Source organism: Papio anubis, chromosome 2, assembly GCF_008728515.1.
Source record: "Papio anubis isolate 15944 chromosome 2, Panubis1.0, whole genome shotgun sequence".
Classification (NCBI taxonomy): domain Eukaryota; kingdom Metazoa; phylum Chordata; class Mammalia; order Primates; family Cercopithecidae; genus Papio; species Papio anubis.
Window position 1 is genome coordinate 192,465,820 of NC_044977.1, and position 66,672 is coordinate 192,532,491.

The window sequence follows — 66,672 nt, forward strand, 5'->3', positions numbered from 1 at the left end:
CACAAAGTTCCTGGGACCACAACCCTCCCTCACCTGCAAATGCCCTCACGTGGCGTTCCTCCTGCACTTCCTTCAGCTGTTCTCATTTTCTATATGCTACAACTATTCAGAAAGGTCTCAGCTTCCTCTCTGGGCCTAGATCCTTGAGGGCAGAGTTTTACGTGTCTCTGCCTGCCTGTCAGCGTAGTGTTCATGGCGGGTTCTTAGTATCTGAAAAAAGGAAAGGAGGAGGAATCTGGAACCCTAACTGAAGAAAGGATCAAATAACTAAAAATTCAGCTTCCTCTGGCCTGCAAAGTGTCGGGTATCTATAACTGTGAGTGCTCTGAGATTAGGCCACGAACTTTTGCTGTCTCAACAGTTTCTCCTCTTGGACCATTTCCTTTGAGTTGCTGTTCTGCCAGTTTCTGCATTCAGGCTCAGCCTATGGTGCCAACCTGTCAGTGTGGTGCCAGGGAGGTGCTCTCAGAGGAAGCAAAGCGAGAAGAGGTGACGAGAGCTCTTTCTGCGGCAGCCCCAGACATAGTCTCACGCTGAGGCATGTGCAGCAGCAAATGAGGGTGAGGACCAGAGGACCAGGATCCAGGCCAGAATGCGACACAGAAAAGGCAAAGGTTAGATGGGCAAGGTGTGACATCAGAGCCAGGCAAGAGGTCCCTGGCTGGGCTTTAGGGTTGCTACATTTGGCAAATAAAAATAAAGAATGCCCTCACCTCACACCCTTTAGGATGGCTGTTTGGGAAAACATCAGATGGAAGCGTTGGTGAGGATCTGGAGAAAGTGGAATCCTCGTGCACTGCTGGTGGGAGTGTAAAATGTGCAGCCAGTATGGAAAACAGTCTGGCAGTTCCTTGAAAAATAAAACAGAGAATGACTGTATGATTCAGCATCCCACTTCTGAGAACACACCCACAAGAACTGAAAGCAGAGCCTCAAAGAGACCTTCACACACCCGTGTTCACAGCAGCATTCCTCACAGTAGCAAAGCAACCCAGAGTCCATCAGTGAATGATGGATCCACAGAACGTGGCTCGATGGACTATTACTCAGTCTTAAAGAGGAAAGAAATTCTGACACATCCTACAACAGATGAGTGAACCTTGAGGATATCACACTAAGTGGAATAAGCCAGTCACAAAAGGGCAAATACTGTATAATTCCACTTACATGAGGTGTTTAGAGGAGTCAAAATCATAGATGCACAAAGTAGAATGGTGGTTGCCAAGGACTGGGGAGTTGGAGGAATGTGGAGTTATTGTTTAGTAGACATAAAGTTTCAATTTTACAAGATAAAAGAGCTCGGGAGGCCAGGCTTGGTGGCTTGTGCCTGAATTCCCAGCCTTCGGGAGGCCGAGGCGAGAGGATCACTTCAATCAGGGAGTTGGAGACGAGCCTGGGCAACACAGCAACACCCATCTCTACCAAACAAATAAGCAAACAGAGTTCTGGAGATGGATGGTGGTGATGGTTGCACACATTATGAATGTATTTAGTATCACTAACTGTACACTTAAAATTGGTTAAAATGGTAAACATTTTACATTATGTGTATTGTACCACAGTTTAAAAATTGGGAAAAAGTGCAGTGCCCACAGTGAAATCTGAATTTTAAACATGAATAATTGTTTAGTATCATTATATTTCATGCAACATTGGGTATATATGTATACTAAAAAACTATTCATTGATCTGAAATTTCATCAGGCATCCTGTATTTTGTCTGGCAACCTGGACACAGATCAGGTTCTTTAGTGAATGGTGATCATAATTCATCGGCAGGCTGAGGGAAGATTCATAGAAGCGAGGAGAGGAGCAGAGAGGAGCTGGCTGGAGGGAATATGTGTTTTTCCCATTTTCCTCTCCAGTCCTGGTAAATAAAACAACGGTCAAAGTGTATCTGCTGACTCTTCAGGCAAGTCAGCCACCCCAACACTACTCACGTTTATCTCTTCGAGAGCACTTACTTGTTATTGGATATTTATCTGCTGACATATCTGCCTCCCCTTTGAGGGGAAAGTAACCAAGGTTTTGAGTCAGAGATCTAGGCTGAAACAAGACTCTGAAACTTAAGGTTGTGACTTTAGCAAGTTATTTATCGTCTGTGAGCCTCAGTGTTCCATGAAATGTGAATACCATCAAGATATTCTAACAAATAAATCAAATAATGTAGGTAAAATACATAGCAGCTGCCCAGAAATATTAAGCACAGTATCTCTGAAGACCTGGAGTGCAGGGACCCAGTCCTAACAGTGCCCTACCACATCTCCCAACGGGTACCCACATTGCAGAGTCCTAATAGCACTAAGGCCAAGGAGCCCCAACAGTACCCACTGCGGAGCCCTCACAGTACCCGTGCCGTGGAGTCCTAACAGTACCCGCCAGAGCCCCAACAGTACCCACATTGCAGAGTCCTACTAGTACCCACGCTGCAGAGTCCTAACAGTACCCACGCTGCAGAGTCCCAACAGTACCCGGGTGACAGTAGAGTCCCGGCACTGCCAGAGCCCCCGGCAGTGCCCACATTGCAGAGTCCTTAATGGTACCTCACAGAGCTCCTAACAGTACCCCATATTGTAGAGTCTCATCAGTACTGCTTTAGAGTCCTAATAGTACCTGGGCTAAGGTTCTAACAGTACCTGCACTGCGGGAGTCCTACATGAGCCCCAACAGTACCCACATTGCAGAGTCCCAATACCCATGCTGCAGAGTCCCAACAGTACCCGCATTGCAGAGTCCTTAACAGTAATTGCTGCATTCTAACAGTACCTACATTGTGAGTCCCACCAGTATTCACAATGGAGCCCCACAGTATCCGCCATGGAGCCCTAACAGTACCCATACCGTGGAGTCCTAACAGTACCCGCGATGCGGAGCCCCAACAGTACCCACATTGCAGAGTCCTACTAGTACCCATGCTGCAGAGTCCCAACAGTACCACGCTGCAGAGTCCAACAGTACCCACATTGCAGAGTCCCAACAGTACCCGCGCCGTGGAGCCCCAACAGTACCCGCAGAGCCCTAACAGTACCCGTGCCGTGGAGTCCTAATAGTATCTGTGGGCCAGCTGGAGCCCCAACAGTACCCACATTGCAGAGTCCTACTAGTACCCATGCTGCAGAGTCCCAACAGTGCCCGCATTGCAGAGTCCCAACAGTACCCTACCAAGCAGAGTCCTACACCAGCACTGGCCAAGGAGCCCCAATAGTACCCACATTGCAGAGCCCCACTAGTACCTGCTGCAGAGTCCACAAAATTCAAGATTTTGTGAGTCCCAACAGCACCTCAAGGCCAAGTAGAGTCCTAATAGTACTGCCAGAGCCCTAATAGTACTCCTCGTAAGCCGTGAGCCCTAATAGTACCTGGGCTACCATTCCCAATAGTACCTGCCAAGAGAGTCCCAACAGTACCCATGCTGCAGAGCCCTCAACAGTACCCACATTGCAGAGCCCCAATTAGGCAATTCCGCTGGGCCAAGAGAGCTCCTTAACAGTACCTCAAGGCCAAGAGATCCTGAATATAGGTACCTGCCAGTGAGTCTCATTTAGGTACTCATGGGCAGAGCCCAATAGTACTCACACAAGTAGAGTCCTAATAGTACCCACGCTTGCAGAGCTCCCAGTAGTACCTGGGTTTTGTATGAGTCCTAACAGTGCCTGTGCTGCATGTTCCATGGAGGAGGTGCTGAGTCAAAGGAATGTGAGTGCTATATCGATCGCCAGACTAGGGCTCTACATATTTCATTCTTGGTGCTAGTCACGATTATGATGGCAAGAGGTAAGAAGACCTCAATCATAAATTGTCCGCCAGTCACTTCTGATAAGGCTCTGGAAGACGGAGGCACAGAACACAAGGCTGTACCCTTTCCTTCACTATCGCGTGCATTTCTTTATGGGCAGGGAAGCTGCAGGGAAGGGTGTTTTCTGTTAGTTTGTTTGTTTTTGTTTTTTTTGAGACTGAGTCTCACTCTGTCGCCCAGGCTGGAGTCCAATGGCACGATCTCGACTCACTGCAACCTCCGCCTCCCAGCTTCAAACGAGTCTCCTGTCTCAGCCTCCTGAGTAACTGGGATTACAGGCACCTGCCACCACACCTGGCTAATTTTTGTATTTTTAGTAGAGACGGGGTTTTGCCATGTTGGCCAGGCTGGTTTCGGACTCCTGACCTCAGGTAATCCACCTGCCTCAGCCTCCCAAACTGTTGGGATTACAGGCATGAGCCACCATGCCCAGCCAGTGAAGAGTTTTTTAACTCGTCATGGGGGTTCCTAAGTGAGGGACTTGGGTGTGATTTTATGACAACTGGTCATGAAATTTCATGACAACCAGTTGTCATGAAATCAGGGGACAAGTATGTTTTTGTGCAGGGAGAGGAGGCCTGCGGGTGCAGTAGGTCCTCTTAAGCTCCTCTGGGTTCCATCTTCCTACAAGAGATTCTTTTCAACCAGGCGCGGTGGCTCATGCCTGTAATCCCAGCACTTTGGGAGGCCAAGGCGGGTGGATCACCTGAGGTTGACTAACATGGAGGCAGCCTGTCTCTACTAAAAATACAAAATTAGCCAAGCGTGGTGCTGGGCATCTGTAATCCCAGCTATTTGGGAGGCTGAGGCAGGAGAATCACTTCAACCCGGGAGGCGGAGGTTGCCGTGAGCCGAGATTGCGCCACTGCACTCCAGCCTGGGCAACAAGAGCGAAACTCCGTCTCCAAAAACAAAACAAACAAACAAAACAAGAGATCCTTTTCTGTCTCCAAACCCACAGCTCTAAGTGTCACTCTGAGAAGCAGAACGTTTCATTTGGTTGTCATGGCAGAGGTTTTGAACTCCGTTGCCATCCTTTCCCTAAAATACTGCCTCATTTCACCTCATCACCAAACTCCCCTCCGGCCTGGAACCCTCAGTTCATTTTAGTATTCCAAAAGCAACCAGAATTAAGCTCTGGCGTCTGTAGGAAAGGAGTCCGGTGAAAGATGTGAACATAATGACCACAAGAGAGGGAGAAACTTATTACCCTCATTTTTCACGCTCAAGATAAGCACCCAGCGAGCTGCTGGGTGTGAATGATTTCATATCAGCCAAACAAAAAACAGATCACCAAGCTGGCTTTCCTCTGGGTTTCAAACCTCACCGTTCTTCAGTCTCTCCCTTAAAACAGAGAACAGAAGACGAGGTAAGAAGTACAGTCTTTCAAGATCCAGAAGACCTGAGCTTTCTCTTCTTGCTCTTGATTTAACAAATCAGCCCCTGCTCAGACACAGCCTGACAGCCAGGTAGTGAGTGTTGCTTCTCGGGGCAGAGCCTGGGTAAGGCACCACCCTGAGTCTTACACCGAGACGCTGCACTCTCCCTCCAGGGGCTGTCTTGCTGTGAATCTCCAGGACTTGATAGGGTTGCCTTGCTCTCCCCCTCTCTTTTTTCCTCTTCACTCCTTTCAGCCTCCTTTGTCTTTTTTCTTCTGGGGAGTCCTCAAATGTGCTATTCCTCATGTGGCCAAACTTTGGGGTGGGAGGAAGCATGTTTGTTAGTGTCTTCCTGCACTACCCCGTCTCTTCCTTATGGCTTCCCTCCCCCTCATCCCCCAGCCACAGAGGCGTAGGGCTGAGACTAGCGGCCTCCTAGGTACTGTGTGAGCCCACTCCTCACCCCATGGCTGTAGCTGATTGGACCAGTAGTAGGAATTGCAGTCTCTGTCTGGGACCCTGAGTTGATCTCTTGAATGGAGGGGAGAAGTGTGGGTGGCCATTTTTCCCAATGTGGACTATGGAGAAGAGGAAGTTTGGGGAAAGAATGCAGAAATGTTTCAGGAATAAGGAAGAGGTGGTATTCCCGGGCTCCTGATGGCTTTCCATTGCTTTGTCCAACTTCCTCATGAAAACTAAGGCATTCCTGCTGTTGATCTCTGTGAGCTAGCCCTGCATCTCTAAAATAAACTTATTTTGCTTATGCTACCTCAAGTTCTGTTGCTTTGAATATTTTTAAATGTTTCCTATATTTTAAAACATTTCCTATTTTAAAATGTTTCCTATTCTTAATTTTACAACCAGATGAATGGAACGTTTTATATTTCACCACAATTTTTATTTTTTTAGTGACTGAAATTGCTTTTCTTTCATGGTTGGCTCCTAATGATACCTATTATAGAACAGTTCAGTAATAATACTGAGAAACGCAGGGAATAGTTACTACACTCCTGGCACTGTTCCAAGTGGTTCAATGTGCATTTCATGTAATGCCCACATCACCTTTTAAAGTAGGTGGCATGATTTCCCCCGCCCCCCATTTTACAAATAAGGGGACTGAGGCACGGAGGGATCAAACGTCCCACCCAGGGTTACAGAACTAGTAAGTGGTAGAAGAGGGTTTGAATTCATGACTCCAGAATCCACGCCCCTAACTACTACCACTAAGTACTTTACAAACACTGGGTTACGAATGCAACCTGGCAAAGACCTTCCAACAAATCTATAACACCTTAAAATTGTTCCTGGCCTTTCCCATGGTTCCAGTGAACAACCAAACACAGCATCAAAGTTGCCTGCACAAAGAAACAGAATTGGTAGAGAGAAAAATTAAAAGGTGGGTTTCCTAGGGTTGCCACAGCAAAGTACCACAAACTGGGTGGCTTCAACTACAAAAACTTATCGTTGGGCACAGTGGCTCAGGCCTGTAATCCCAGCACTTTGGGAGACCGAGGCAGACGAATCACTTGAGGTCAGGAGTTCAAGATCAGCCTGACCAATATGGTGAAACCCTGTCTCTACTAAAAATACAAAAATTAGCTGGGCGTGGTGGCGTGTGCCTGTAATCCCAGCTACTCGGGAGGCTGAGACAGGAGAATTGCTTGAACCTGGGAGGCAGAGGTTGCAGTGAGCCGAGATTGTGCCACTGTACTCCAGCCTGGGCGACACAGCGAGACTCCGTCTCAAAAACAACAAAGTATCATCCCACCATCCCGGAGGCTGGAAGTCGGAGACAAAGGTGTCAGCAGGGCTGGTTTCCTCTGAGGCTGGTGGGGAGGAATCTGTTCCACGCCGCTCCCCGGCTTCTGTTGGTTTGCCGGCAGTCTTTGGCACTTCTTGGCTTCTTGGCTTCTGCTGGATGGCCCTGATCACTGCCTTCATCTTCACATGGAATTCTCCCTGTGTGCATGTCTGCGTCTAACTCTCTTTTTCACAAGGACACCAATTATCTTAAATTAGGGGTCCAGTCTGGTATGACCTCATCTTAACTAGTTACATCTGAAATGACCCCATTTACAAATAAGGTCACATTCTGAGGTACTGGAGGATTTCAACATATAAATTTTTAAGGGGATGCAACTCAGCCCCTGATATTAGGTTTTATTGTTTCTTTCCTATAGCAATTTTCAATCATTATATCTCCTTTTATCAGAGGTAAGAAGTTTGATTTCAAGATGTGACAAACCACAGATGCAGCTGCACAGCTTTGGTAGGCACCCAGATGTCACTGCCACTCTGATATAGGAAGGACCAAATCACTAATCCCTGAAAGAATCCTGATAAGGACACCTCTTTTTTTTTTTTTTTTTCCTGAGATGGAGTCTTGCTGTGTCGCCCAGGCTGGAGTGCAATGACGCAATCTCGACTCACTGCAAGCTCCGCCTCCCGGGTTCACGCCATTCTCCTGCCTCAGCCTCCCGAGTAGCTGGGATCACAGGCGCCCACCACCTCGCCTGGTAATTTTTGTATTACTAGTAGAGACGGGGTTTCACCGTGTTGGCCAGGCTGATCTCGAACTCCTCATCTCGTAATCCGCCCGCCTCGGCCTCCCAAAGTGCTGGGATTACAGGTATGGGCCACTGCACCCAGTCTAGAACCTCTTTTAAATGACTGCCTCGCGTGAGCTCACTCAGGGCCATAGAAAGACTCACAGAAGAGGCAGTCGTGCCTCAGGTGCTCACTCTGGTGCCGTCATCATCTTGCTCTTGGTCTCTAGAGCTAGAGCTCTTTTTTCTCATACAATTTTCCTAGTTATAAACCAGAGATTTTTGCCTGGCACGGTGGCTCACGCCTGTAATCCCAGCACTTTGGGAGGCCCAGGCGGGTGGATCATAAGGTCAGGAGTTCGAGACCAACCCAACCAACATGCTGAACTCCCGTCTCTACTAAAAACACAAAAATTAGCCAGGCGTGGTAGGGTGTGCCTGTAGTCCCAACTACTCAGGAGGCTGAGGCAGGAGAATCGCTTGCACCCAGGAGGCAAAGGTTGCAGTGAGCCGAGATCGCACCACTGCATTCCAACCTAGGCAACAGAGTGAGACTCCATCTCAAAATAAAATAAAATAAAATAAAATAAAATAAAAATAAACCAGAGATTTTTGCCTCCATTTGAGGCTGCTCAAATGTCACTCCTGAATGGTGGTCTCCTAGTTCAGGGGAGAAGTACCTGGAGACTTAAAAACAAACAAAAGGCCAAGCACGGTGGCTAACGCCTATAATCCCAGCACTTTGGGAGGCCAAGGCAGGCAGATCACAAGGTCAGGAGATCGAGACCATTCTGGCTAACATGGTGAAACCCCATCTCTACTACAAATACAAAAAATTAGCTGGGTGTGGTGGAGTCCCAGCTACTCGGGAGGCTGAGGCAGGAGAATGACGTGAACCCAGGAGGCAGAGCTTGCAGTGAGCCGAGATCGTGCCACTGCACTCCAGCCTGGGGGTCACAGCGAGACTCCGTCTCAAAAAAAAAAAAACAACAAAAACAAACAAAAAAAACTCCACTCTACTACCCCACGGAATTTAATTCGCCAGGGCATCTTATTTATTTATTTTGAGACGGAGTCTCGCTCTTGTTGCCTAGGTTGGAGTGCAATGGTGCGATTTCGGCTCACTGCAACCTCCGCCTCCCGGGTTCAAGTGATTCTCCTGCCTCAGCCTCCCAAGTAGGTAGGATTACAGGCATGCACCACCACGCTCGGTTAATTTTTGTATTTTTAGTAGAGACGGGGTTTCTCCATGTTGGTCAGGCTGGTCTCGAACTCCCAACCTCAGGTGATTCACCCGCCTTGGCCTCCCAAAGTGCTGAGATTACAGGTGTGAGCCACTGCGCCCGGCTGCATCTTATCTTTTAAAAGCTTCCCAGATATAGGTTATCTTGATTGTGATGGATATTTACATACATCAAAGCTTATCAAATTGTGCACTGTAAATATGTATAGCTTACTTGATGTCAGTTATTATCTCAATAAAGCTGACTTAAAGAAATAAAAAGCTCCCCAGGTGATTCTAGTGGGCAGCGCAAAATGAGAATCACTGAGCTAGGTCAGCCTCAGGAACAGTCCCAGAAAGGAAGACATCTGCTCAGGAATCGTGTCCCGACCAGCAGCCCCACCAGGACTTAGAACGCGTGAGTCCTGCGCTACTGATCCAGTGATCTCACCTCAAGACCAAAATGATAGAACGTTGCTGAGCTTCTCTCAAAATTATAAAGAGGCACCTAAAATTTTTGAACTGTGGCCGGGTGCGGTGACTCACGCCTGTAATCCCAGCACTTTGGGAGGCCGAGGTGGGCGGATCACGAAGTCAAGAGATCAAGACCATCCTGGCTAACATGGTGAAACTCCATCTCTACTAAAAATACAAAATTTAGCCGGGCGTGGTGGCGGGTGCCTGTAGTCCCAGCTACTCAAGAGGCTGAGGCAGGAGAATGGCTGGAACCCGGGAGGCAGAGCTTGCAGTGAGCTGAGATTGTGCCACTGCACTCCAGCCTGGGCCACAGAGCAAGACCCTGTCTCCAAAAAAAGAAGAAAAGAAAAAAGAAAAAAGAAAAAATTGAACTGCTAGGATTGTTATTCAGAGGTGTAGGGTGAGAGAAAAAAAAAAAAAAAAATCCCCAAACAACAAAACAAACACCCCAGCAGCCTTCAGTTGGCGGAGTCATGGATTAGAAGGCAGCTGGTTGACCTTTCAGGGTAGGCCCACCTCCCCTCACTCTACCTGCTGGACTGTGGAGCCTGCACAGCCAGTGAGGAAAGCGACACACCAGTAGCTCTCTTGTCAAGTTGGCTGCCAATCTCCTTAACTCCAAACTCACTAGTTCCAACTGCCTGTTCAGTACTTCTACCTCGGATTCAACATGTTCAAAACTGAACTCATGACCCTCACCCCCCAATCTTTTTTTTTTTTTTTTTTTGAGACAAGAGTCTCACTCTGGGCCGGGCGCGGTGGCTCAAGCCTGTAATCCCAGCACTTTGGGAGGTCGAGACGGGCGGATCACGAGGTCAGGAGATCGAGACCATCCTGGCTGACACGGTGAAACCCCGTCTCTACTAAAAAATACAAAAAAAAACTTAGTCATGGTTGGCTGGCTTCGTAGTCCCAGCTACCGGGAGGCTGAGGCAGGAGAATGGGCGGAACCCAGGAGGTGGGAGGAGGAGCTGAGATTCAAGACAGACTCCCACCTGGCGACAGAGCGCAGACTCCGCCTCAAAAAAAAAAAAAAAAAAAAAAAGAGTCTCACTCTGTCACCCAGGCTGGAGTGCAGTGGCGCAATTTTGACTCACTGCAACATCCGCCTCGCAGGCTCAAGTGATCCTCCTGCCTCAGCCTCCCAAGTAGCTGGGATTACAGGCACCTGCCACCACAACCGGCTAATTTTTGTACTTTTAGTAGACGCGTGGTTTCACCATGTTGGCCAGGCTGGTCTCGAACTCCTGGCCTCAGGTGATCTGCCCACCTCAGCCTCCCAAAGTGTTGGGATTACAGGCATGAGCCACCACGCCCGGCCCCTCACCTCCCAATCTGTTTGTTTTTGTTGTTTTTTTTTGAGACAGAGTCTCGCTCTGTTGCCCAGGCTGGAGTGCAGTGGCGCGATCTCAGCTCACTCCTTCTCAGTGCCGTTTCTTAGTAACAGTACCATTATTCTCTCAAATGTCTGCACCAAAGTGTCTCACTCTTGACATACAAATGGTGCCCAAATGTCCTCCTGAATTATCTTAAATACATTCCACCTCCATCTTTAGTCACCTTAGTTTAGGTTCTCATCATTTTCTGCCTAGATCTCCTGACTCCCACCTTTCAGATATTGCTTTTTGTAGTTAATCATGCCCTTGCTGAAAACCTTTGAATGGCTTCCCCATGAAAAAACAGACAAAACCCAAACTATTTAGTATGGCAATTATAATCCAGATGCAATTTCCTTGTTTCATGCCCTCCCCCACCTCTTGTCCAGCATGGTTCCAGACATAGCGGACCTACCTGTGCCTCTGTATCATAGCACATCCTCTTCCACTTGCCAGGAACAGTGGATTTATCTTCATTAGCTCCCACCTACTTATCTTCTAAGCTCAGCTTAAACATCGCCCCAGGTTAACTGCTCCCTCTCTACGCCACCCTGGACCTCACCTGTAATTTCGTTAAAGCCGTTATCCCAGTTTCCCGGCAGAGTCTGTTCCCACTTTTGCTTTCACAGAAGCTTGTCAGCAACTTCGTTTTTTCCTTCTCATCTTTCCATCTCTAGTACCTGGTAAAAGCCTGGTATATGATAGATGTTAGAAAATAATTTGATAAATTATCTTTCCTGCCTTTTTCATTCTTTCTACATTACCAATGGATGACTAGTAGCTGGGTGGGCAGGAAGATCCTTCAAAATTTCAGAAGCTCAGCTATGGCCACATAAAACCGAGAGTGGCCTGTGGAGTCACTGTTAGCTCCACGGCTCCATCAGCACTGAAGTTCCTGTAGGCTGTGCTCAGAAGGGTGGCCTGCGCCGGGCTTTGCCACGTCTCTGCCCAGAGCAGCGTCTTCACTGCCAACATGTCTTTTGTGATAAAAGTGTCCATGCTGCCCTGGGCAATTCGATCATCAACTACACGACTCTTTGGCCTATCGAGGGGTTAGAGATGTCATCGACAACTCTCATTCCAACCTTAAGCCTCCTTTCCTTCAAAGGGGAGGAGGACCAACAGAGGTGCACAGATGAATAATATGCCCTTTAAACATTGGTTGGGAATAGCGAGCAAGTTAGCTCCATTAAATAAAGAAAGATATCTGGTCTATTCCCACTACAATACGCCTCTAATGAATCTAACTTGAGACACTAGAATTTTAATACATTATTTCAGGGAGACTTTCTCAAGGGAGCTATGACCTCAAAACCATTACTTGATTTTATCCCCATTTTATTTCTAGAGCAAAGGGGGCAGAAATATAATACAGTGTACAAGTATCAAATCATATCTAGACAGGACTTGACCTCCCTGATCTTTTCTTAATGTTTTCCTGCCTTAAAAGAAACAGAAATTAAGCACTATCAACATGGTGACCTAAAACTCCCTAAATGATTCCTACTTCTTGAGCCACTCATCATGAAATCCTACATACAAAAGCTGAATTCACAATCTTAAATCTTAAAGGGCTACTTCTTTCAGCAAACTATATTCTGAAGACTAGAGAACATGTTGCTCTCAATGGTATTTTAGAGAACACATTAAATAAGAAGCAAACAGTTCGGGGGAGGATCCAAAAAAGAAATCAGGACAACAGACTGGTAAAGCTGTCTCCGGCGTCTCTTTCCACTAAACAAAGAGGCAAATACAGAACATTTACACCTATTTTTCTTTTACAAAATTTAAATGCTTTGGGTCGGGCACAGTGGCTCACGTCTGTAATCCCAGTACTTTAGGAGGCTGAGGCACACGGATCACCTGAGGCGGAGGCTGCAGTGAGCCGAGATCACATCAACTGCTTTCCAGCCTGGGTAACAGAGCAAGACTTTGTCTCAAAAAAAAAGAAAAAAAAATTAAAATGCTTTGTATGAACTTTAACATATTAGGCAAATTTTTAGCAACATAATCAACTGATTCTCTTTTAAGCTTTTGGATCACAGGAGCCATTTATTCAGCCAGTTCAGGAACAGCATGCCTGTCCCTTTTAATTCTTGGCGAACAACTGCATTATCCAACAAATGTGAGCAGCGGGGTGGGGTGGGGGGGCGGTAGAAGCAATTGGGAAATAAGACCCTAGTGAATTACTGTTCCCTGTCCACATTCCATTCTAAACATGGGGAATGTGGATTCTATTATTAAAGCCATGGAATTTATAGGTAAATTCCATCACCACCTTTGGCTATTAAGGCACACCCCAATTTTTCTTTCTGACCAATGTGTAACAAATTTCTTTAAATGTAAGCAATCACAGGTGGTTAATGTTTAACTTTTTATTAAGAAACTAAGGCAAAACAACAGAATTCCAAAAAAATAAAGATACAGAATTCTATTTTAAATTCTAAACAAATATAAAAATCAGAGTTTACCAGTATTTTCGAGTAGAGGGAATGGCTAAATGCATTCGCAGTAATTACTTCTTCCTTACTAGCCTCAAGTTTGCACCCCTTTCCTTCCTGCTTCACTGGGACTAGAACATAGAATTTCTCATTCATCTTTCGCTACTGTAATTTTTGCTTCTATAGTCTAAAACTTCAGAGGAGCTTTTGTCTCTCTCCGTAGTTCTTTCTCTGTTCCTTCAGCAAATATGTGAGCACCTGCCTATTGGGCTTACGTGTTGTGGGTACAAAGATGAGTCCGTCAGAGATCCTGTCCCAGTTTAGGGGCGATATGACACCAATAAATAATCAATAAATAATTTTAAACAAGGTATAAATAAATACAGCATGAGTCAACTATAGATATATAAAACTAGGGAAATTTCAAGGAGAGATTACATTCAGCTAGAGAAACGGAGGAAGGTTTCTGAGGACAGCATTTGGGCGGGGTGTGGCCTGTCCCTAGTAAAGGCTTCGAAGTGGTCCTGATTATCTACCACAGTCCCAACTGTGGAACTGTGGTGGTCTCGATTTCTGGAAAGTAATCTTTTCAATGCTAACCTTTAAAACTCCTTAAATTTCTGGCCCAGCACGGTGGCTTACGACTGTAATCCCGGCACTTTGGGAGGCGAGGTGGGTGGATGGCTTGAGGCCAGGAGTTCGAGACCAGCCTGGCCACATGGCAAAACCCCCTCTACTAAAAATACAAAGATTAGGGCCGGGCGCGGTGGCTCACACCTGTAATCCTAGCACTTTGGGAGGCTTAGGCGGGTGGATCACAAGGTCAGGAGTTCGAGACCAGCCTGGCCAACATGGTGAAACCCCGTCTCTACTAAAAATACAAAAATTAGCCGGGCGTGGTGCCAGGCGCCTGTAATCCCAGCTACTCAGGAGGCTGAGGCAGGAGAATCGCTGGAACCCGGGAGGCAGAGGTTGCAGTGACCCAAGGTCGTGCACTCCAGCCTGAGTGACTCTGTCTCCAAAAAAGAAACACACACACCACTCCCCTTCTATCTCTTCAAACTACTCGCTTCTTCAAAATAACAATAATAATAATAATAATAATAATAATAATATGACAATCTACATAGTTTGGGGACTTAAAAGTTAAAGCTGGGCATGGTGGCATACACCTGTAATCCCAGCTACTTGGGAGGCTGAGGCAGGAAGATTGCTTGAGCCCAGGAGTTCAAGACCAGCCTAGGCAACAGAGTGAGACCCTGTTTCCAAAAACAAACAAAAGTTCATTATACAATAGTTTTTTATGGTTTAGAGATCTGCTATTTTTGAAACTCTTTCTCCAGTCAAATCATTCTAAAAGGCAGAAAATGCCTAATCACTGAACAATGATTTCAAATATTAACTGGGTAAATCTTACTTTCTTTAGGTGTCTTATTGAATCCGTATCTACACTTTATGTGAATGAGGGAGATGAAATAAATGGCTTAACATTCAAGTCAAATAATGAAAAAATAATGGCAACTATGAAATGACATTAACCACAAATTCCTTGTATGAAAAGATTTAATGAATTATGAGCCATTGACCATTACAAACTTTAAGCCTTAATATTTCGTCTTTCCTATGTAAAACCAGGTAATTAAAACAGCCTGTCTCAAGTATGACAGAAGACCATAGTAGGAATAATGGTAACGTCTGCTTCCACGTCTGCATGCTTCGTTCACGAACCAAAGACAGTGCTCCCCGTTTCCCAAGTCAACAAAGTACGGTCAGTCACACCCTCCCTGATCATACTATGGATTGAAATAGAACGCTCCTTTGACTTTTAATAGCACTTTCCATCCACAGCACAAGCACCTTCCCATTATTTTCTCCTTTACCCTCAATATCCTTGTGAGGTAGTGAAGGGAGGGAGCAAGGATTTTTTTTTTTTTCTATTTTGCAGATGAGAAAACTCAAGGTGAATTTTAGAACAATGGTTCTCAACCTCGGCAGCATATTGAAATGACCAGAAAGTTATAAAAATCCTTATGACCAGCTCATATTCCAGACCAACATCAGAATCTTGGCATATGGAACCCAAAGCATCGATATGTCTTCAAACACTCCAAAGTGACTGCAAAGTGCATACAGCCAACGTTGAGAACCACTGGTTGGAATGATTTATACTCAATCTTCAGGCATAACTGTCTTCTACCTAAATGCTCTTCTCAGCACCAATGACAAAGATATTCCATTTCCTTGAACATTGTAGCAGTTTAATATTTTATAGAGCTACTACTGGTTTTTAGTGACAAATTTACGTAAATGAAGGCTCTTCATTACCCAGATGCTCATGCTATTAACCCAATTGCATATGATTTGCAAATGGGATATTCTGGAATTTAAACCTTTGAGACAAGAATGGCTTGTTGATAAATATTGAGGCAATTATTTCATTCTAGGTCCAATATGCAATAACCATGTGTTTCGGTTTTCCACTCAGCACCTTCAAAACTGTTGCAAATGAATGTTTACTAACAAGACAAAAGAGACAATTATAAACCAAACTCTCAACAAAAGCTCTTGGAATGGCCACATCACAACCTGAAAAAGAAACAAGTACTTAAAGGACTTGATCATTTTCTAACAAGTCCATCTTCATCCTGAACCACTTCTCGTTTAATCAAATTTTAAACTTTGCTGAATTGTGTTGTTCTACACCAAGAAAAATAAATTTCTATACCATCTATATTCTCTAATACGTTTAACATATAATTCCACTCAATACAAGGAGGTTTCTTCTTAACCTGCACATCAAAAAGAATCTTTAACAGATTTTATCTTTTCAAGCAATGTATCAAATACACAATAAATACTTGTAAACTTTTCTGGTGGCAACAATAAATCTTTGTCCTATGGCTGAAATCCCTTGCTTCATAGGCATATTGAGAATCTTAACTCCCAAGGGCAACCCAAGAATCCCGGCCAGCTGCCTAGTGTCCCTAATTAGATTCAAAACAAAATACACATACAGCAAGAACTCAGAAGTACAAAGATTTTGCTTGCCTTTGCCAATTCCTATGTATCTAAAACCATACAATTTATACTTTCATACAGAAAGATGTCTGTTTCTTTTCCAACAAAAGAAAAACTCTCAGCTCATGTGGGTTGGATTATTAATTCAAAAGCATTTTAGTGATGAGAAATAAGATTTGTAAGTCAAAATAGGAGTTAATGTTAAACTCTTCTACAGTGAAACCTTCAAATATTGCCAACCTGAAGTTTTCAGCACAAGGTGTCATATTTCAAGTCCCATGGGGGCAATTATCTATAATGAGATTAAGAATATTCTTAACCTGTTTCAGGTGGGTAAGTAAACATTTTCTTTATAGCCCCAATAACGAGTTTGAGGCTTAGATTAGTTGCATGATGTAAACAATAGGAAATTAATTTTTTTGATAATATCTATAGCATTTATAAGGCTACAAAATAAAAGGACCATTAATCAATTCTTTTTTTCCTAGGCTCTAGGACTAATATTTGTGGCCAACAAGAGCAAATGGCAATGTTCTGTGTTATGGGACACTTTCTTAGAAGGCCAGAAATAAAACTGGATACCAAAAGATACACATTACTATTATGTTGAGATCATCCTTACTGATATATGTATAATCAGAAATAGATTTGCCTTCCCTCAATCTTTAGCCAGGAGATTGAGAGATCTTTACTATAATTTTGATAGTAAAAACAAAAACAAACCAGACTCTAACAGCTATGGGAACTGGAAGCCAAAAATAATACAAAATGAGTCAATACAACACATCTCCTCTTAAAATCCTCTTCTTTGTAGTTAACCTAGCTGTCCCCAAATGTTATTCCAATTTTGTAACCATGTAGTGGTTTTTAAGAAATTAGAACTAGAACAAAGCAACCTGTTTGTCCTTTTTGTTTTTTTTTACAGTTTTTTTTTACACACATATTGTATATACAACTTTTAAAATAGCTGCACAATTTTATATCTCACTTTTAGAGAAGTGCAGTCCAGGCAGACCATGCTTCTCAATATATTAAAAATATTAAATAAAACCCAACCAGTTTCATACTTTTCTAATAGTCAAGCTGGCCAGAAAAAAAGGGACTGGAGAAAGAACAGGCAGTTGTAAAATGGGATCAGTCTTCACAAACACACTACTTAAAAATCTTGCTATTTCCTTATCTTATCCCTTTGACAGCATCTCTACAATCTCACCTTTCAAGTTGGAAATAACACATTGCTAACTTGGAGACAACATCGGTTGCAACATGCATATGTCAACTGCCCACTCAACCAACTGCAACCCTGAGGATTTTTCTGGCCCAGTGGGAAGAGGAAACACGAAGATAATCTCTGCTGTAGAGTTGCTTCTCCAGTTTACAACTTCATGTGTTTTCAGGATGTTTCTTGGACATGCAGTATGACAGTCACTTCACGGTTCTACTTCCCATAAGCAGATCTCTCCTCCACTCTGTCATCACAAGAAAGCCACTGTCATCCGTCCAGAGGTTTTCCAAGGTAAACCAAAGTCACTTCTGTGTTGCCATATACAGCAGAAACTGCTGGGTATAAGCAGACCTTTGGAAGTCCTCTAAAGGCAACCCCCAGGAACTCATATCCACGTTCAAAAGCTAAAGTCTTATCTTCCATGTCCAAGATGACTCGAATTCTTTCTCCTATCTGCAAATAGACATCAAAAGGTTAGAAGAAAATCTGCCAAGGGCATAGCTAGAAGACACAAGACACAAATCAAGAATTTGAAAATATTAAGAATATTATCCTGAAAGCTGTCTAGAAAAATCACAAGGGAAGCTTTCTAGTCAGGGAGAAACATCTACAAAAAAAGGACATATATCTGGTCAGGTATGGTGGCTCATGCTTGTAATCCTAGCACTTTGGGAGGCTGAGGCGGGCGGATTGCTTGAGCCCAGGAGTTCAAGACCAGCCTGGAAAACATGGTGAAAACCCATCTCTACTAAAAATACAAAAATTAGCTGGGTGTGGTGGCGCAAAGCCGGTATCACACCACTGCCCACTACACTCCAGCCTGGGTAACAAATCACAAATGCTTACTTTGATAGTTTTGTTTCTAAGACTCACATGGAATCTACATTTAATTACTAACAATTTAAATGTTCCACCTGAACACTCTCTAGATTGATTTTATTCACTCTTTGTTTAAAGGTTTTTCTTAAGGTTAACACTAAAATCTATAACTTGACATATTTCACCAAAAAGAACAATCTAAATCAGCTTCTCAAATTACTATACCATACATACAATGAAATTTTTTTTTTGAGACTGAGTCTTGCTCTGTCACCCAGGCTGGGGTGCAGTGGCGTGATCTCGGCTCACTGCAAGCTCCGCCTCCCAGGTTCACACCATTCTCCTGCCTCAGCCTCCCCAGTAGCTGGGACTACAGGTGCCCGCCACCACGCCTGGCTAATTTTTTGTATTTTTAGTAGAGATGGGGTTTCACCGTGTTAGCCAGGATGGTCTCGATCTCCTGACCTCGTGATCTGCCCGCCTCAGCGTCCCAAAGTGCTGGGATTACAGACGTGAGCCACCGTGCCCAGCCATACAATGCAATATTATTCAGCCATAAACAGAAATGAAATTTTGATATATGCTACAACATAGACCCTGAAAATATTATGCTAAGTGAAATGAGCCAGACACAAAAGGCTAAATGGTATGATTCCATTTACATAAAGTATCTAAAATCGTCAAATACATATAGTTGTAGAATAGAGTTTACCAGGGGTGGGGAATGAAGGAAACAGGGAATGAACATAGTAGAGATTACAATGGAGTGAGAAAAAAGTTTTGGGTATAGATAGAGGTGATGGTTACACAACGTGTGAATGTATTTAATGCCACTGAATTGTATACTTACAAATAGTTAAAATAATAAATATGTATATTTCACCACAATTTTAAGAATCACCATAGTAAGACACATAGCTTTTATTTTATTTTATTTTTTTTATTTTGAGACAGAGTCTCACTGTCTCCCAGGCTAGAGTGCAGTGGCGTGATCTCAGCTCACTGCAAGCTCCACCTCCCGGGTTCACGCCATTCTCCTGCCTCAGCCTCCCGAGCAGCTGGGACTACAGGCGCCTGCTACCTCGCCCAGCTGATTTTTTCTATTTTTAGTAGAGACAGGGTTTCACTGCATTAGCCAGAGTGGTCTCGATCTCCTGACCTCATGATCCGCCCGCCTCAGCCTCCCAAAGTGCTGGGATCACAGGCATGAGCCACCACGCCCGGCCTGACACAGCTTTTAAAGTTTACAGAGCAGTTCCACATATAATGTGGAATCATGAATAATCCAATCTGGCTACAAATTCTAACACAGAATATAGAATAGGCTTATTAAATAGTCAATTTGTGGTTCACAACTCTGAAACACCTGTTATAAAAAACAGCAGCACTGATTATTAAACGAAACTGGAAGCAGAATATATCCAGATTTTTCTCATTTGGAAAAGTAAGCAAAAAAAAAAAAAAAAGGATGTTTCATCTTTATGGTCTGCATTTATAAAAGGATGTTGCATCTACAAAATTGGAAAGAGAAAGTCCTAATGTTTGTAATCAAAATTTAATTCTTCCTGATTATGATAACCCCTGCTATTGTCATTTACTTTCCTTCACTGTGTTTCCTGTTAACAGTAACTGCCAACATCTGCTTTTTTCCTCCCTTTGCCCACCTCACAGATTAACCCATTTTATGGATCTAAGAACCTCCAAATCATCATCACCACCACCACCACTCATACCAACAAAATATTAACAACAAAGTAGAAATGAAAAGCTAATTGTGTTGGGTATTTGTTTTGTGTCTTCTTTGTATTATCCCATTTAATCCTCACACTAATCCTAGGAATTTTTATCCCTATTTTACAGAAGTTGAAACTAAGTAACAATTACTCCTGGTGAAATCTGCAAATTTGCTTCACCTTTGAGCACACGGCATGCACAAAGCACAGGGTGGAGAAAGCAGAAGTGTTACCATCTTTAGGTGTGGGGGTAAAACTTGGGAGACAGCAGAGCAACTGGACACTTAGAGGAGGAACTCCAGAAGCAACAGAACCACAGAAAGGATGAACCCCAAAATCTGAGAATTACCTGCCCAAATCCCTGAATGACCACTACATTACAAAGGCACAGGGTAAACCCCCAGGACTGAAAAAGCAGCGAAGCTGAAAACACTGAGCAGACGTTAGCTGCTGTACATCACAAGAGACAGAGTTTATAGTTTGAGTAGAGGCAAGTTAACTGCCTACTAAAACAAGAAAACCTATACTTTTCAGAATAAAGCAGTTTCTAGAAACAAAACATTCAGGAGTTACTACTACGTATTATCTACACATCTAGGTTTCAATGAAAAAATTACTAGATATGAAAAGAAACAGGAAAGTGTGATTCATATTTAGGGGAAAAAAGAGCGATCAATAGAAGCTGAACCCAAGTGGGCCTAAGTGTTGGATTTGGCAAAGACTTCAAAGCAGCTATTATAAATATGTCCAAATAATTTTTAAAAAATATAATATAAACAAACAAGGAATCTCAATAGAGAAAAGGAAATTTGCTCTAAAAAAGAACCAGGCCGGGTGCAGTGGCTCACACCTGTAATCCCAGCACTTTCACTTTGGGAGGCCGAGGCGGGCGGATCACGAGTTCAAGAGATCGAGACCATCCTGGCCAACATGGTGAAATCCCGTCTCTACTAAAGTAAACTACAAAAATTAGCTGGGCATGGTGGCACGTGCCTGTAGTCCCAGCTACTCAGGTGGCTGAGGCAGAAGAATCGCTTCAACCCGGGAGTCGGCGGTTGCACTGAGCCCAGATTGTGCTACTGCACTCCAGTCTGGCACCAGAGCGAGACTCTGTCTCAAAAAAAACAAAAAAAAGAAAAAGAAAAAAAAAGAAAATTCTAAAGCTGAAGTGTACAATAAGCAAAATTTACTAGCCCAGCTCAATAGCAGAGGTGAGATGGCAAAAGAAAAAAATTTATAACCTTGAATACAGAACAACACAAATTATCTAATTTAGGTCAAGCACAGTGGTTCACACCTGTAATCTCAGCACTTTGGGAGGCTGAGGCAGGCAGCTGCTTGAGCTCAAGAGTTTGAGACCAGCCTGGGCAAAATGGCAAAACCCTGTCTCTACAAAAAATACAAATATTAGCCGGGCATTGGTGGGGAGCAACTGTAGTCCCAGCTACTCTGGAGGCTGAAGTGGGAGGATCGCTTGAGCCCGGGAGGCAGGTTTCAGTGAGCCAAGATCATCGCACCACTGCACCACTCCAGCCAGGGCGTCAGGGCAAGACCCTATTTCAAAAAAAAAAAAAGAAAGGAAAGAAAAGAAATTATCTAATGCAAAGATTAGAGAGAAACAAGGTTGGGGAAAAAAAGAAAAACACAGCTTCAGAGGCAGAGATAAGGACAACATCAAGCAGTCCAACACTTACATTAAAGGTAAATGAACTAAACACTTAAAAGTCAGAGACCGAAGCTGGGTGAGGTGGCTCACGCCTGTAATCCCAGCACTTTGGGAGGTCGAGGCGGGTGGATCACTTGAGGTCGGGAGTTCGAGACCAGCCTGACCAACATGGAGAAACCCCCGTCTCACTGGGCATGGTGGTTCACGCTTGTAATCCCATGACTTTGGGAGGCCGAGGTGGGCGGATCACGAGGTCAGGAGTTCGAGACCAGTCTGGCCAACATGGTGAAACCCTGTCTCTACTAAAAATACAAAAATTAGCTGGGTGAGGTGGCGCATGCCTGTAATCCCAGCTACCCAGGAGGCTGAGGCAGGAGAACTGCTTGAACCGGGACCCAGGAGGCGGAGGTTGCGGTGAGCCGAGATCATGCCATTGCACTCCAGCCTGGGCAACAAGAGTGAAACTCCATCTCAAAAAAAAAAGTCAGAGACAGAGACTGGGTTAGATAAAAATCAAGATCCAACAATATGCTGTGTAGGAGCTCCACTTTAAATACAAAGACAGATTGACAGAGGATTACTAGAGTCAAAGGAGGTCATTTCATAATAAAAGAATAAATCAGGCAGGGAGATATAACAATTAGAAATGTATATGCACCAGTAGTAACAGAGCTCCAAAATACATGAAGCAAACACTGACAGAACTAAAAGAGGAAAGAGACAAATTAGTAAGCATAGATGGAGATTTCAATACTCCTTTCAGTAATGATAGAAGGGGTAAAAAAAATCAGTAACACTATGTAAGACTTAAATATTATCAATCGACTTCACCTAATTCTCATTTACAAAATATTCCTTTCAATAAAAGAATATACATTTTTTCAAGCACACATGGGACACTCATCAAGAAAGACCACATATTAAAATAAAACAAATCTCAATAAATTTAAAAGGACTGAAACCATAGAGCATGTTCTCTGAAAAACACAGACTTAAGTAAGGACTTTCACTTACAAAATCATCACAAGGGTAAGCGATAGGACTTTCTTTTTAGTGATAAAGTCTACACACCCTTCTCCTTATAGTATCTGCAGAGCCTAAAAGGATAGTGAGGAAACATTCTATGAAAAAAAATCCTTCCAGCTTTTATACCTCAGGAAATGGGATGTAGTTTTGGTTCTTTGGTTTAGTATGCCTGACTTGAGGTCATTACTGAGGCTGGAACTTTCATGCCACATGTGGCTCTGAAATATGCAGCCTATAGTTCTTTAAAGACTTCCAGTTTCTTATCAGATTATTGTATATTACACCCTGCTGAGTCTATAGTAATAAATATGGCTTTTACAAATAGGACTATAATTTTAACTTGAGTCAAATGAGTATGCCTTAAGCCTAAGATGAAAAGAATAAAAAATACAGCAGTTTGCCTGAATCTTCCTGTCTCTACAGAAATCACGGATGCCTCCAGGGGCTCTGAATCCGCAGACAGAGGGTATGTGTGCATGTGCATGCACAGAGATGTATTTACTAGGGTAAGGAGCCTAGAAAAAGATGTGGAAGTGCCATGATATAGGAAAGATGACCATCTAGAGCAGGGGTATTCAATCTTTTGGCTTCCCTGGACCACAACGGAAGAATTATTTTGGACCACACATAAAATATACTAACACTAAAGACAGCCAATCAGCTTTAAAAACAAAAAATTGCAAAAAACTCTCACAATGTTTTAAGAAAGTTTATGAATTTGCATTGGGTGGCAAACAAAGCCATCGTGGCTACCTGCAGGCTGTGGGGTGGACAAGCTTGATACAGAGCATGAACTGGCAAACTACGGCCCCTGGACCCAATCTGTCCCGCAGCCCACAAACAAGGCCTGTGGAATACGGCCACGTTCATTCGTTTACGTATCACCGATGACTGCTTTTGTACGATAGAGTTCATCTGGCGACGATATCGATGACTGCTTTTTGCACTATAGAGTTCATTCGGCTTAATGATCACCCGATGACTGCTTTGTAATGGCCAGATAAGGTAAGTCAGGACAGCTCACCCTGAAAAACGACATAAAAAGTTGTGGACAGAGACCATAATGGACTGCAAAGCTGCTGAAAATATTACTGCCTGGCTCCCTTACCAAAAGGTTTGCCAACCCCCGATTCAAGAGCAAAGATAGGCTGCTTAAACTTGTATTAGGAAACAAATATTGAGAAAGATCATTTACATATTTATTTAAAACGGCCACAGCCGGGTGGCTCACGCCTGTAATTCCAGCACTTTGGGAGGCCACAATGGGTGAATCACGAGGTCAGGAGTTCAAGACCAGCCTGGCCAAGATGGTTAAACCTCATCCTAAGGAAAAATACAAAATTAGCTGGGCATGGTGGCAGGTGCCTGAGTAATCTCAACTACTGGAGCTGGCAGAGAACTGCTTGAACCTGGAGGCGGAGGTTGCAGTGAGCTGAGGTCACACCACTGCACTGCAGCCAAGTGACAGAGCTTAAGATTTTTGAGACTGAGTCTCGCTGGCTGTAGTCAACGCTCCAGGCTGGAGTGCAGTGGCGCCGATCTCGCCCACTGCAAGCTCCAGCCTCCTGCTCACGCCATTCTGCCTCACTTCCCGAAAAGGCTGGGCTGGGACTAAGGCTTCACCACCACGCCTCGGGTTAGTTTTTGTATTTTAGTAGAGACGGGTTTCACCATAGCAGCTTGTAAAGATGGTCTCGATTCCTGACCTCGCGGATCCACCCGCCACTGCCTCCCCAAAGTGCTGGGATTACAGGTTGAGCCACCACACCGGGCTCATGATTCTTTAAAAAGAATATTTTCCTGCATAGCCAAAATCAAAATATAACACCCAACAAAATTAACTATAACCTCCTAACATTTAAAAAAAAAAAAAAAAACAAACTTGAAGTCTTGGTATTTGAAAAAATAAAAAATAATAAAAATAAAAATTACCAAAAAGACAAACAAAACTGCTATACGAAAATTTGTAAATTTAAAACAAATTAAAGCATGATTTGACAAAGGCCCATACTTGAGAAAAACCCGTTTCTCACCTGATATTTTGGTGCATTGTTGCACTGTGGAAAACTGCCATTGACTTCTCCATTATGTAGTAGATTATTGTCCACCAGATTCCAGCCCCAGCTCTGGTCATCACTGCCCAGCAATGCCACATAACCTTGGCACTGCATGGGGGCCCGTTTCGTGGCAATTCCAATCACTGCCACAGTGCCCAGAGGGCCCTCCCACCATACCTCCCATGCATGGCGGCCCTCACTGAAACCAATCTTGGTCCTTGCACCATCAGTGCTCTGAGCAATGGGGTTTCGATGTAAAGTAAAGCCATTCTTCTTAATGTAGACATTCCTGGAGCAGTCATTAGTGCTGAAGGCATGTTGAAAAGCACGTATCTAAAAAGATGAAAAATAGACCAAATAAATAACGTTATTTTTGTTAAATATTAAAAACTTCAGGCTGTATGTTTTTAAATAATGAACTTATATATTTTAAAAAACACAAGTATTTCCAAATAATGGCTAAAGTTTCAGGATGGGATACTAACAGAATAAATAACATTAAAAGTAACTGCCAAACGTTTCATCACTGACCAAAATTTTAAATTGTAGTATTTCCTCAAACAGACTTCTTAAAACATCAAAAGATACCAAAAAAAAAAAAAAAAAAAAATATTTATTAGAAAAAAAAAAGAAACCAATATGGATAAAATAATGATGTCTGGGGGAATTGCTTTGAAATATCCAGAGAGAGTGGGAAAGTGTGCAATATAAATATGAAACTAGACTGGCCATAAATTAATCATTGGCAAAGCTTGGTGATAGGTATAAGGAAGTTCATCAAACTATTTTCTCTACTTTTGTTTATATTTGATATTTTTATATCAAAAAGTTGAGACATAGTTTTCATATGGGCAATGCTGTCATCAAAAATAATTATATTTTACATAAAATAGAAACTTTAATCATAGCAACTCTAAAGTTTATGAAAAATTTTAGTAAACACAAACTACTTTAGATCCTCAGCCTACTTGCTAGGTATGACTTACACAATAAAAAAAAAATCACCAATCTCATTTTACCAAATCAAATAATCCCCTAGATAGCATCTAGATTCAAGTAACTAGAATTTATAAAGAGAAGCTATCAATAACACAACTTAGTTGACTCTTCAGCAAAAACAAAAGTTTACACTTCCAAAATAAAGAGGGTATGAAAATAGCTCTTTCATACAAACAATAACAATTTCTCATGAACAATTTTAAACTTTTAGTTTGTGTATTTAAAATTTTTTTTAGACAAGGTCTCTGTCACCCAGACTGGAGTGCAGTGGTACAATTGTAGCACACTGCGGCCTTGAACTCCTGGGCTCGAGTGATCTCCCATCTCAGCCTCCCAAGTAGCTGGGGTTACGGGTTCGAGTCACTACGCCTGCCTGGTTTGTATGTTTTTTAAAAATCCCTTCTTTACTTTAGCCAAACTACCCCAAAGCAGTGGAAGGCTGGGACCTATGCTTTGGTGAACCTGAGAAATCAACTCCAGAGTCACAGAAGCTCAGCATTTAGGAAGACCCTTGAAGGCCACCTCGTCCTTCTCAGGGATCTCAACGTGAGTGAGTGCGAGAGGCCCAAAGAGAGGCCGAGTATCCAGCTCCCTCACCACCTGTTCATTTGCCACTCGCTGGCACTCTACTGTTTCGCTGTACTGCAGGGTACAGATTTTAAAAAGGACTGTTTCCAATATCCCCTGCATTCATAAGGAGGCTACAAAACTGAAGCATTCCCAATGGTTTTCCTATCTGCTCGCATTATAAAATACTGTAAGGCACTTATAAGACCAAAACATAAGATTCAGTGAAGGGGCTGGGCGCGGTGGCTCACCCCTGCAATCCCAGCACTTTGGGAAGGCAAGGTGGGCAGATCGCTTGAACTTGGAGTTCAAGACCAGCCTGGGCGATGCGGCGAAACTCCAACTCCAGTAAAAATACAAAAAATTAGCTGGGCATGGTGGTGCACGCTTGTAATCCCAGCTACTTGGGAGGCTGAGGCAGAAGCAATGCTTGAGCCCAGGAGGCAGAGGATGCAGTGAGCTGAAATCGCACCATTGCACTCCAGCCTGGGTGACAGAGCAAGACCCTGTCTCAAAAAAAAAAAAGAAAGAAAGAAAAGGAGATAAAGGAGATTAAATGGGGGAAGGAACATGTCCCCAAAATAGCAAATACTATCTAAATAACTCAAGAGAGTAGTATCAATAATTCACCATAAAATAATTAATATTTCCCTATGCCTATTCCCCAATTCTTATAAATTCCAATTGCACAGTGACACTATTGACAGCCTCTTCCTCAAATTTTTTTTTTTTTTTTTTGAGACAGAGTCTCGCTCTGTCACCTAGTCTGGAGTGCAGTGGCTCAATCTCAGCTCACTGCAACCTCTGCCTCCTGGGTTCAAGCGATTCTCCTGTCTCAGCCTCCCCCAAGTAAATGGGATTACAGATGTGGACCACCACACCTGGCTAATTTTTGAATTTTTAGTAGAGACAGGGTTTCACCATGTTGGCCAGGGTGGTCTCAAACTCCTGGCCTCAGGTAAACCGCCTGCCTCAGCCTCCCCAAGTGCTGGGATTACAGGCGTGAGTCACCACACCCGGCCCTCTCTTCCTCGAACTTCTATGACACCTTCCTATTTCCCTGGACTGATCCTGTATCATTTCCTTTTTTGGTGACCACCCCTCCTCCACCACCACCAAATTCTCCAAACTCAGTTCTCAACTCTCTATCTGAATTATTTCCAGACCTGTCTTTCTAGAACATCACCTTTACTACATCTCATCCCAGTTCTATAACCTTTGGTAGTTCCATACTTGGTACCATTACCAACTGCAAATTCTGCCTGGCTTTCAAAGCCCTCCAAATCTGATTCTTCCTATTTCCCTTTCTACCTTGATGATGTTCTTCTTGCTTACAGTATTATACGTGTTTTCTTCTCCCACACATTCTCTAAGACCCCCTCTATTAAGCTATTTTTTTTTTTTGAGACGGAGTCTCTCGCTTTGTCGCCCAGGCTGGAGTGCAGTGGCGCAATCTCGGCTCACTGCAAGCTCTGCCTCCCGGGTTCACACCATTCTCCCGCCTCAGCCTCCAGAGTAGCTGGGACTACAGGTGCCCGCCACCACGCCCGGTTAATTTTTCCTATTTTTAGTAGAGATGGGGTTTCCCTGTGTCAGCCAGGATAGTCTCGATCTCCTGACCTCGTGATTCACCCACCTTGGCCTCCCAAAGTGCTGGGATTACAGGCATGAGCCACGGAGCCCGGCCTACTAAGCTATTCTTAACCAGGGCCACCCAATTCCCTTTGGTTCTCCCTCTGCTGAGTGCTTACCCACCACTTTCTGTACTGCGTCACAATTTAGTAGCTCTTATTTTCTAACACATCTTTAACCACTAATTCTAGTAAAAAATAACTTGCAAAAAAATCTAATCTAATCTAAATTGATCAGACCTCTATGGGAAACAGAGGACAGTAGAACATGTCAAGCAACACCATGATAATGAAATCAGCAAAATCGAGCTGAGAGTAAACAACCTGGTTTCCTCAACAAATAAGATGGGAGGTTGGGGAGATGGTGAGTGAATATGTAGACTAAAACAGCCTTAAGAGACATATCAACCTTTGCCATGGGACCCTTATATAGATCTTGATTATATAAAACATAAGTTTAAAATGCAACTTTTTTTTTTTTTTGAAACGGAGTCTCGCTCTGTCGCCCAGGCTGGAGTGCAGTGGCCGGATCTCAGCTCACTGCAAGCTCTGCCTCCCAGGTTTACGCCGTTCTCCTGCCTCAGTCTCCCAAGTAGCTGGGACTACAGGCGCCCGCCACCTTGCCCAGCTAGGTTTTTGTATTTTTTAGTAGAGACGGGGTTTCACCGTGTTCGCCAGGATGGTCTCCATCTCCTGACCTCGTGATCCGCCCATCTCGGCCTCCCAAAGTGCTGGGATTACAGGCTTGAGCCACCGTGCCCAGCCTAAAATGCACCATTTAACATTTATGAGACAACTGGCAATTTCAACACTGAATTTTTGATATTAAGGAATTAATGTAAATTTATATTTAGATGTGATAAGCATACTGTGATTACATTGTCTTTGTTTTTTAGAAACAGATACTGGAAACTTCATACGAAATGGGAAAACAGGCCAGGCATGGTGGCTCACACCTGTAATCCCAGCACTTTCTCCCTCTGCTGAGTGCTACCCACCACGCTGCCATGCCTGCATTACAATTTCGTGTCTGCCCTAACCCATCTTTAACCACTAATTCTAGTAAAAGAAATAGCATAAAAAATCATCTAATCTAAATTGATCAGACCTCTACTTGGGGAAACAGAGGACAGTAAGACATGTCAACAACATTGCATGATAATGGGAATCGGCAAAGAATAGAGGCTGAGAGTAAAGCAAGCACGGACACTCCAGCAGGCCAGGTGAGTTTGGGAGATGGTGAGTGCAGAATAATGGCAATTCAAAACAACCTTAAGAACCTCTCAGCGCACCACTTTGGACCCTTATATAGTCGCGGTGTAAAACATAAGTTTAAATGCGGCTTTTTTTGAAAGCAGTCTGGGGCTGGAGTGCAGTGGCGGTCTCAAAGCTCACTGCAAGCTCTGCCTCGGTTTCCATGGTCCTCCTGCCTCCAGTCTCCCCAAGTGGCGGGACCTGGCTCCCGCCACCTTCGCCCAGCTAGGTTTCTTGCCGTGAGGCAGGGTTTCACCGTGATGCGCCAGGATGGTCTCCATCTCCTGACCTGCGTGAAGATCCATGCATCTGGGCGCCAAAGTGCTGGGTTACCCAATTTGACGCACGTGCCCAGCCTAAAATGCCACCATTAGCATTTATGGGCAACTAGCATTTTCAACCACCTAGATTACAGGTATTAAAGGAATTAAATATGAGAATTTATATTTAGATGTGATAAGCATACCTGGCGTTACATTGTCTGTTTTGAAACAGATGCCGACTACAGCCAATGGGAAGACAGGGTAGGCATGGTGGCTGCACCTGTAATCCAAAACACTTTGGGGAGGAAACCAAAGGCAGGCTGGGATCACGAGATCAGGAGATGAGACCATCCTGGCTAACAGGTGAAACCCCAGTCTGCAAAAAATAAAAAGAAACCTGGCAGGCAGGGGTGCATGAGTCCAAAACTGCACCTGGGAGGCTAGGGCAGGAGGGCAGGGGAGGCCGGAGCTTACATAGTGGGCTGAGATCCGGCCCACTTCACCATCAACCCTGGGCAGGCTTAGCCCCAAACTCCGTCTCAAAAAAAAAAAAAATTAAAATTAGCTGGGCATGGTGGCCACATGCAGGTCCTTCTACAGGAGGCTGAGTGGAGGATGGCTGACTAGGAGTTTAAGGCTACTGCAGTGAAGCTATGATCTTCCTGCATCAGCCGGGCAGGCAAGACCTGTATAAAAAAATCTGAATCAGGCCGTCCTACATTATGTAGGCCAAATTCGAGTTTCATCTTACCACTTCCCTCTTCTTCATCCCTATTTCAAATCTATTGCCAAGTTCTGTAGATGTTTACTTCCTAAATCTGTCCATTTCCATCTCCTCTACTACCTACTTCCTAATTGACCTACCATATTCCAACCTGTTCTCCATACTAAAGTCAGAAGTAATCTCTTAAAATGCAAAATAAGGCCGGGCGCGTGGGCTCACGCCTGTAATCCCAGCACTTTGGGAGGCCGAGGCGGGCGGATCACGAGGTCAGGAGATCCTCCGTCTCAAAAAAAAAAAAAAGCAAAATAATCATACTACCAATCCCCACACCTCAAATCCTTCTTGCTTAAAACTCAAAATGGCTTCCCTATACTTTGGCCCCAGTTCACTTCTTCCATCTTTTTTTTTTTTTTTGAGACGGAGTCTTGCTCTGTCGCCCAGGCTGGAGTGCAGTGGCGCGATCTCGGCTCACTGCAAGCTCCGCCTCCCGGGTTCACGCCATTCTCCGGCCTCAGCCTCCCGAGTAGCTGGGACTACAGGCGCCCGCCACCTCGCCCGGCTAGTTTTTTTTTTTTTTTTGTATTTTTTAGTAGCGACGGGGTTTCACCGTGTTAGCCAGGATGGTCTCGATCTCCTGACCTCGTGATCCGCCCGTCTCGGCCTCCAGCATCACCTTTGCTCTGTGCTCCAGCCACACTGACGTCGTTTCCATCCCTCACATTCATAAGGTTCCCTCCTGGAAGGCCGTTCTCTCTCCCCTTGGCCTACTTATCATCCTTCAGATCTCAGTACATGGATCACTTCCTCTGAGAAAGCCTTCCCTCACCTCTCTACCTAGGTTAAATCCTCCACTACTGACAATCAGAGCACTAGGTATCCTTCCTTCATACCACCATACCAGATGCAGTTTTACATCTGTGTGATTATTTGATTAATATCCCATTTCCCCTACTAGACTGTAAGCTCCATAAGGCAAGACATCCATAAGAGTCTGTGTTTCTTTCATCTGCCATTGCTTCTGCAAAACTGAGCATAGTGCCTGGCACTCATTTTTTTAAATAAAAATATATGTTGTACAAACCTTTTACTTTCCTCTTGTACTGCTTCTGTTCAGAGTACTTCCTCTTCCTAAAATATTCAACTCCTTCTCATCTTTAAAATTCAGCTCAAATATAACCTCAACCTCAAATCTTCTCCAATCCTCCACTCAATTTGTAAATGTCTCCTTTCACTGAACTTCCAGTATACCTTTTTATGTCTGTAACAGTAAGGAGCAGTTTTTACCACACATTAACAGTTCTTTCCATACATTTTTTTCTCCTCTACTAGATTGAAAGACTTTCCTGCTAGACTATTTGACTCCTTTTGAATTAATCTTTTATCCTGAAAATATTCAAGAAAAGTCCTACAATGTGTGAATGAACAGTGATTGGTACAAGTCTACAACATCTATAATGCACATAGCAGAAAGGCAAAGTATTAAAAACCTCAGAAACCTAAAATATCTCTGGAAGGATACAAATCGTAACACAGGTTGCATACCTGGAGAGGAACTGGGTAGCAGGGGGACAAGGATGAAAGGAAAACATTTTGCTTGATATTATTTTGCTTCTATTGAAGCTTGACTCACAGGACACATTATCTATTACATATTATAATATGATTCTTAAATCATGTGAACATTTCTATTACAAGTCAATTACCAAAACAACAACTCCTAGTTTAGGCTAGGTGCAGTGGCACACGCCTGTAACCCCAGCACTTTGGAAGGCTGAGGTGGGAAGATCGCTTGAGCCCAGGAGTTTGAGACCAGCCAGGCAACAAGGTGAGACCCCGTGTCTGTGAAAAATAAAAAAGGAGCCAGTGTGGTGGCACATGCCTGTAGTTCCAGCTACTTGGGAGGCTAAGCTAAGGAGATCATTTGAGCTCAGGAGGTTGAGGCTGCAGTGAGCTATGACTACGCCACTGCACTCCAGCCTAGGAGACAGAGTGAGACCCTGTCTCAAAAACAACAACAAAAACTCCTAGTTTAAAATAAGTAAAAACAATAAGCTTTATGGAAAAATAAAAACTAAATAAAATTTATGAAACCTACACATTTATAAAAGTAGGACAAAATTCCAATAATCTGCACTCACCTATATAAATTACAACCAGTATCCACTGAATAGCCACCATGCACAAATAGTCCTAGTAAATTATTGTTATTTTGCTTAATAGAAAAACAACTTGAGGCCGGGCGCGGTGGCTCACGCCTGTAATCCCAGCACTTTGGGAGGCTGAGGCGGGCGGATCACGAGGTCAGGAGATCGAGACCATCCTGGCGAACACGGTGAAACCCCGTCTCTACTAAAAAATACAAAAAACTAGCCGGGCGAGGTGGCGGGCGCCTGTAGTCCCAGCTACTCGGGAGGCTGAGGCAGGAGAATGGCGTAAACCCGGGAGGCAGAGCTTGCAGTGAGCCAAGATCTGGCCACTGCACTCCAGCCTGGGTGACAGAGCAAGACTCCATCCCCCCAAAAAAAGAAAGAAAAAAGAAAAGAGAAACAACTTGATAGTTGACATATTTAATGGCAATGTTCCCTGTCTTCTATAACTAAAACCAGTTTTACTATAGAAGTATAAATTTTACATGCTTCACATGAAAAAAATTTTTTTACTTCTTACTCCGACCCCTGTTGGCAAGCTAGTATAAAAAAGGGATGTTATCGCGTGGTGGCTCACGCCTGTAATCCCAGCACTTTCGGAGACCAAGGCCGACGGATCACCTGAGGTCGGGAGTTCGAGGCCAGCATAACCAACATGGAGAAACCCCATCTCTACTAAAAATACAAAATTAGCCGGGTGTGGTGGCGCATGCCTGTAACCCCAGCTACTCGGGAGGCTGAGGCAGGAGAATCGCTTGAACCCGGGAGGCAGAGGTTGCAGTGAGCCGAGATCATGCCATTACACTCCGTCTCAAAAAAACAAAAAAAAAAAAAAAAAAAAAGGATGTTATCCTTTTAGTTACTAATGCATTTATTATGTTTACTACATTGCAATCAGACTTTATCTTCTCTTATATATGATCTTGGTTGACTGCTATACTGAACAGCTGTTAACCATTAAGCTGAACCCAAGGCCAAGACCCTTTGTTTATATGGCCTGAGAATCCTTTCAGCCCTACCACAACCTGTTCTTGACATTTTTATTTTGTATATGAAGGCGGGCGGAATACGCACAAGAATCTAGGAGAAAAAAAAAGGACGCAGCGAAACTGTAATCAGCACCTTAGATGACAAACAGAAGAAGAGAGACACGCCATCCATGTGGAACTATTAAAAAGTTAGCAAGGAAACAGCTAACAACAGTAGGACAAAGCGGTATGTTAAGTGGTGCCCGTGGATGTTCTATAAAGGCCTGTATCTTTAAGTGAGCAGGATGACTAGGACTACACCCACTTGTGAGCCTCAAATATACTGGAGGGAACTAAAGAGAACTTGGGGGAAAATAATGAAAAAAAAAAAGGTTAAAAATCAGAGTTTGGAAAAGATGAGATAAACGTGGAGTAAAAGCAAACTAGACGCTTAGAAACTAAGCCCCTGTTAAGGTAGCGGGGATTATTTAACATAACGAAGTCTATTTGGAGGCCAGGGGGAAAATTAGGATGAGGGCATTAAAAGGTACAAGAGTGGTGGTCTGTCTTTAACGGGGAAAGCTGTCAAAAGTTGAATGAGTGATGCAAACTACCTAGTTGTTTGAAAAGTGGATCACGGAAGTGGGGTGGGTTAAGGAGCAGAACTTCGATCCAAAGAAAAGAGAATCTTTATGTTGGGGGGAGGTGAGGAAGGTACCGACTGGAGCGGTGGAAAGGCGGGCTGGTGAGGCGAGGCGTCTGACTCAGAAGCTTGGATAGAAACACCGGGAACGACGCCGGGGAGCGGGACTGGGGGCAGCGGTGTGGCCCGGGGCTCTCTCACCTTGGCCTTGTAGCTGGGCAGGTTGCAGAGGATGTCCGTGCGCAGAGCCTCTTCTGCCAGGCTGCGGGCGCACAGGCTCCGCCACACCTCGCTGTTCTCATCGCCGTGCAGGCAGCGGTACCAGTGCTTGCACACCAGGGCGCAGCTCCGCAGCTCGGACAGCTCCAGGTAAGAGAACACCAACTCCAGCACCCGGCTGGGCAGCCGGCCCCCGGCCCCCGCGGCCCCAGAGCCCGAGCCCGCGCCCGCGCCCGCGCCGCCGCCGCTACAGCCAGCGCCGCCCGAGGCTGCCCCAGCCCCCGGGGCCGGCGCCGCCATCGCCTCACCAGCCGGCCCGAGGGCCGCCGCCGCCGCCGCCGCTTCCCGCCGTCTCTGCTCGGAAGGCCAAGCCTCGCCCGGAGACCGGAGCGGCTCGCTCACCGCCCCTTTCAGTGCCAACCGCCGGCGCCTCCACCACTCCCGCCCCTGCCCGGGGGCGTCCGCCGCGCGCCCCGCCTCACTGAGGGCAGACGCACCGGCTGCACGGGCGTCCTCCGCCCCACCCCCGCGGCTCAGCGAGGGCGCCGAAACCGCCCGACTCGCCCGGCCTCTCCGCGGCGCGCCAGTGGCTCCGCCATGCGGGTTGAGGGCACGAAGCAAGGGCGCACGCCCAGCTCGTTCGCGGTTCCTCTCGGCCCCGGATGTGACTGTTTGGCTGCGCCGCCTCGCGCCTTACGCTCGACGGGATTGGGCGCCGGCGGGTGAGGTCATCACTGGGCGCCGAGGAGGGGAGCGGGAAGAGCAGGTATGAGGCTGGGGCCGGTGGCTTTGATGCTGCTTTCCAGTGCCTTTTCCTCTTTCTGGTCTGGTGGCTCCGCGTCTGCTCTCCTGGGCCCCCTTTCCTGTGACGTTTCCCTGTGTCAGTTAGGTCCTTGCTTCAGACTCCAACTCAACGCGTGAAACTTTTCTTTCCTTGCTGGCCAGTTCCTAGCTCCCCCACCTTTTTGTGTAGCTTGGGCAACGGAGGCCGTCTTGACCTGGTCAGGCCCTCTCGTTCTCCCCGAATATCGGCAGTTAGCCCAACGTCTGTGCCTGTGTGCCTTCGGAAAGTAAGGTGGTTGCGACTGAACACCCCTGCGCCCACGCCTTCGAGTGCCATTTGAGTGCTAATTAACTGCTTCTGTCTTTTGGACAAGGTGTGGTCTTTACTGGAGCCACCGCTTAGTAAGCAGATGAAGGCAATGTAGTTTTAGTCAATTAAACATTCCAGTACGGAGAATGACGTGGAGGCCATGATTATAGATGGATTCTTGGAAGGGTTAGAATTTCAGCATCCCAGCCTGGGCAACATTGCGAGACCGTGTCGCTACAAACTATAGAAAAATTAGCCGAGGGTGGTGGCGTGCGCCTCTGGTCCCAGCTACTTGGGAGGCTGAGCCCGGGAGGTCGAGGGTGCGGTGAACCATAATCGACTGCTGTGCTCCAGCCTGGGCTACAGAGTGAGCTCCTACCTCAGACACACACACACAGACACACACACACACACACAAGAATTTCAGCATTATTTGATTATACTACGATTTCCTAGGTGGCCCCAAAAGTTTTCCGACAGCCTTTAAAGAATGCTTAGTAAGAGAATAATAATAACCATCATTTGAGTCACGGTGTGAACCAGGCACTATACTAGGTCATTTACGCAGATTTTTATATACATAATTCTCAAAACAACTCCATGAGGTAAGTAATTAAAATAATAAAGTTCACAGACTCCCTTAGTCAACTCCAATGTCTTGGAACCTTTATGTAGTAAGAAATCTTTTCTGAAGCTTCTTGCTATATCCATCTCTTAGTCTCTAGTAAAAGCAAAGGAACAGCAGCTACCTTCCCTACCCTCTGATACATGGTGTTTGATTATTACTCGCCTGTCCGTTCTCCTCATATGTCTTTTTCACAAAGTCCAGTAACCCTAATTTTCATTCTTACCAATGCCAGCGCCACAGCCCTTCAGTCATTTTGGTTGCTATCCAGCTTCTCCACATCAAGTCCAGCTTTAGAAACCCCAAGCCGGTAAAGAAAAGTTGACCTCTGCTGACTGTGGTGATGGTGACTCTCTCTCACTAATTTCTTTAAGTTTTCGAGGATAAGCAGAGTTGATCCATCTGAAAACGAGATAATGAACTAGACAGAATGAACAGCCTTAAAGGCACAAGCACTTGAAAGGGACAGTGGTGTTATGACTGGTGCAGAGTGTTTCGAGATCATTCATTTTTAAAGACTGGCCTTTATCCTGTCACAGTACAGCCGAGGTAGAACGTTTGAAGGATCCGATGTTTTTCTGGTGCTAATCTCTAGCCCAGTCGCTGAGGTGACTTTCAACGGCAGACCGTCTCCTAAGTGCCCCAGGTAGAATTTCAAAGTAAAAGATTACCCTTCTCAGCCCCTCCTTTTCTTTTTTACAGATCTTTCACTTGCTCATCACCCACCCCACCAAGCCCCTTCCCCATGTTCAGTACTCATTCTGCGCTCTGGCCGATGAGAACTGCCAGCTGCGGCACTTCACCCTTTTAAAAAATGCTCTCGGCCAGGCGCCGTGGCTCACGCCTGTAATCCCAGCACTTTGGGAGGCTGAGGCGGGCAGATCACCTGAAGTCAGGAATTCGAGACCAGCCTGGCCAACATGGTGAAACCTTGTCTCTACTAAACATACAAAAATTAGCCGGTCGTGGTGGCGCGTGCCTGTAATCCCAGCTACTCAGGAGGCTGAGGCACAAGAATCGCTTGGACCCGGGAGGTGGAGGTTACGATGAGCCGAAATTGCACTATTGCACTCCAGCCTGGACAACAAGAGCGAAACTCTGTCTCAAAAAAAAAAAAATTGCTCTCAAAATAACTCACCTGGCAGGGCACGGTGGTTCATGCCTGTAATCCCAGCACTTTGGGAGGCTGAGGTGGGCGGATTGCTTGAGCTCAGGAGTTACACCAGCTTGGGCAACATGGTGAAATCCTGTCTCTACAAAAAATACAGTAATTAGCTGGGCGTGGTGGTGCATGCCTGTAATCCCAGCTACCTGGGAGACTGAGGTGGGAGGATCTCTTGAGCCCAGAAGGTGGAGGTTGCAGTGAGCAGAGATTGGGCCACTGCACTCCAGTATGGGTAACAGAGGGAGACCCTGTCTCAAAAAAAAAAACAAGAAAAACTCACCTTTCCCTCACCCACTCAATATGATTTCAGTAGGTATTAGAAGGAAGTGATCTATTATCTGATTAAAGTAATTTACAGTAGGATATGATTAACTGCTGTGCTTGACGCTTTAGGCAACTCGATAGGAAAAGAGAAGCTTGTTGACTTGATACATGAATGTGGGGATGGTGACACTTCACCTCTTTCTGCCAGGCTTTTCCAGTTGCAGTCAGAAAAGCAAGAAACAGTGGCTTGCCAACTCATTTCTGAAAAATTGTTTTGATTTAACCCAACTTTAATTACATTTCTTCCCACTACCCTTCTATCACAGCAATCTGATTGTTTAACTTTTTGATAATGTTCTTTGGTGTGTTTCAAACAATAACAAATCATTTTAATTTTATAGACTAAGTAAATGATTTTGGAGGCTCTGGTTGAATCACTGATCAATGCTTTGCATGATAAATCTTGATTGACTAAATTAATAGCCACAGAGTGTATGGATTTCTGGGGCTTTCCAAACTTCCCTCGGCCTTTTTTTTTTTTTTTTTTTGAGACAGAGCCTCACTCTCACCCAGGCTGGAGTGCAGTGCACAATCTCAGCTCACCACTGCAACCTCCACTTCCCAGGTTCAAGCAATTCTCCTGCCTCAGCCTCCCAAGTAGCTGGGATTACAGGCACACACCACCACGCCCAGCTCATTTTTGTATTTTTAGTAGAGACAGGTTTTCTCCATCTTGGCCAGGCTGGTCTTAAACTCCTGACCTCAAGTGATCCGCCCACCCCAGCCTCCCAAAGTGCTAGAATTGCAGGCACGAACCACCACGCCCAGCCTCCCCCACCCTTTTTTTTTTTTTTAACATTCCCAGGAATAGTTATTTGTTTTTATTTTTCTGACTGGAAAACAATCAGTAAATATTATCTGCGATTTAGAGAGCAGGAGTTTAGTGTGTAGCGTTTAATAAGATAGTGATTTAGAGAGCAGGAGTTTAGTGTGTAGCGTTTAATAAGATAGAGCTGTTCTTGGGGTCTTGTGAGACTAATAGAACAAGAGTTACTACTGGTTCCATTGTGGAAAAATTTATAGGAACTGTAGTCTTTATAATACTCCCTTTAGGGACAAAATTCGTTTATTGCCTATCTTCTCATACTTTGGAGTAAAACTTAACCAAATGAACCTTGAAGATTGAGTTAAATCTTTTCTAGAAAAGAGTTAAATTAGAAAACCTGCTAAAACGTTTGTCTGTCGGTCAACATTTATTTGGCTCTCCTGTGGGTAGATTTGTAATGGAGAAATAGGAGCATTAGAAACCCTGCCTCATTCTTGTTTCAGAGAAAACCTAAAATCCCAGCTGGGATCCAAAACCTGTATGCACACAAATATCAGCAAATCTTAATGCTCTAGAGTATAGACCTCCTGACTTCAAAGTTGATTCATCATAGCAGTGATCTGGCCGATGAGAACTGCCAGCTGTGGCACTTCACCCTTTTAAAAAATGCTCTCGGCCAGGCACCGTGGCTCGCGCCTGTAATCCCAGCACTTTGGGAGGCTGAGGCGGGCAGATCACCTGAAGTCAGGAGTTCGAGACCAGCCTGGCCTCGAAGAAGAGGCTGGGAAAGAAATGATCAACATTCTAAAGATTTGAAAGCAGATCCCAGCACTTTGAGAGGCTGAGACGGGAGGATCGCTTGAGCCCAGGAGTTCGAGAGCAGCCTGGGGAATGTGGGGAAACCTCATCTCTACAAAAAAATACAAAAAATTAGGTGGGTTTGGTGGCGAGAGCCTGTAGTCCCAGCTAACCAGGAGGCTAAGGTGGGAGGATCACTTGAGGCTGGGGAGGTCAAGGCCTGCATGACAGAGCAAGACCCTGTCTCAAAAAAAAAAAAAAAAAAAAAAAATTGAAATTGTTAAACAAAATTGTAACTTAAATTGACTTTTCAATATTCAATTCAAATTTGTAGAATAGCATCTTTATCATGAGATAAGTCAGTATTACAGTTCCTTAGCCTAAATACTATCAGTGCCTTTCGTTTAAAATCTTGGTTTATCTGGAACTTTTGGCAACAGTCTTCGTTACAGCATATTTACCTGCTGCTGTTTCAGTACTTGTCAGCAAAAATCAAACCACCAGGGCTCCCTGTTTTTACCTCCCTCTGAGTCATTTCCTCTCCAGTCCTCTCCTTTAAATATTACTGCTTCAGTCTCCAATTAGTTTCTTCTGTATATTAATTGAGTGCTTCTGCTTGAAAACAAAGTTTAATTTTGTCTTTTTTCCATTTTACTTTTATGAACATTTCTATATTTGATTTTGTGACCACGTTTCTGTTACCTTGATTACTAATAGATCAGTGATTTTTTTGCAGTCTAATTAGTGATCCTGTGTGTGACTAAAAGTAGGGGGAAACTGGGTGCGGTGGCTCACGCCTATAATCCCAGCGCTTTGGGAGGCTGAGGTGGGTGGATCACTTAAGGTCAGAAGTTCAAGACCAGCCTGGCCAACATGGTGAAACCCTGTCTCTACTAAAAATGCAAACATTAGCCTGGCATGGTGGTGGGCGCCTATAGTCTCAGCTACTTGGGAGGCTGAGGCAGGAGAATCGCTTAAACATAGGAAGCAGAGGCAGAGGTTGCAGTGAGCTGAGACTGCGCCATTGCACTCCAACCTGGGCGACAGAGCAAGACTCTGTCTCCAAAAAAAAAAAAAAAAAAAAAAAGCTTTGTGTTGGGAATGGAAACTTTGGGCAGATTGCCAGATTATTTTAAATGATTTTTCCAAATAAGGAAATTTATCTCTGTACCATTGGGCTAAATTCAAGTATCTTACCTGGAAATAGCATAGCAGCTCTGGGGTCTGGCACTCGGGTAAGTTCTCCTTTCGCTTATGAAATTAAAAATTAAATTTGTCGAGATAGATTTGTTTGCTTCCTTTTGTCTTGACCAAGAGTAGAGTTGTATAAATTGCCCTGATTCCTTTTTTGCCTTGACCAGCAGGCAGGCAAGGCAGGCCAGTATTATGTGGCATTTCCAGTGTGTCTATATCTGGGATTCCTAGAGGATCAGAAATCTAAATTTTGCACTGTTGTGTAAATGCAGGCAGATGATAATATGATTAAACATATGTGAGTACATTTTAAAGCACTGATGACTTACTAGTAATTTTTGGTCATTTTCTGTTTCTTCAAAGACTAATAACAAAACCGTTGTCAGGTGGAGTTGTTAGAAAAGGACCTTCATTATTTAAATATTTGGAACCTGGGCAACATAGGGAGACCCCCCCCCCCCGGACTTTGGAAAAAAATAAAATAAAATAAAATAAAAATTAGCCAGGCGTGGTGGTGCACATAAGTGGTCTGAGCTACTCAGGAGACTGAGGTGGGAGGATTGCTTAGGCCTGGGAGGTCGAGGCTGCAGTGAGCCACTATTGTGCCACTGCACTCCACCTGGGTGACAGAGCAAAACCCTGTCTCAAAAGCAAAACATTTGGGATCCCTTACAAATCCTAAGAGTCAAGTGACCTTGGGAAAATTATTTAACATTTCTGAGACTCGGTTTTATTATCCCTAAAATGGAATAATACCAATCAAAAGGGTTGCTTTGAGAATAAAATTAGATAACCTACTGAATAAGTATCTGGTGGAAAGACCCAAGGGCCTGCCATTTTCACCAGTTCCCCAGGTGGTTATTAGTGCAATACAGATTCTGCAATTCCATTGTACATCAGGATCACCCGGAGGACTTACTAAAACACATTGCGGCCAGGTACGGTGGCTCACGCCTATAATCCCAACACTTTGGGAGGCCGAGGCAGGTGGATCACCTGAGGTCTGGAGTTTGAGACCAGCCTGGCCAACATGGAGAAACCCCGTCTCTACTAAAAATACAAAAATTAGCCAGGCTTGTTGCTGGGTGCCTGTTATCTCAGCTACCCGGGAGGCTGAGGCAGGAGAATTGCTGGAAACCGGGAGGCGGAGGTTGCAGTGAGCTGAGATCGTCCATTGCACTCCAGCCTGGACCAACAGCAGCGAGACTCCATCTCAGAGAACAAAACAACAACAACAACAAAAGCACATTGCTTGGTCTCACCCCCAGAGTTTCAGATTCAGTAGATCCGGTGTTGGGTCTGACAGTTTGCATTTCTGACAAGTTCCTAGGTGGTGCTGATGCTGCTGGTCTGGGGACCACACTTGGAGAGTACTGGTGCAGTACATGTGATGCCACTTTGGACCAGCCTAATAAAAACAGAAAAAGTAACAATAGGAATACTTGTTGAGTACTCATTATGTGCCAGGCACCATTATGTGTGATTTACATGTATTATGATCCTATGAAATAAGTGTTGTTATCCTCATTTTATAGAGAAGAAAAGTGAGTGACAGAGAGGTTCAGTAATTTGCCCAGTCACCTAGCTACTACAAACCTGGAGAGCCTGGCTACAGAGCTCATCATCTAAAACATTATTCAGATAAGAGGTATAACCTGATGATTTTGCAGCCCTCTCTTTAATAGAATTTTTCCTAATTTAAAATATTTAGTGTTTATTCTTCTGTGGGTTCCATATCAAAGACTGGAGGACCAGCCTTACCTAGATCCCTGATGGCAAAGGAAGCCCACTGAAGCATTTGCCAGCCAGGATACAACCCTGTGTTCAGCTAGGCTTTTGGAGACTTGATCTTTAAGTGTCCTTTTTTTAAAAAAAAAAAAATTTAGTTTTTTTAAGATGTCTTTATGAAATACTGTTGACTACGTCTATCTCCTACCATCAAGTCAATGCATAAAACATGAGATTACAGTTGTTTCCCCTTCACAGAGTCTTCGGGACCATTATGGCAGTCAAGTGGACTGGCGGACATTCTTCTCCTGTCCTCTGCCTAAATGCAAGTAAAGAAGGGCTGCTGGCTTCCGGAGCGGAGGGTGGAGGTCTCACGGCTTGGGGTGAAGATGGAACTCCATTAGGACACATGCGGTTCCAAGGGGCTGATGATGTTACCAGTGTCTTATTTTCTCCCTCCTGCCCCACCAAGCTCTACGCCTCACATGGAGAAACCATTAGTGTACTGGATGTCAGGTCCCTCAAAGATTCCTTGGACCATTTTCATGTGAATGAAGAAGAAATCAATTGTCTTTCATTGAATCAAACTGAAAACCTGCTGGCTTCTGCCGATGACTCTGGGGCGATCAAAATCCTAGACGTGGAGAACAAGAAGGTCGTCAGATCCTTGAAGAGACACTCCAACATCTGCTCTTCGGTGGCTTTTCGACCTCAGAGGCCTCAGAGCCTGGTGTCATGTGGACTGGATATGCAGGTGATGCTTTTGCACAGAGTACTTGGAGAATTTCTGAGTGGGATTTGCTAACAGAATCAAATTATTGATCACACCAAATACCTTTGCTTTTTCTGTTTTCTACTAACATATCCATTTATGAACGATAAGCCTTATTTCTACATTTAATGCTAGTCTGATAAAATCTAGTAGAATTTATTCACAAAGTAATCGTTAATCCTTTACTCTTCCTTTCTCTGTACTGTAAGATATTCCTAAAACCTGAAAATTCAAATATTTGGTTGTAAACATCTGTTTAAACAAACAACGGTGAGTACTAAAGGCAGAGTTGGTCCACCCATTCTCTATAAACTCTGTTTAAACAAAAAGTTAGAGGGATCTGTTTTTACTTTAAAGTTCTGGGGTACATTAACTGAAATATTGTGTATTGGTGATCAGGATCAAAGCACCGTATTCAATGCTGAGTTTTGAAAGGAGCATCACGGCTGGGCGTGGTGGCTCATGCCTGGGATCCCAGCACTTTGGGAGGCCAAGGTGGGCAGATCACTTGAGGTCAGGAGTTCAAGACCAGCCTGGCCAACATGGTGAAACCCCGTCTCTACTAAACATACAAAAATTAGCCAGGCGTGCTGGCGGGCGCCTGCAATCCCAGCTACTTGGGAGCCTGAGGCAGAATTGCTTGAACCCAGGAGGCAGAGGTTGCAATCAGTCGAGATCTCACCACTGTGCTCCAGCCTGGGCAACAGAATGAGACTCTGTCTCAAAAAGAAAAAAAGGAAAAAGAAAGGAACATCACAAATTGCCCAAATCCAGAGGAAGTCCATCAGGAAAGCAGATCTATCTAGAAACCCCATTATGTAGAGAACTGGAGGTGTTTAATTCTTAGTTTTCTTGAGGGAAAAAATGGAATATGCTGGTCTTTGTAAGAGAAGTCATGGGAAAGCAGATTTGGGCTTAACGTAAACGTTTTCAAATAGCTTGAACGTTCCCATGGCAGGATGTGCTTCCTCTTGAGAGTATATCTCATCACGGGAGTGACAGTCGTCACGATTTCTCTCTGGTGAGCACTTAGTTCTTGACAGTGCTTTGTTTGTGTATATTCGTTTTAATTCTAATCACATCCTCCTAGTGATTTTGTTTTTTTTTTTTTAATAAAGAAACTGAAATTCACATTAAGTATCTACATAGCCACCTGACTGGGATTCAAAGCTCAATCTCTCTGGCTCCTAAGGCTGTTTTTTCTCTAGGATGACAGGTATTCAAGCAGAGTATCATCAGTAATGTCACAGAAAAGTGTCTTGGTTTGGGATGAGGTGGCTTCTAGAGAGAGAACCATTGAGAATGACCTGTGTCCAGCACTGTTTAGGCATTTAATCTCTGTTCTCAGTTGCATACAGTATCTTCTAAGATTCTGTGTTCTTTTTAATAGCATCAGAAGTTTTGACTTCCACCCTCTTGGCTAGTGGTCTTTACCTCTCCCTCCCCAACCCTGCATCCCCCTTATAATTTAAGAATGATGAGACTGTTTTTGTTGTCACCATGCTGTTCCCCTCTCCTGCAAGCTACCAGTATTCAGTAGGCAGAATCAGTGGCTGTCCTGCAATGCTGAGATATCTCCAAACAATAAAGAATTTTTCCCCAAAAAACATCGATAGTGCCTGGGTTGAGACTCACTCTACATGTGTGGGGCATAGTGACCCTGCAAACTCTACCTTCCTTTTCCACTCCTAGGTTTTGACCAAGCCCTTTATAAATATCGTACATCCTCCACCCTGGTGGTAATAATCTGCCCTTGTGGTTGTAAAGAAAGAGCTGTACAACCAGGTGGACATGTTTTAAGTAGGCAGATTGTACAGTGTGTCTTTGAGTAGTCGTTCTGTCATCCTTCAGCTATACCAGTTTTCCATCAGTAGCTCGTTAATTAACCACTAGGCATGGCGATAGACAATTAGGTATGCAAAAGTGATGTGTACTTTTCAGATTAGATAAGGAATGGGCATTCAGAATTTACTCTCTTGCCCCCAGTTCCAGGTAAGACGTTTTAGTGGCAGGCACTTGCTAGTGAACAGCCCAGGAAACAAGTATTTTGAAAAAGGGAGGCTCAGGTAATTTCTTATTTTGATTTGCCTGGTAAAATTGCTGAACGTTCGTGGTAGATTTGTTTCTACACTGGGTTGTGATGTAACAGCCGTACAACCATGCTTTTAAGAAATTATTTCCTTAACTGAAGTTGAAACTCTATAATTTTTTCCACAGTTTTCTTCCTAAAACCTGTTCATCTAGTATTATCCTAAACTTTAAGGATAGCCAGTCTATGGGGGAGCCCAAGAATGTCGGCATAATAATAGTGGAAGGGAGTTGTGACTATTTTGAGTTCCTGCTCTCTGAGCAAACAGATTTTATCTCAAGGCAGCAATTGAATGATTGCCATGTTCAGCACACCTATCTTTGTTCTTATGTAACAGTAATTATCAAATTATTTCTTTTGACTTAGGTTTGAATAATTAGGCAGGGCCAGGCGTGGTAGCTTACGTGCCTGAGGGCTCATGCCTGGGATCCCAGCACTTTGGGAGGCCAAGGCAGGCAGATCACTTGAGCCTGGGAGTTCGAGACCAGCCTGGGCAACATGGCAAAACCCTATCTCTACAAAAAATTACAAAAATTAGCCAGGTGTGCTAGCATGCACCTATGGTCCCAGCTACTTGGGAAGTTGACGTGGGAGGATCACCTGAGCCCAGGGAGGTCGAGGTTGTAGTGAACCGTGATCTTGCCACTGCACTCCAGCCTGGGTGACAAAGTGAGACCTTGTCTCAAAAAAATAAAATAGGCAAAGCACATTCAAAGAGGCAAGGAACTTAAAAGCAAAGTGTGGTTCGTTAAGACACTTGAGACTGCTTAATTTTTTATTTAATAGGTACAAAGTAATATTTATATATGTGAGGTATAAAGAATAACATTAGGTTGGGCACGGTGGCTCATGCCTTTAATCCTAGCACTTTGGGAGGCCATGGGAGGTGGATTGCTTGAGCTCAGGAGTTTGTGACCAGCCTGGGCAACATAGCGAAACCACGTCTCTACAAAAGATAGAAAAATTAGCCAGGTGCATGGTGAGCACCTGTAGTCCCAGCTACTTGGGGGACTGAGATGGGAGAATTGCTTGAGCCCAGGAGGTTGAGGTCGCAGTGAGCCAAGATTGTGCCTCTGCACTCCAGTCTGGGTGACAGAGGGAGACCTTGTCTCAAAAAAAAAAAAAAAAAAAAAAATTAAATAAATACCTGTATACCTACCATTCAACTATACTTTTTTTCTTGAAAGACTTAGAAAATTAAAACTGTCATATTTCTGTAGCATACATGTTGATGTTCTTTCCCTGCCCCTTTCTGCATCTGAAAACAGATGATTCAAAGGTTTGTTATTCTTTCTCAATTTTGTAAGACCAAAATATCAACACTTACAGACCAGAATGGTGGAGAAGGCTGTTTTGTTTGTTTTTGACACAGGGTCTTTGTCATCCAGGCTGGAGTGCAGTGGTATAATTATAGCTCGCCACAGCCTCGCACTCCCTCAAGTGATCCTCCCACCTCATCCTCCTGTGTAGCTGGGACTGCAGGCACAAGCCATCACACCCAGCTAATTTTTTTTATTTTTTCTAGAGAGAAGGGCTGGCTCCCTATGTTCCCCAGGCTGGTCTTGAACTCCTGGGCTCAAGCAGTCCTTCTGCTTTGACCTCCCAAAGTGCTGGGATTATAGGCATGAGCCACTGCACCTGGCCTTAAGAGGCTCTTTATCTTGAAGATGAGTCTTTTATATGGAAAGAAACGTTTTTGTAAAAGGGGGATTTTTTTTTGAAAAGTCACTTTGTTACTATTACATTCACTTCTGAACATTTGCTGGTTCCCCACTTTTTCTCCCTTCAATGTTTTACAGAACCGTGAGCCCCAAACTCTTTCATTGTTTTCTTTCAGTATCTCTAGCTCTCTTGCTTAGGATGATAACTGCTTGAACAGCTGGTTGAGAAATTAAGTGTGAAACACCTCAGAGTCTTCAGCTGCTTGGAAAAGCCAAGAAGCGCAAAGGGAATGTCCAGACAGGAACAGTCTGGAATCCTCAATACATGGGAATGATTCTAGACTTGGTAGAATCTGGGGTGGCTGTTGACACGTTTAGATGGTTTCAGTCAAATACAAAGGTGTTTCAGCTGCTGAAACACTTGGGGTGCAGTTCGTGTTTGAATGTCTTTGGAGGACAGAAAATATGAGAAAGAACTGGGGCTGTCTGCCAATACAGTGAAGCTAGCAGATTCTAGAATGTCCATTTTCCTTGTGTGTATGTATATATGTATTTTAAGATGGAGTCTTGCTCTGTTGGCCAGGCAGCAGTGCAGTGGCATGATCTCGGCTCTGCCTCTCAGATTCACACCGTTCTCCTGCCTCTGCCTCCCGAGCAGCTGGGACTACAGGTGCCCGCCACCATACCCAGCTAATTTTTTGTATTTTTAGTAGAAACGGGGTTTCACAGTGTTAGCCAGGATGGTCTCGATCTCCTCACCTCGTGATCCGCCCGCCTCGGCCTCCCACAGTGCTGGGATTACAGGTGTGAGCCACTGCACCCAGCCGTGTTTAGATTTTTTAATAGAAACTGTTTTTGAGCGTTGTGGCTGATGTGTGTAATCCCATCACTTTGGGAAGTGGAGGTGAGCGGATTGCTTGAGCCTAGCAGTTGGAGACCAGCCTGGGCAACATAGCAAAAACCCTGTCTCTACAAAAATTAGCTGGGTGTGGTAGCGTGTGCCTGTAGTCCCATCTACTTGGGAGGCTGAGGTGGAGGGATCACTTGAACCCGAGAGGTGAAGGCTGCAGTGAGCCATGGTCGTGCCACTGCACTCTAGCCTGGGTGATAAAGTGAGACCCTATTTAAAAAAAAAACAAAAACAAACTATTTTCATATCAAGTTTCAGCACTCCTTCCTGTTATATTTTCTAATATTTATTTGTTTTACTTTAGCTTATTTTAATTTGTTAGTACTTTAACTTCACCCAAATAGTGATTGTTCATCACATAGTATAATGTTATAAACCCAATTCAAAGAGATTTTCATCTAAGAGAAGCAGAATATAAGTGTTAATAGATGTCACTAATAATCACAAGGGAAGTTACCTTGAATAGGAAACCAAATTCTTAATAGCATCAGCAATGCTAATCTTGCCAATTCAGATCTATGCTTTTCCTGTCTAAACAAGGTCATGCTTTTTCCAGTGTCTATTAAAATTATGAGTTATAATTCAGGGATGATGGTAAACTACATGGTAAAACAGCTGTCTGTTCGCTTTGAAAGTATTAAGAGTATTTTTCTTTGCAAAATGGTTGATACAGGAAAAGAATGAATCACTAGATGATAATGTAAAACCCATTCACAAAGCTTGTTAAAAAAAAACAAAAGAAACCAGGTCGGGAACAACAACGAAAAGCCAAATGAAATTAATACCAGGATGTCATATTAATCAACAGACACATTTGGAATTTCTCCTCTTTCTCAGCCGTTATGCTAGGCATTAGCAAAGACTAATTGAGTCTCAAGAAACTGATAAGCTAGCAGAATATATCAGTTAATAGAACAGAAACTAGATACAGGAAAGAGAAGCAGGCTGAAATAGGAAAGCCTTCTTGGAGGCACCGGGACTGAGCTTAAGCCCCTTGGATGGGTAATTGGGTAATGTGAAAGGAAAGGAAAGGCATTCCAGATAGAAACCATTTCAGTGATATCCAGATTGAGTTTATTTACTTGATAGGCCTTGTTACCTATAACCAGCATAGACTAAAACTAGCAAATTTCATAACGTTTGGTTTCACTTGAAGAGATGAGAGCAGAAAAACCTTTAGAAACTTGCTTAACAATTACACTTTGATGGGGTTTATTAATCAAAAATTACTCAGGATCTTGTTTAATTCTACCTTACTGCAATCTAGTTTTAGTCCCGGGGTAGCATTCCACTGGCATGTTATGGCAGCATTTGATTATTTTTTTTGTACTGCTGGGAACCTACCTTACTGCTCATTCTCAGACCACTTTAACGATTGTATTAGAAGCTGAATAAGCACACGGTAGTGAGCAAATTGACTAGCATTTTGTATGACTGTGTAATTTCTTCTTACGTAAAGGTGATGCTGTGGAGTCTTCAAAAAGCCCGACCACTCTGGATTACAAATTTACAGGAGGATGAAACAGAAGAAATGGAAGGCCCACAGTCACCTGGTCAGCTCTTAAACCCTGCCCTAGCCCACTCTATCTCTGTGGCTTCGTGTGGTAATATTTTTAGTTGTGGTGCAGAAGATGGTAAAGTTCGAATCTTTCGGGTGATGGGAGTTAAGTGTGAACAGGAACTGGGATTTAAGGGCCACACTTTAGGGGTATCCCAGGTCTGCTTTCTCCCAGAATCCTATTTGCTGCTTACTGGAGGGAATGATGGGAAGATCATGTTGTGGGATGCAAACAGTGAAGTTGAGAAGAAACAGAAGAGTCCTACAAAACGTACCCACAGGAAGAAACCTAAAAGAGGAACTTGCACCAAGCAGGGTGGAAATACTGACGCTTCAGTAACGGATGAGGAAGAACATGGCAACATTTTACCAAAGCTAAATATTGAACATGGAGAAAAAGTGAATTGGCTCTTGGGTACAAAAATAAAGGGACACCAAAATATATTAGTAGCTGATCAAACTAGTTGTATATCTGTATATCCCTTAAATGAATTTTAAATCCAATAAAAACATTTGAAGAATTGTGGCAAAATTGTTTTTCAGATTTAAAAAAAGATCCTGGTTCTTTATTTAAGCGGTTTGTTATATATAAAATCATACTATTTTGCTGTACAAATTTTAAGATATTTGAACAAAAGACAATTGGATACTTTATATAGTAAGTGATATATTAAAGTTTGGAGGAAGAGAATGAATATTCATTGTGTACCATGTACCAGCCATTTTACATATATTTGATTTCTTGTTCTGAATCAATGAAGTTTTTTTCCCCATTTTAGTGCCACAGGAATTAAGACTTAGAGATGTTATGTAACTTAAAGATCCAGGAAGATTGCAGGCACAATGACTTGTCTGGAAAGGACCTTGTTACGCTGCCTACCCTAGGGAAGCCCACATCCTGGTCCAAATCGGTCACCACATTAGTTACTTCTGGCCACGTGCAGTGGCTCATGCCTGTAATCCCAGCACTTTGGGAGGCCAATGCAGGCGGATCATCTGAGATCAGGAGTTAGAAACCAGCCTGGCCAACATTGCAAAAATCCATCTATACTAAAAATACAAAAATTAGCAGGGCCTGGTGGCACATGCCTGTAATCCAAGCTACTCAGGAGACTGAGATGGGAGAGTCGCTTGAACCCAGAAGGTGGAGGTTGCAGTGAGCCAAGATCACACCACTGCACTCTAGCCTAGGCGACAGAACGACTCTGTCTCTAAATAAATAAATAAATAACATTAGTTATTTCTGATCCCAGGATGTCATGAAGAGCATTACCACGTTGGAAGAGGAAACCTGTTCCTGCTTGTTCTGTGTAAAGCCCAAATTGCTTTGCTGACAATTACCTTTTGCTGTGTTTCTAAAAAAAAGGGTTCCAGGGTCAAATCAGTTTAGGGTGTTATGCAGCAATCCAGGCCATGATGCTGGTGGAGTGAGAATAAATTGCAGTTATTAATGAGCAGAAATTCTGACTAAGCAGAAGATAGAAAAGAGAATAGAGGCCTAGATAGGGTGTCAAGAGTTAGGTTCCTTTTCATTGAGGCCTGGATTGCTGTCTTCTCTGCATGTTCTTTCAGCTTTCACTCATACTGCCTACTCTTACATTTAAAGTTTTTTTAATTTTAATTTAATTTTTTTTATAGAGAGGAGCCTTGCTATGTTGGCCAGACTGGTCTCAAACTCCTGGCCTCAAGCAATCCTCCTATCTTAGCCTCCCAAAGTGCTGGGATTACAGGTGTGAGCCACCGTACCTACATTCAAAGCTTTGAAGAGATCATCTGATTGGTTACCATTATTCTTGTTTGTAGAGATCTGTTTTTCATAAGTTCAGTTTTAGTCAGGACTCCTGTTGCAGGTGACAGAAACCAAATTCAAATTGGCTTAACAGAATAAAAAGGAATGTATTGGCTCCCACAACTGAGAAGTCCAAGAATAGTCAGGTGCATACTGCTGGGGTGGCTATGCTGGCAGGGTAAGCAAAAGAAAGCACCCCAGCCTAAATTTACAGAGAACCAGGATATCATTTTGAATATAGCTCAGTTCTAATACTCAACTGGCCACTCAAGGTGACAGATAGGAACTTCAGTGGTCACCCCTCGGAGGCAAGCTTTCAATGTCCCCCACCTGTGGAAGGCTGAAAAACATCTTCCAAAGATAACAGGTTGTAATCACTGGAACCTGTATTACTTATTACTATTAAATATAAATTTTAATTACTTAAAATATTGTGAATATGAGATTGCTATGTAATTATTAAACAATATTGATAATGATTATATTTAATGATAAGTAAATTTATAAACATTTGGCAGAAAGATCTTCACAGATCTGATTATGAATCTTAAAAGATTGTGTTAAAGAAAATAACGATATTTTGCAAATAACCTATGCACATTCTCCCATACGCATTAAATGATCTCGATTACTTACAATCCCTAATACAGTGGAAATGCTATATAAATAGTATTGTTTTTTATTTGTATTATCTTTTATCATTGTATAGATGTGTTCCGTTGTTTTTTCTTCCCTGAATACATCTGAGCCACGGTTGGTTGACTCCATGGAGTGTGGAGCCCATGAGTACCGAGGGGTAACTACGTGCTTTTCTATTTTTATTAGAGTGTAAGATACTTGAAGGCAAAGACTACCTACCCTCTTTCACTTCAGAGCATATTGTGTGGCCTGTCCTAGGCTGCCCAGCCAACACAAACAGTACTCATAAGATATTAAATGAACCGAAGGAGACCCAGAAAGTTCAAATGTGAAAAAAATGTGCATAGAAAAAAAAAGCCTGAAGGGAACTGGTGGCAGGATTGCCTGGCAACTAAACCCAACCCTTTGCTTGTTCTTCAGGTTATTTTTATTTTATTTATTTATTTATTTGAGAGGAAGTCTGGCTGTGTCACCCAGGCTGGAGTGCAGTGGCGTGATCTCAGCTCACTGCAACCTCCACTTCCCAGGTTCAAGCAATTCTCCTGCCTCAGCCTTTTGAGTAGCTAGGATTACAGACACCTGCCACCACACCCAGCTAATTTTTGTATTTTTAGTAGAGACTCAGTTTTGCCGTGTTGCCCAGGCTGGTCTCAAACTCCTGACCTCAGGTGATTCCCACCTCGGCCTTTCAAAGGGATGGGATTACAGGCGTGAGCCTCCACACCCAGCCTCTTCAAGTTATTTTTAACACCAGCTATCAGGACTACACATTCTCCTAACCAATGCTCAACTCACAGACACCTAAACATGCTCATTTCACATTTCTATTTTTCTTTTTCTTTTTTTTTTTTTTTTTTTTTTGAGACAGTCTCACTGTCACCCAGGCTGGAGTGCAGTGGCATGATCTTGGCTCACTGCAACCTCTGCCTCCTGGGTTCAAGCAGTTCTCGTGCCTCAGCCTCCCAAGTAGCTGGGATTACAGGTGTTCGCCACCAAGCCCAGCTAATTTATTTGTATTTTTAGTAGAGACGGGGTTTCACCATGTTGGCCAGGCTTGTCTTGAACTCCTGACCTCATGAACTCCTGACCTCAAGTAATCCACCCACCTCGGACTCCCAAAGTGTTGGGATTACAGGTATGAGCCACTGTGCCCGGCCAATTTTTGTATTTTTAGTAGAGGTGGGGTTTCACCGTGTTGGCCAGGCTGGTCTTGAACTCCTGACCTCAGGTGATCCGCCCCACCTTAGCCTACCAAATTATTTCACATTTCTGTAAATTACAAACAGTTTGTGGTCCTGGATACACAAACCTGAGGCCGATACTGTGCCACCCAACCACTCCTTGCCAAGGGCAGAAATACTTTCAGGATTAATCAGTCACATTCTGGCAGAATCATGTGTAGTTCTGGTGACATCAGCCTATGACCGGCTCTCCCTTGACCACAATTTTGCTATTTACAAGCAAAGAATTAGCGAAAAACAGTAATGCACAGCGCATATGTTTTATATGTGTGTGTGTGTGTGTGTGTGTCTTGTTTGCTGAACTATTTGAAAGTGAGGTACCTTGACACTTGGTACTAGTCTGTTTTCATGCTGCTGATAAAGACATACCCGAGTCTGGATAATTTACCAGGAAAAAAGTTTAATGGACTTACAGATCCATGTGGTTGGGGAGGCCTCACAATCATGGTGCAAAGCAAAGAGGAGCAAGTCATGTCTTACATGGATGGCAGCCGGCAACAAGAGAGAGCTTGTGCAGGGAAACTCCCCCTTATAGAACCATCAGATCTTGTGAGACTTATTCACTGTCATGAAAACAGCACAGGAAAGACCTGGCCCCATGATTTAATTACTTCCCACTGGGTCCCTCCCACAACATGTGAGAATTCAAGATGAAATTTGGGTAAAGACACAGCCAAACCATATCATTCCACCCTTAGGCCCTCCCAAATCTTATGTCCTCACATTTCAAACCCAATCATGCTTTCCCAACAGTCTCCCAAAGTCTTAACTAATTTCAGCATTAACTAAAAAATCCACAGTCCAAAGTCTCACCTGAGACAAGGCAAGTCCCTTCCTCTATGAACCTGTAAAATCAAAAGCAAGTTAGTTACTTCCTAGATACAATGGGGGTACAGGCATTGGGTAAATACAACTGTTCCATATGGGAGAAACTGGCCAAAACAAAGGGGTTACAGGCCCCATGCAAGTCCAAAATCCAGCAGGGCAGTCAAATCTTAAAGCTCCAAAGTGATCTCTTTTGACTCTCTGTCTCACATCCAGGTCACACTGATGCAAGAGGTGGGTTCCCATGGTCTTGGGCAGCTCTGCCCCTGTGTGCTTTGCAGGGTGCAGCCTCCCAGCTGCTTTCACAGGCTAGTGTTGAGTATCTGTGGCTTTTCCAGGTGAATGATGCAAGCTGTTGGAGCTACCATTTTGGGGTCTGGAGGATGGTGGCCCTCTTCTCACAGCTCCACTAGAGGGTGCCCCAGTAGAGACTCTGTGTGGAGACTCTGACCCCACATTTCCCTTCCACACTGCCCTAGCAGAGGTTCTCCATGAGGGCCCCGCCCCTGCAGCAAACTTTTGCCTGGACATCTAGGTGTGTCCATACATCTTCTGAAATCTAGGCAGAGGTTCCCAAACCCCAGTTCTTGACTTCTGTGCACTCACAGGCTCAACGCTATGTGGAAGCTGCCAAGGCTTGGGGCTTGGACTCTCTGAAGCCACAGCCCAAGCTCTGTGTTGGCCCCTTTTAGCCATGGCTGGATTGGCTGGGACACAGAGCACCAAGTCCCTAGACTGCACACAGCATGGGGACCCTGGCCCTGATCCACTAAACCATTTTTTCCTCCTAGGCCTTAGGACCTGTGATGGGAGGGGCGGCCTTGAAGACTTCTGACGTGCCCTGGAGACATTTTCCCCATTGTCTTGTGGATTAACATTTGGCTCCTTCTTACTTATGCAAGTTTTGGCCGGGCGCGGTGGCTCAAGCCTGTAATCCCAGCACTTTGGGAGGCCGAGGCGGGTGGATCACAAGGTCAGGAGATCGAGACCATCCTGGCTAACACCGTGAAACCCTGTCTCTACTAAAAAAATACAAAAAACTAGCCGGGCGTGGTGGCGGGTGCCTGTAGTCCCAGCTACTTGGGAGGCTGAGGCAGGAGAATGGCATGAACCCGGGGGGCAGAGCTTGCAGTCAGCCGAGATCGCGCCACTGCACTCCAGCCTGGGACACAGAGCAAGAGTCTGTCTCAAAAAAAAAAAAAACAAAAAACTTATGCAAGTTTCTGCAGCTGGCTTGAATTTCTCCTCAGAAAATGGGATTTTCTTTTCTATTGCATTGCCAGGCTGCAAATTTTCCAAACTTTTATTCTGTTTCCCTTTTAAAACTGAATGCTGGCCAGGTGTGGTGGCTCACGCCTGTAATCCCAGCACTTTGGGATGCCGAGGCAGGCAGATCACAAGATCAGGAGATGGAGACCATCCTGGCTAACATGGTGAAACCCCGTCTCTACTACAAATACAAAAACAAAATTAGCCGGGCGTGGTGGTGGGCGCCTATAGTCCCAGCTACTCGGGAGGCTGAGGCAGGAGAATGGCATGAACCCTGGAGGTAGAGCTTGCAGTGAGCTGAGATTGCACCACTGCACTCCAGCCTGGGCAACAGAGTGAGACTCCATATCAAAAAAACAAACAAACAAAAAACCTGAATGCCTTTAACAGCACCAAAGTTACCTCTTTAATGCTTTGCTGCTTAGAAATTTCTTCTGCCAGATACCCTAAATCATCTCTCTCAAGTTCAAAGTTCCACAAAGCTCTAAGGCCAGGGCAAAATGCCACCAGTCTCTTTGCTAAAACATGGCAAGAGTCACCTTTACTCCAGTCCCCAACAAGTTCCTTATCTTCATCTGAGACCACTTCAGCCTCGATTTCATTATCCATATCATTATAAGCATTTTGGTAAAAGCCATTCAACAGGTCTCTAGGGAGTTCCAAACTTTTCCACATTTTCCTGTCTTCTGAGCCCCCAAAACTGTTCCAACCTCTGCCTGTTACCCAGTTCCAAAGTCACTTTCACATTTTCAGGTTATCTTTTCAATACCACTCTACTGGTACCAACTTACTGTATTAGTTCATTTTCAGGCTGCTGATAAAGACATACACAAGACTTGGTAATTTATACAGGAAAAAGGATTTAATGGACGTACAGTTCCACATGGCTGGGAGGCTTCACAATCATGGTGGAAGGCAAGGAGGAGCAAGTCACGTCTTAAATGGATGACAGCAGGCCAAGAGAGAGCTTGTGCAGGGAAACTCCCCCTTATAGTACTAGTGGAAACAAGAATATAACAGCCTCCCCACGTGCTGTTACAGGCATGAGCTACCATGCCCAGCCGGAACAAACTTAAATTCAACAATTAAGTATTTTTGGATTTTAAAACTGCCTTATTGAGTTATAGTTCACATGCCATACAATTTATCCACTTGATGTATTCAAATCTACTTCTCTACAAAGTTCACAGAAAAAATAAGGTATAAAAGTCAGTGGTTTTTGTTTTTTTGGTTTTTTTTAGACCTAGTTTCAGTCTGTGGCCAGGCTGGAGTGCAGTGGTGTGATCTTGACTCACTGCAACCTCCGCCTCCCAGGTTCAAGTGATTCTCCTGCCTCAGCCTCCCGAGTAGCTGGGATTACATGCGCCTGCCACAATGCCCAGCTAATTTTTGTATTTTTAGTAGAGACACTGGACAATTCAATGGTTTTTAATAAATTGAGAGGGTCCTGCTGGCATCACCACAAGCTAATTTTAGAATCCCCTTATAGAACCATCAGATCTCCTGAGACTCATTCACTATCACGAGAACAGCACGGGAAAGACCTGCCCCATGATTCAGTTACCTCCCACCGGGTCCCTCCCACAACATGGAATTCAAAATGAGATTTGGGTGGGGACACTCAAACCATATCACACTTAATCTCAAAACTTCAGCATGCGTATCCTAAAAATGGACATTTTCCAGTATAACCATATTACTGATATCATGTATGAGAAACTTAGCAATAACTCACATTCTTGGTCTTGACTAGCAATTATGCCTCATACCATCCTTACTGCACAACAGCCCTGGTGACAGGAGAGGGTAGCAGCCAGAACTGGCCAGAAGACAAGCCCCTCAGCAGCCATGAGCAGGGCTTATGGAGGTGACAGGCTGGGGACAAGAGAAACCTGTAGCTCAGTCTGGAGTTTGAGCAGAGGCAGGCCTTCTTTCTAGTCAACCCTCTCCCTGTGGGATATCCCCAGTTGGGGAATATTGTCCCTTTCACTGAGCTAGAGTTCACTTAGAGACTAAGTTGCTAGGCCAGAGGGACATTATGGAAAAATGTAGAGTCTCGGCTGGAGTGAACAAGATACGCTGCCATCACCACTACCACCTGGGTCATATCCAGCCAGAGGAGCAAGATTGAATCTAGGCCCAGGAGAGCACATAGGAAAAATACAGACCACCTCCTCAGTACTTGAGGAGAGCCTCTGCCATCCCCTTACTCTTGGTGAGGAAAGGGGCTGGGCTGTGGTTGAATAGAGCCTCTCCATAGCCATAAGAAATGCTTGAATCCAAAGTTTACTTGGGCATGATTTTCCTGTAATTCCAGTCAGTGAATAAAGAAGCATCCGGAGCGTGGAGTGATCAAGTAAATACAAGTCCTATTGATTTGCAAATATTGACACAACCGGTCACAGGTATGTAGTGAGCTAAAAATTGAGTGCACTTTTTTTAGGTTTAGCTACTAAATACTTAGAATTTCTACAAAGTGCACTGTCAAATGTGTAACATCATAAGTTTAATACACTGAAAAGTGTTTATAAGAATTGTATGCCTTCTGAGTTCACAGACTTTTTTATTTTTATTTTTTTGAGATGGAGTTTTACTCTGTCACTCAGGCTGGAGTACAGTGGTGCGATCTTGGCTCACTGCAACCTCCGCCTCCTGGGCTCAAGTAATTCTCCTGCCTCAGCCTCCCGAGTAGCTGAGATTACAGGTGCCCACCACCACACCTGGCCAATTTTTGTACTTTTAGTAGAGACAGGGTTTCACCACATTGGTCAGGCTGTTCTTGAACTCCTGACCTCAGGGGATCCACCCGCCTCTGTCTCCCAAAGTGCTGGGATTACAGGCGTGAGCCACCACGCCTGGCTTCAAAACAGAATTTTAAACACACAGATGATGGCACATTCCTTCCTTCTTAACTATATCTTGACTCTTTCAAATAGATCTTTCAAAGCAGAAATTAAACCTCTGGGGAAATGTTGTTTCTAATAAAAAAAACACAGGATGATATGCAGGAGAACTTGGAAGGCCACAGGATTGAAGTCTTCCTGTACCAGGAGGGTTTGGGGAGGCAGCAGTTCCATATTCTCACTGGTCAGGTGACACCCATGCGTCAGGGGAACAACCAGACTGAAACTCAGGTCAGCAGGGATTCCCAGTGCTCTACAGTTTCTCCAGTATACTTTATTTTTACTTAACTTGCTGTTTCTTTATGTAATTGACCCATGAAAGAAAATTACTAAACTTACTTACTAAACTTTTTTTTCTTTCTCAGTATGCCTACGTGTGTGTGTTGTGACTTTAGAAAAAATTTTAACAATGTCAGAGAGAAGACAGACCGCTGCTGTTTCACACACTGGAAATAATTGTTTTATAGTACTGGTGGAAACAAGAATATAACTTTAAGGAACAAAACTTTATTTTATTTTGAGACAGGGTCTTGCTCTGTTGCCCAAGCTGGAGTGCATGGCATGATCATGGCTCACTGCAGCCTTGACCTCATAGGCTCAAGTGATCCTCCCCCGTCAGCCTCCCCAAGTGCTGTTATAGGCATGAGCCACCATGCCCAGCCAGAACAATCTTTTAAATTCAACAATTGTAGGGGGGGGGATTTAAAAAACTGCCATATTGAGGTATAATTCACATACCATACAATTTACCCACTTAAAGTACACAAATCTACTTCTCTACAAAGTTCATAGAAAAATAAAGTATACAAGTCAATGGTTTTTAATAAATTGAGAGGGTCCTGCAGCATCACCACAACCTAGTTTTAGAAAATTTCTCTCCCCCAGCCTAGGAAAACCCATTCCTACCAAAACAAACAAACACACACACACACACACACACACAAATTAGCTGAGCGTGGTTGTGCGTGCCTGTGTTCCCAGCTACTTGGGAGGCTGAGGCAGGAGGATTGCTTGAGCCCAGGAGGCAGAGGATGCAGTGAGCCAAGATCGTGCCACTGCACTGCAGCCTGGGCAACAGAGACAGACTGTCTCAAAAAAAAAAAAAAAAAAAAATTCTCTTCTCCCAAAAAGAAACCTCACTGGAAACAATTGGAACCCATTAGCAATTACTTCCCATTTCCCCTTATACCACCACTTCACCCCTACCCCAGGCAACTGTTACTCTGCTTTCTGTCTGTGTAGTTTGCCAACTCCAGACATTTCATATACATGGACTCATGTAACATGAGGTTTCTTCAGACTGGCTTCTTTCACTTAGTGTTATGTTTTCAAGATAATGTTTTAGCATGTATCGGTACTTCATTCCTTTTTATGGCTGAATAATATTCCATTGTACTTATATACTATACCACAATTTGTTTATCTTCTCATTAGCTGATGAGTATTTGGGCTGTTTCTGTTTTCGAGCTATTCTGAATAATGCTGCTATGAACAAGAGGATACCTAGGAGTGAAACTGACGGTCACATGGTAAATATGTGTCCATATTTTGAGGAACTGCCAGATGGCTTTCCAAAGTGACTACACCATTTTACATTCCCAGCAGCCTGTCTTTTTTTAATTATAGTTTTCTGAGTGGGTATGAAGTAGAATCTTATTGTAGTTTCAATTTGCATTTCCCTAATTACTAATGATGTTCTGCATCCCTTCGTATGCTTGCAGGCTTACACGTTTATGGCAAACAAATTTTTAGCAAAGGTACTAAGGTTATTCAATGGGGGAAATCTTAGTCTTTCTAACAAGTATTGCTGGAACAATTGGAAGCCATATGCCAAAAAATGAACCTCAGCTGTTACATCATAAATAATGGGTCATAAAACTAAAAATAAGAGCTAATGCTCTAAAATGTAGGAAACATAAAAGAAGATCTTTGTGACCTTGCATTCAGCAAAGATTTCTTAAGACACAAAAAACATGAACCATAAAAGAAAAAAATTGACAAATTGGACCTTATCAAAGTGGAAAGCTTTTGTTCTTCCAAAAAAAAACTATTAAGAAAATGAAAAGCTGGCTGGGCGTGGTGGCTCACACCTGTAATCCCAGCACTTTGGGAGGCCCAGACCAGTGGATAGCTTGACCTCAGGAGTTTGAGACCAGCCTAAGCAACATGGCAAAACCCTGTCTCTACAACAAATACAAAAATTAGCTGAGTGTGGTGGCTCATGCCTGTAGTCCCAGCTGCCCAAGAGGCTGAGGTGGAAGAATTGCTTAAGCCCAGGAGACGCAGAGTGCAGTGAGCCGAGATCGCGCCACTGCACTCCATCCTGGGTGACAGAGTGAGACCCTGTCTAAAAAAAAAAAAAAAAAAAAAAAAAAATTAATAAATAAAAAAAATTTAAAACAGAAAAGAAAAGAAAAGAAAAAAGGCAAACCACAGACTGGGAGAAAATATTTGTAGAATGTATACCTACTGCAGAGCTTATATCCAGAATCTATACATATGGAACGCTCGCAACTTAAAAAGAAGCCAAAAAACCTAATTTAAAAATGGGCAAAAGATTTGGACACCTCACCAATATGGATATATAAATGGCCAACAAGTACATGAAAAGGTGCATGACATGAATAGTTATTAGGTAAATGCAAATTAAAACTACAACGTCATACCTGTACACACCCACTAGAATGGCTAACATCTGAAGACTGACGATGTGGACGAGAAAGCAGAGCAACTGGAGCTCTCATACATTGTTAGTAGGAAACAAAATGGTACGGCCACTTTGGAAAGCGGTTTGGCCACTTTTAAAGCTAAACCTATGCTTATAATATGACCTAGCAATTCTACTTTTAGGTATTTACTTAGGAAAAATAAAATACTATCACATTTGGGATTTTTAAGAAAAGAAAAAGAAACAATAAAAAAATTTTAAAAAGAAATGAAAAATATATTCACACAAAAATCTTGACCCCAATGTTTACAGCTACTTTATTCATAATAGCCAAACTGGAAATAATCCAAATGTCCCTCAACTGTTTAACACCTCACAGTGTGTCCATGCAGTGGAATACTATTGAGCAATAAAAGGAACAGATTGTGGACAGAAGCAAGAACATGGACAAATCTCAAAAGCATTATGGTATGTGAAAGAAGCAAGTATATGCCTAGCAGAGTAAATACTAATGATTCCATTTACACCCAAATACTATATGATTCCATTTATATGACATTCTAGAAAAGGCAAAACAGAGAGCAGCTCAGAGGTTTCCAGGGTTCGGAGGCAGGGTGTGGTGGCTCACACCTATAATCCCAGCACTTTTGGAGGCCTAGGCAGGTGACTGTAAACACTTGTCAGAGCTCAGCAAGCTGTACTTTTTAAATTATTGAAATTTATTGTACATAAGTTATATCTCAAAACTAGTTTATTTTTATATTTTAAAATTAGAGATGGGGTCTTGCTATGTTGCCCAGGCTGGTCTTGAACTCCTGGCCTCAAGCAATCCTCTGGCCTCAGCCTCCCAAAGTGCTAGGATTATAAGTGTGAGCCACTGAATTGTGGCTGAAAACTAATTTTCTTAAAGGTTGCTTGCTATAAAGTGCAGTTTCAAGACAAGTGTCTTGGTGCTTTTTCTGGACCTATTACTACCCCACATCTCTTGTACTAGAGCTTCAAGCTTTCACCACCATTAATGTTTATATTATCTTGATTTACTTTAATCCTACTAATTTTTCACTTAAAATAGTAATTTTTTTTTTTTTTTTTAAACAGAATCTGGCTCTGTCGCCCAGGCTTAAGTGCAGTGGTGCGATCAGGGCTCACTGCAACCTCCACCTCCCGGGTTCAAGCAATTCTTCTGCCTCAGCTTCCCAAGTAGCTGGGATTACAGGTGTGCACCACCAGCCTGGCTGATTTTCATTGTGTTTTTTTGTCTGTTTGTTTGTTTTTTTTTGAGACAGAGTTTTACTCTTGTTGCCCAGGCTAGAGTGAAATGGTGTGATTTCAGCTCACCGTAACCTTGGACTCTCCTGCCTTAGCCTCCCAAGTAGCTGGGATTATGGGCGCACACCACCACACCTAGCTAATTTTTTGTATTTTCAGTAGAGACAGGGTTTCACCATGTTGGCTAGGCTGGTCTTGAACTCCTGACCTCAGGTGATCCACTCACCTCGGTCTCCAAAAGTGCTGGGATTATAGATGTGAGCCGCCATGCCCCGCCTAAAATAAGGATTTTTAAAATTAGGCTTGACAACTTAAATTAATACTTTTTCCATCTTTTCTTTGTCTCGCTTGAAGTTATGATGTTAGAAGTAATAAAACAGGCTGGGTGTGGTGGCTCATGCCTGTAATCCCAGCACTTTTGGAGGCCTAGACAGGTGGATCACCTTAGGTCAGGAGTTTGAGACCAGCCTGGCCAACATGATGAAACCCTGTCTCTACTAAAAATACAAAAATTAGCCAGGCGTGGTGGTGCATGCCTGTAATCCCAGCTACTCAGGAGGCTGAGGCAGAAGAATCGCTGGAACCCGGGAGGCGAAGGTTGCAATGAGCTGAGACCACGCCATTGTACTCCAGCCTAGGCGACAAGAGTGAAACTCCGTCTCCAGAAAAAAAAAAAGAAATAATAATACAAGCTGGGCATGGTGGCGCATGACTGTAGTCCCAGCTACTCGGGAGGCTAAGGCTGGAGGATGACTTGAGCCCAGGAGTTTGAGACTAGCCAGAGTTTTAACTGGGCATGTGTTAAACAGAAACACCTTGACTGGTTTTTCAGCAGACACAGTGCCCCCAGAGCTAACAGTCACTCAAAACAAGGGCCAGTAACCTCTTTCCCCAGTGTTCCACCATCAGTCCTCTATTCATCACTGTGGTAGGAGAAGTGACAGGAAGAATGTATCTTCCATATCATATCATGGAGTATATGGTGTTTGAAAACAAACAATATCTAAAATTTTTAAAATAAATGATAGTATTATATATTCAGATTTTTTTCATCTAAAATTTATAAACTGAGAATGCATAAACCAAGTGATGGGTGTAATTCAATTAGATAAAAAATTTATGATTGAGTCATTTCTCTGCCCAAGGTATTATCAATTTGCCAAATGCAAAAGAACCTGCTGTAAAGAAGTTTTGTGAAATCTATGATGTGAAAGATGACTTAGTTTCAACAAATCAGCATCAGCCATCATAGTATGTTAATGCTGTCAATTTAATTACTTGTAATTTGTTTTGTATTTAATATGTAGGTTTGTTTTGCTCTTATAGTTGCATAAGTGCTGTAAGCATAAGAATTTTATACCTGGCCAGGTGCGGTGGCTCACGTCTGTAATCCCAGCACTTTGGGAGGCTGAGGTGGATGGATCATGGGGTCAGGAGTTTGAGATCAGCCTGGCCAACATGGTGAAACCCCATCTCTACTAAAAATACAAAAGTTAGCTGGGCATGGTGGCGAGCACCTGTAATCCCAGCTACTCAGGAGACTGAGGCAGGAGAATCCTTTGAACCCCAGAGGCAGAGGTTGCAGTGAGCCAAGATCATGCCACTGCACTCCAGCCTGGGTGACAAGGCAAGACTCCATCTCAAAAAAAAAAAAAAAAAAAAAAATTTACACCTGATATTGGGTTTGGACATATTTAAGCAGCATTATGCTAAAAACAATTTTAGTATAATAATTTGTAATCAATCTTGAAAGCGTAATAGTTTTTTCTTTTAGAAGTCTACAGTACTCATAGCCTGGACATGGTGGCTCACCCCTGTAATCCTAGCACTTTGGGAGACCAAGACAGGCAGATCACTTGAGTCCAGGAGTTCGAGACCAACCTGGACAACATGGCAAAACCCTATCTCTACAAAAATACAAACATTAGGCAGTCATGTAATTCCAGCTACTCAAGAGGCTGAGGTGGGAGGATCACTGGAGTCCAGGAGGTTGAGATTGCTGCGAGCCGAGATCACACCACTGTGTCCCAGCCTGGGTGACAGAATGAGACTGTGTCTCAAAAAAAAAAAGAAAGAAATATACAATAATCAGCCCAGTATGCTGTCTCACACCTGTAGTCCCAGCACTCTGAGAGGCTGAGACCAGAGGATCGCTTGAGCCCAGGAGTTCAAGGCTGCAGTGAGCTATGACTGTGCCACTGTATTCCAACCTGGACAAGACAAGGAGACCCTGTCGGAGAAGGAGGAGGAGGAGGAGGAAGAGGAGGAAGAAGGAGGAAGAGGAGGAGGAAGGGGAAAGAGGAGGAGGAGGAGGAAGGAAGAGGAGGAGACACAATACTCAAGCTTGAGTTCATAGACTTGTAGATAGTGTCCTAAAAATTCTCCTGAGGGGCTGCAGCATTTCGAGACCAGGACTCGGTCAATGGTGATACTGGGAAATATGGAGTAAGTAGAAAGGCTAGAACCGTTTGCTGGGGAAGCAGTTATTCTGATGGAGCACAAGGATGTTTCAGTACAAATTCTAAGGCAGCTGGGTAGCAGAGCTAGTGAAATTATCAGTAGGAGATACTGGAGTGGAAAACGGAGCCCGGGTTTCTGGCCTCAGTGGCTGGGTGGATCCTGATGCCATAAATCCAGGTGGGGAGCACAAGAGGGCGAGCACGTTTGACTACTCGGACCTCATCCGCCCTGACTGGCTCTGACTGGCCATCGGGTGTCACTGCCGCCAGTTCTCCAGGTAGCGCGTGGCTTCTGGTATTGGTCAGGGTTCTTGCCACTGGAGAGGCAGCGGCTGGCTGGAAAAGGCCGTTTGCCTTCCTCTCACCAGAGTGAGGCAGAGGCGGCACCGGGCAGAACTTCTCTTTCTCCTTCTCTTCAATGTCTTCCTCTTAGACTTGCTCTTTTTAAAATAACACACGCTAATGTTCTCATTGGCGTTGCTTATCTTCTACAGAGAGGTGTTAGGTGTAGGGTTCTGAGAATTTTAAATTGTCCTGCATTGCTCTGTGGAGGTTCAGCGCCCCCTAGCGACACAATCCACAATTTTCCTAGGTGGGCAGATAGAGACAGACAGACAGACAGACAGACAGACAGATGATAGATAGATAATAGATAGATACATAGATAGATAGATAGATACATAGATAGATAATAGATACATAGATAGATACATACATACATAGATACATAGATAGATACATACATACATAGATACATAGATTTTTTTTTTGAGAGGGAGTCTTGCCCTGTCACCCAGGCTGGAGTGCAGCAGTGTGATCTTGGCTCACTGCAACCTCGGCCTCCCGGGTTCAAGCAATTCTCCCACCTCAGCCTCCCCAGTAGCTGGGATTACAGGCGCTTTCCACCACGCCCAGCTGATTGTTGTATTTTTAGTAGAGACGGGGTTTTACCATGTTGACCAGGCTGGTCTCAAACCCCTGACCTCAAGTGATCCACCCACCTTGGCCTCCCAAAGTGCTAGGATTACAGGCGTGGGCCACTGTACCCCGCCCGGAGATTTTGATATCCTCAATAATCAATTGACTAGTCACTACCTGAACTTTTTCAATTTTTTTCTTTTCTATGTAAGTTGAGCAATCATACATATCTTTTATCAACTATATTTCTTGTTAATAAACCCTTCATGGCTCTAAGGAACCATTATTATTTCAGTATTCAAATTTAAAATTTTTTTGCCCAAGTAGATGTCTTTACAATTAATCTATTTTAAATTTCCAGGGCTGAGCACGGTGGCTCATGCCTGTAATCCCAGCACTTTGGGAGGACGAGGCGGGCGGATCACTTGAGACCAGGAGTTCAAGACCAGCCTGGCCAATATGGTGACACCCTGTCTCTTCTAAAAATACAAAAATTAGCCCAGCGTGGTGGCTCACGCCTGTAGTCCCAGCTACTTAGGAGGCTGAGGCAGGAAAATAATCGCTTAAACCCAGGAGGCAGAGTTTGCAACAAGCCAAGATCACGCCACTGCATGCCAGCCTGGGCTACAGGCAAGACTCTGTCTCAAAAAAAAAATTTTTTTTTTCAAAAGTTTAAAAATTATTTTCTAAAAAATGTTATTTCCCAGGGTCATGGCATCCTTGTTTATGTTTATAAAACATCCTTCATCTCTACTATCCCACTGTGTATTTCCATTGTCTCTTCCCATCATTGACTATGGCCACTTCCCTCAAAGCTTATGTCTTCTGAGACTAGTGGTTCATAACCCTGGTTGTAAATCAGATTCACCTTTGTTGATTTAAAAATGATCTAGGCCGGACACAGTGGCTTACTGCCTGTAATCCCAACACTTTGGGAGGCTGAGGCTGGTGGATCACTAGAGGTCAGGAGTTCGCGACCAGCCTGGCCAGCATGGTGAAACCCCATTGTCTCTACTAAAAGTAAAAAAATTAGCCAGGCATGGTGGCTGGCTCCTGTAATCCCAGCTACTCAGGAGGCTGAGGGAGGAGAAATGCTTGAACCAGGAAGCGGAGGTTGCAGTGAGCCAAGATCATCCACTGTGCTCCAGCCTGGGTGACAGAGCAAGACCCTGTCTCAAAAAAAATTAATTTAACAATAAAAATAAAATTAAAACTATCTAGATGTCTGGATCCTATCTGTCAAAAAACTGATTAAATACCAATTACAGAATGAGTTTACAGTATCGTTTAGCATGTTGCAAATCACCTTGTCCTTCCAGAATACTAACAAAATCTGTATGAAATATTTTTTAAAATGAAATCTGTGCACTTATCAGAATGGTTAATATAAAAAAATAGCCACAATACTAAATTCTGGTGAGTATGTGGAGAAACTAAGTCACTCCTACATTGGTGGTGAGAACGCACAGTGGTACAGCTACTCTGGAAAACAGTTTGGCAGTTTCTTACAAAACTAACCATGCTACTACCGTATTACCCATATTATCCAGCAATTGCACTCCTGGGCATTTATTCCAGAAAAATATTGGACTCAGATATTTACAGCAGCTTTATTTGAGATAGCTCAAAACTGGAATCAGCCCAGATTCCTTCCACAGGTAAATGGTTAAACAAATTATAGTACATCCATACTATGGAATACTACTCAGAATTAAAAGAATCAAACTATTGATGTATGCAACAACCTGAACGTGTAGACAGATTTTTGAATTTATTGCCATGAATTTGTTTGTAATGTCAGCTTAGCTTTTTT

The 66,672-nt window shown here is 43.8% G+C and overlaps 2 protein-coding genes across 5 annotated transcripts; one reads left to right on the top strand and one right to left on the bottom strand.

Moving 5' to 3' along the window:
* Positions 1-14,782: 14,782 nt before the first annotated feature.
* Positions 14,783-34,710, bottom strand: FBXO45 (F-box protein 45). Its single transcript, XM_017956138.3, has 3 exons — positions 34,179-34,710; positions 24,758-25,114; positions 14,783-17,933 (listed from the first exon to the last, which is right to left on the bottom strand). Exons 1-3 carry the CDS (start codon positions 34,494-34,496, stop codon positions 17,748-17,750), a joined length of 861 nt encoding a protein of 286 aa, XP_017811627.1. The 5' UTR covers positions 34,497-34,710; the 3' UTR covers positions 14,783-17,747.
* Positions 34,711-34,811: 101 nt separating this feature from the next.
* Positions 34,812-49,405, top strand: WDR53 (WD repeat domain 53). Of its 4 annotated transcripts, none has more exons than XM_003895333.4 (3): positions 34,812-34,962; positions 42,148-42,643; positions 48,781-49,405. In XM_003895333.4, the coding sequence occupies exons 2-3, from the start codon at positions 42,164-42,166 to the stop codon at positions 49,375-49,377; spliced, it is 1,077 nt and encodes a 358-aa protein (XP_003895382.1). In that variant the 5' UTR covers positions 34,812-34,962; positions 42,148-42,163; the 3' UTR covers positions 49,378-49,405. The 4 variants fall into 4 exon arrangements, with proteins under 4 accessions (XP_003895382.1, XP_021790761.1, XP_021790762.1 ...); XM_009202031.4 differs by lacking the exon at positions 34,812-34,962 and adding an exon at positions 41,370-41,809; XM_021935069.1 differs by lacking the exon at positions 42,148-42,643.
* The last annotated feature ends 17,267 nt before the right edge of the window (positions 49,406-66,672 follow it).

Excerpts from the sequence above, each read along its gene's own strand:
- WDR53 (XM_003895333.4), top strand. The coding sequence starts at position 42,164 with ATGGCAGTCAAGTGGACTGGCGGACATTCTTCTCCTGTCCTCTGCCTA. Across the intron at positions 42,644-48,780 it reads CATGTGGACTGGATATGCAG|GTGATGCTGTGGAGTCTTCA; the intron begins GTGATGCTTTTG and ends TCTTACGTAAAG.
- FBXO45 (XM_017956138.3), bottom strand. The coding sequence starts at position 34,496 with ATGGCGGCGCCGGCCCCGGGGGCTGGGGCAGCCTCGGGCGGCGCTGGC. Across the intron at positions 25,115-34,178 it reads TGCCCAGCTACAAGGCCAAG|ATACGTGCTTTTCAACATGC; the intron begins GTGAGAGAGCCC and ends TCATCTTTTTAG. Across the intron at positions 17,934-24,757 it reads ACAATGCACCAAAATATCAG|ATAGGAGAAAGAATTCGAGT; the intron begins GTGAGAAACGGG and ends GTCTATTTGCAG.